The sequence below is a fragment of the Lissotriton helveticus genome, chromosome 7, assembly GCF_964261635.1.
Source record: "Lissotriton helveticus chromosome 7, aLisHel1.1, whole genome shotgun sequence".
NCBI lineage: Eukaryota > Metazoa > Chordata > Amphibia > Caudata > Salamandridae > Lissotriton > Lissotriton helveticus.
In genome coordinates, this window is record NC_136068.1 from 925915950 (window position 1) to 925988038 (window position 72089).

Below are 72089 nucleotides of genomic sequence, written 5' to 3' on the forward strand. Positions count from 1 at the left end.
TTATCCTAAAATGTGCAAAAAAAGTTATAAGACTCTCTTGTCTGTAAGCCAAAATGCATCCTTCTAGTAGTCTGCCCTGTTTGGTCAGAGTTAAGTGGATTAGCCAGGCTGCTTTGTTGAAGTGATAAGGGGCACCCAGGGAGAGAGAGGCTAACTCTTGTAAGAGGACCCTGCTCCACAGGAATGCCGGGACAGGGGGGTGGGTTGTAAAACATCAGCGTCAAAGGTAGAAGGGGATAGGCAGAGACAGCCAGGTCCATCTACTCTCTTCCATTCTGAACCCAGCCAGATAGCAGGCTTAAGGAAGGAATTTGCAGATGTCAGAGGGAAGGGAGCAATGGAAATGAGCCATCCTGGTGGTTGGTTTACCTAGCTCTTGCTTCCCTGATGAGACTTCAGCCATATTGAATTTTGTATGAATAGTGCTTTCTTCTAGACCATTATGACACACTTTGGAGGAAATAGTCATGCTCTGGGATGTTGCCTTGCAGGAATGCCCTCTTGCTTGACCCCAGAAGGCACCTTATTTGTATCTGAGAGGGACAGGGCCTTTCAGAGCTGCTGCTTGAAACAAGAGAAGAAGTAGGGCCAATGCTTTAAGTTTGATTTGCACCAACCAGACCCTGCACTCTGCCTGACTGCCCCTGCTGCACAATCTGGAACTACAGCCCTGTGGACCTAACTTGCTTCACGAGGAATAACGAGGAGACTCCCTACAAGCTAGAGGTTAACAGAGCTCATCTGGACCATCACCAGCAAGAATCCCCAGCCTGGACTGTGTCCAGTTAGATTTGTAAGGATTTTATCCAAGTGGATTGTGGGAACAGAAGTCCCAAATATTCAAGGAACATCTTGGGGATTTCAGCCCTTTGCATTGTGTTTTGAATGCTTTGGGCCCCCAAAAGGAATTTCAGGAAGAAGTTCCAGAAGTTTGGAGCAACTTTGGTAAAAAGCTCCATAAGTGTACCGACTCGACCTAGCCAGCCAAGCCGGCGACCGTCAACTGCGAGCCAGCCTGCTCTCCAGGTTCATCCTGCTGAAAAGCTCCGGAAGTCCGACTTCCAGAGTTTGACCGGTAGCTTGTTGAATGTCAAGCCAGTGAACCCTCACTGAAACTAGCAGGGTGAAGAGCTTCGAGGGACCCTGGCGGAAAAATCTCCATTAAAATGTCTAAGTGTGAAGGTAAAAAACCTGACCGGCTCCAACCGCGAGAGGCAAGGCACCCACCTTCACATACAAGCAGGCCTGGATCCTTGGTTTGTCTTGCTGAAAAGCTCCGGGGGTCCGACTTCCATAGTTTGACCGGAAGCTCGTCGAAAGGCAAGTCGGCAAACCCTCACTGAACCCGGACTGCTGGAGAGCATCGAGGGATCGCAGCTGAAAAAGCTAAAGGAAAGTTTCGAAGTCCGAAGGCAAAAACTTTGATCGAGGCCTACCGTTAGGAGTAGCCGCACAGGGGTCCACCCTGTGCAGCCTGAAACATTGACATTGTCTCTGTCAGTGTGACCAGATGTTCCAATAGGCGCTAATGTGCTATATAGTGCCTGCCGTAGTTTTTTTTCTTTTTGGTGTCATTTTAAAGGTAAAAATATTTCCTATGTTTATAAATTGGTGTTGGATTTTTATTGTGTGTTTTGTAAATATTTTCTGGATTGATGTTTTTATATGCTTTACATACCTGTTTCCAATGTTCCCTCTAATTTTCTTCCTCTGTGTGCGGCAGTTTAGGGTCTCTGTGCGCTGCACCCATGGTTATGTGCGCCAGAAACCAGACAGCGTGTGTGCAGCGCCAAATATCCCCCCAAACTTTTGTTAAAAAAACTGAAAATACTGTGCTTTTCCGCACACACAGTGCCACGTTAAGGGTCTTAAGGCAGATTTTCAATTTGGATACACAGAGGCTTATGCTTGTTTAAATCTGCTGAGTGACGTTAACCATGGTTATGGAATGAGGCTATGTCATCTAGAAGTGCATTCATACTTTGGTTTTCTTTCGAGGCAGCTATCATTTTGTCTGACTGTTGCTTCGCTGCTTTTATACGTCGGTGTGGTTACGTCTTTCTGGATCCCTTGATTTCAGGCCGTGCACCAGCTCTGAAATGTTGCTCATGCACATTCGGTATAGCTGCGGGTTCTCTCCTTTGTCGCCTCCTTTGAAACAACAGTGGTTGCCGCATCAGGGATGAAAAATCCCCGCCTGTGGTTGGCTAGGGCGGTGGGTGGCGCACGAAGTGAAGGCAGAGAGAGAGGAGTTACAGTGTCACTGGTCCGCGCACAAGGAGCTGGTGTTGGTGGATATCTATGGCCTGCCAGCTGCTGTGAGGCATACTGTGGGAGGGGTGGCACCATGCCACCAGAGCTCAGCTACTACCGACAACGGCGCAGTTCCTCTTCGTCCCACCTTCACCCTCCACCCTCGGTGCTCTTTTTGGTACTTATTCCCTAATCGGCCTGCCTCCGCCCTGGCTTCTGTCTCATTGTCACCTGTCCCACAATTCTCTCTGATGCCCAACCTCTTCAGGTGTGCTAATAATAATAGCAGGAACAATAATGTGTTTTTGGATAGCCCTTTATATACCACGCCTCATTTGTAAGGACTGGAAATAGCAAGCAATATTATGCAATCATATAAACTCCAAATGCACGTGGATGTGGGCAGTGAGCATTTTATTAACTTTGGGGTGATGCATGGCTACATTGTTCCAGGCCCTCCGTGCCCCATCATCACAGCTATTCCAAGATATCAGCATACTCTTTCTTTCACATAAAGAAAACTCTGACATTCTAAAAGTATTACTTCTTGTACGTGTGCAAATTTCTGAATATTAAAACAGATATTATATACAGTATTTTATATCAGAGAGACCCCCCCTGGGGCAAAATTCTGAAACATTTTCAGGCCCACAGGAGCACAGACTCCCGCAAGACTCCAGCAGGATGGGAAAAACATTATAAAACAAGAATTTGCAATGCAATAGGTCACACATTTATGACGAGTTTGAGCTACTTGTATTGTAAATGACAATGCCTTTTATTTATGTGTTGACTTTAAAAAAGTAAATAAAAGGCATTGTCATTTTACAATGCTCATAGCTGAAACTCTCGGATATACGAGACCTATTGCATTGCAAATGCTTTATTAATCTGCTTTTCCCACACAAAATAAAGGACTCACGAGCCACAATTTGGTGGGAGAAGTCAGCAAGGAGACACCAGAGCCTCCTTCGCCCTGTAACAAAGTGCCTAATCCTGGAGCAAGTACGGGGGAGAAGAGACCGAACTATAGAGAGTGGGGCAAACCTACAAATGGAATGGAGCATGGTTTTCCGTCTTGTCCTCAAAGTTAATTTCTTGATGTCGCTCGCTGTCACCAACTATTATTCAGAATCTCTATATTCCTTTGAAGGACATGTCAATTCCTATCCTCTCGTGTCTCTTTATCCTTCACTTTTTATCTAATTTCTCCCTCAGGCCTTCATACTACTCCTAATATTTTCGAACCTCTTCCTTTCTATTTCTCATCTCTGTCTTCTTAACACGTTTCTCATTACATCTCGTCTCTATATGTATCCCTCTCTCATGTTTACACTTGTCCCTTTATTCCCCACTCCTCTCTCTTGCAGTCTTAATGTTTGGCTATCCCTCTGTCCATGAGCTCTAATGTAACTTCAGGGCTTTTAATCAGATACATTTTCCTCGTAGTCACACGCATTTCCACTTTATTAATCTATTAATGTACTGATGCTCATGGACTGTATGGAGCACACATGCATGTTTAGCTGATGTCTCGCATTTTCATTTATATAACCCAATCCTGAAGGCATTATCCAACCATATGACCATCTGCAACATCTGCATTATGAGACACAAGGTATTGCAAAAGCACTTGTGCCTTCGCTGCCTTCGATTTAGGTTACTTGTGGCCTGTGTACCCAGACTTCCTTGGGCAAGAGCAAGCGAGCAGAGCACCGCCGAGGGCCACCAGCAACGACCCTGCCCAGCCAATGAAGATTGCAGATCCAAACTCATATTTGGTGTTGACCGGGGTGAAGGGGTTGTAGAAGTCCTGCACAATCGTGTTGCCGTACCATGATCATGCAACCAGAGCAGCCAGACCTCCCAGCAGGAAGACGCGATGCGCGTCTTCTTCACCTTGTCGTCTTCACCACACTTGGTACATTTCATGCCCACAGCGGACACCACAATGAAACCACCATAAGTGCTTGCGTGGCCTCTAGAGAACCGGACAGCGCCAGGATGCTGTCTTACACCTTGCACTGCATCTGGCCTGTGGTCTGGATGGCGCAGCTCATCCACAGCCCCTGGTTGACGGCGATGGTCGTGATGATGCTGTCCCCGGCGTAGGAGCTCATCTGCCACTGGGGCAGGATGGTGGGCACGATCAGCCCGATTCAGCCCAGCAGCGCCAGCACGAAGCCCAGCATCTGCAGTCCCGAGTTCTGTGCACTGTTAAGGAAAGAAAATCACAGTGTCAAACACCGCGTGTGCTAAAGCACACATCGTGTTTGAAACTCAGTTTTTCTTTTCTTAACAGTGCACCGCTGCGGGGCTGATTGAGGGCCATTGAGGTAGTATTCATATTAATTGCAGCCCATGTGAGCTGCAATTAATATGAATACTAACTAATTGGCCCACAATCAGCCCCGCTCCGGTGCACTGGCAGGAAAGGAATAGAGCAAGTGCAAGGGTCATTTGCACGTGAACGCGAACAGAAAATCACGGGTTTTCGCGCAGCTCGCTTGCTAAAAGCGGACGAACAGTCTCAGAATGTGCGTGCTAAATAATGAGCACTGCGCGCTTGGGGTGCCTTCAATGCGTGCGCGGGTGCGCAGGTTATTGGGAACAGTGCCTGTCTCTGAAGTTAAGCCAGCCTGCTCGCACCCTTATTACCAAGGGCTGAGCTTAGGACTATTTTTCCGAGACCTATTCTAAGCCCTAGATTGAGTTAGTGGCCTTATTGCCAGTGGTAGAGATATATTTACCACTACTAATAACCACATTTCCAAAGCTCAGAAAGCCTCATTCACTTGCGGAAAGACTCTGTGATTTCTCCATCTGCATTTACAAAGGCCTGTAGCATTGTTCTCTTTGCAAGGGCAATGGCTTGGTCTTTTCTTTCTTCATTTTTCAGAGAACCGATGAGGTCAGCAGGGATGGAAGCTGATGTTGTACAGCAACGAATGAGCAATAAACAGCAGTAGTATCCTGAGCCCTCCCACTAATAACAAAAAAGACTCCTAGTTCCTCAATTCGCACCCTGAAGCATTCAGCAACTAAAATAAACTAAACTGAAAAATAAACGTTGTCTGTAATTTCTCTCTCCTTGCTTCATCTCACCTCTTCTACCTTAACCTTCACTCTTAGCTTCACTCTCTAGCTGTCATTTTGTTTATAAATCTCGATCCTCTCTTTCTAGCTCAGCTGGCTCTACCTCGCTTCTGTCTACCTAACCTCTCCCAATTAACTCAAAAAAACTTCACTCAACTTCATATCCCCTACCTTTCTCATAACTTTGCCCCTCTATTGCTGTCTTTGCCAAAATCTGTCTCTATCACCTTTGAGATCCTCTCTCTACTCAGCACTCTATCTCATCACTTTCTCTGCATTGCTCTTCTCCCAACCGACCCCCTGATGGCTTTCCTCCATCTCTTTTACTTCTCACACAACGACATCTCTAACTTTACCTCACCTCTTTATCTCTTCCTCTATATGTGTACTTCATTACCTCTCACTACCCCTCTCAGCTGGTATTCTACTGCACAACTCCCTCTTACCTCTCTAGCTCATTTATCTCTCTACCTTACATCTCCCTCAGTATCCCACCTCTGTACCCCACCACTTTTTCTGTCTCTCTCACTATCTAATGTCTAAATTGACCTTGTCCTTGGTTCACTACCTCTTCTCTTGTTCAAATTCTGCTTCTTTTCCTTCACCTCTATAAATATCTTTCTTTTATGGCTACCTATATTTACCCACCTCTACACCCCTTTTCTCTACCACCTACTCCTCTACCTTGTGGTAAATAAATAAATAATACCCTATTTTTGAATGCATAAATGAATAACAGATAGCTCAATAAATAAGAGTCAAAATTCGAGGTAGTAGGAGTTTTGCAGGTTTATTACAGCATAAAGGACAGGAACAGGACAACCTGCGTAGGAATAGGATGGCAGGGCCCAGCAGCGCTGCTGGTGTCAGGATCGGGACAAGGAAAAGGATGACTTTTTTAATAACAGTGCATGAGCATATATACATAACGCAAACGCATTACATTGCAATAGGCGTAGCAGTGGGTGGAGCAGAAGGTGTGACGCGTAGCAGTCGCGAAAGATAAGGGTGAGAAGAGGTGTAACAGGGCGTATACATAGACATGTGATGCAAACGTAACAGAATATGTCATGAATGGGGCGGAAACCATGGAGGGGGCTACCTAAGGAGCCGGGACCTCTAACCTGATGGTGCGCGCAAACTAGCAATGACGTATCACTAGGAGAAGCTGGGGGCTATGAACTCTGTGCTAGGAGCAGAGACTGAAGTCTGGAGAGTCAGGGCGACATGTACCTAAGCAGTATCTAGTATCTGATGTTTAGAGAACATGTTGATATAAACTAGAAGTTAGGAGGGGAAAGGCTAACTTGATTCTAAGACTGGACCATGCATTATTCTACATGTAGTGCGTGATGAAGAATATTAAATGACCATTAAATGCAGTATTTCTCTAACGTGGAGACGTGAAGGCTAGACAATGACGGAAACTATCGATGCGATTCAGTAGCTTTAGGAATGCAGAGAAGGAGGACTGAACTGATAACTGGAATCATAACATATTCTTGGCAGACTCAGAGGCTGAGCCAGGGTGAGCCGGGCACTGCGAGGCAGGAAGTAAGTGAAGGGTCGAGGATACAGGTGGGGGCTGTATCGCTCCTCAGCGAAGTTTCAGGAGACAGGAGCTGAATCTGATGTCCGGGCCCTTTTGAGGCCTAGAAACGGGGACTTTACAATGGAATAACGTGCACACTGAGAAACGTGGCAACGTAGCTTTACATAGGCCTGATATACGTAGTATTCACGAGAACTGGAAACTGACATACTAGAGGTGGACACAACTATAATTGCGTCTTGAATCGAACATGGGGAATGCATATGCATATTTAATCATGCACACATAACATATGATGGATGACACGTAGGGACACAGAACATGGCAAAATTTACTTTTCCACATTCCCTCCTTGTCACTACGTTTCCATCAGGAAACATCAATATTCATGATACCATCTATCATTTCATACAGTATCATTTGCTCGTCTCGAATTATCCTGGAACGGGATTTAGAACGGGGCTTGGGACTAGGAATACAAGAGGTAGCACAAATGCCGCAAATCGCAGGGCCACATTGTATACAGAGACAGCAGCTGAATATGATCGCTACTGCAATACCTAGGAAGGACAATACTTTCCATCCCCATGCGGAAATTATATTCCAGAACCAACCGGACCATGTCCAGGTGCCTGGATCTTGGTGTAACAGATGGGCAATTTTATGGAGTCTGGTTATAGCTGAATAAACAGACGGCGCGTTATTTGGAATGAAAATGCAGCAACTAGATCCGATGACTCTACAGGCCCCGCCCCTATCGGCCAGTATGACGTCAAGGACGAGACGATTCTGTAAAACGACAAATCTCATAGCAGATTGCTCTTCGGTTAAGTTACCTAGAGCAGAGGCAGTCTCATTTACCACAGCTTCAAGAGTTCTTGTTAACCTACGGATTAGCTTACTATTCTGGATAGGTCCTATAAAGAAGAAGAAACCTCTGTTGAAATCTGTATACTGTTCTAGAGCAGTTTCAGTATAATCGACAATTGGGGACTCCCTTCTATGTCTAACGTGTACTAGATGTGTGTTTCTATGATAATCAGGTGGGGCTAGGAAAACAGGTGGCAGTAGGAAGGCAATGTAACAGGTTCCCTCCCAACCGAGGGGCAGACGAACATATGCAGTTTGACCACAAATAAAATAAGAATGACGTGAAGCTTTGAAAATAGATTTCCCACTGTCACTATACTTGACAATAGTAGTACAATCACTATGTCCTACATGTACAGAACCATAATTACGGACACATAATTCACCTTTGACTGGTAATACTGAAATAGCAGGTAAGTCTGGAGTAGTATCAGACTGAACATTCAGGACCATGAAATTCGAAGAATAGTTACCTAAATTATACACTTCATTTTCTAGATCTAAACCTGTTCGGTGAGGGAGACCTTGCTTGTCTGGGAAACATGTACTGTTAAGAAAAGACATATCTGTTGAGGATGACGTTAACGTGGACCATGCTCCACACGAACCATTATGTGAAAATGGATAAGGAAAGAGTGGCAGAACTCCTTTCGGTGTCTGGAAAGGGGGGAGTCGACCACACACCCAACAATTAGTGGCATTGCTGGACTGGTGTGAGTAATGTAACATGCGGATGAATGAGTTATTTCGCATAGCGAGGCGGTAAGAGAGTTCATGAGGAGGCAGATCACTAAACGTGTGCTCTACTGTAGCATTAGCAGACTTATTTACATGAAGTCAAAGAGAAATCCCTGGGGTGTGTTAGTTAGCCCGTGGTATCTATACCCGTACGGTTCCTCCACAGCACCTGGGTTACCGGTTGCTATAGATCACCGTTAGAAGGGAAAAGGTTTATATAATGATTCCCACAAAGAAAAATATTTGTTAACAATCTAGATTTTTATTAAAATAAAGCAATAGTTTTCAATAAAAAATACACACATTTAAGATTTCAAAGGAACTTTCCCTGAAAAATAAAAGTTAATCAGCAAAATATCAGTGGACAATATAAAACTATACAGTATATAAGTACATTCATATTATATTGCACATCATAGACACAAAGATTTTGTTACTTAAGACAACACCTGTAAATACAGAAAAAAGGAAAAAGAAAAAGGACCCCTTTAAAACGGTGGCACTTTGATGTTTTTACCACTATTGATTTCTAGATCCACTAGCTAAAAATGACATGTACATTATAACACACATGCAACAGTAATACATGTACATCCAGTGTGTTTGAGCTAGAAATGGATTCTTCTATATAGAAATGCGTCGACGCGTTTCGGTGCTTTGCACTTGGTAATGTGGCACCTTCCTCAGGACTTCTTAGTAGGGGTTTTCCGTACAAGAAAGACTTCACTTTCCCTAAACATAGGCGAAAGGATTTCACTCAGTTTCTTAAAAGGTGGGTATTGGGCGCCAATTGCGTCATTCCTGGACAATCACTATGAGGTCGCTGGCTGTTTTCGCCTCTATGTTTTCTTTAAGGCTTCTAGTGGTGATATTCCTTAGTCTTCCGATTAGTCTGGTCTTTTTCTTACGTTCAGTTTATTTTAAAACACGATATCTGCAACGCTATTAAAACTCGCTTCAAACGGGCATATATTAGGGGCCTCGCCGGAACTGGATATGTTCTTTAAAATCGTGGCGCCGCGCTTCTGCCTCGTTTGGTTCACCTCTCTTTTGAAATCATTTATTTACATGAAGAACTGGGAAATACAAGAAAAATGCATAACTGGTGCAGGAAATCATAATGCTGAGAAACAATATGAAACATAGAAAAACGATACATCGAATTGAGTTTTGACTAACTCTCTCACTATGGGGGTCTATTTTATACATGTCAGAAACAGTCTAACCGTTTCACCTAGGGGAGGACTTAGACAATCAAACTGACTGACTTATTTTACTAGACCGGAGTTTTAACTTATACTCCTGTTGCGGAGTTTTCTCTAACAGGGGAGGGTTTGTAGCAATGTCTTTTGCGGGACAGTCCTTGAGAACAATATTTTGGCAATCCTTCAAATCCTGGGAAATGTTCTTTAAGACGGGTTTCAGTCCATTAAACTGTTTTACATGAGAAAGGTGCACCCAGCCTTTGCGACCTTCCAACTTCACGGCTGTACGGGTGGTGAGGAGGACCTGTCGGGGCTCTTTCCAGCGAGGCTCCAGCGGACTTGATCTGTCGAAATTCCTCACCAATACCATGGATCCTGGAACGATTTCATGCGGTGCCACCTCGGTATTGTCTGGAAATGCGGCGGCAACCTGTGAACGACATGAGTTGAGGGCAGACATCAAGGAAGCTAGGTAATCTGTCAGCATATTACTTGAAACATCGGTAATACTTCGGGGTCTAGGAGTACCCCACATATTTGGGGGGCGGCCGAATACGACCTCATACGGGGACAGACCTGATCTGGAATGTGCGACCATGCGCATATAAAATAAAGCGACTGGCAGAGCTACTAGCCAGTCCACACCTTTTTCTTTACACACTTTTGCAATACGGATTTTCAGAGTCTGGTTATGTCTCTCTACGAGACCGGCTGCTTCAGGATGGCGTACACAATGAAACTTCCACTGGTACCCTAACAAAAGGGAAACATGCTTCATGAGTTCAGATGAGAATGGCTGACCGTTATCAGAATATACGACTCTAGGGAGTCCATAACGAGGGAAAAACTCACGAACCAACTGCTTGGCAGTGGTCGCGGCTGTGTAATCTGGGACTGGATATGCTTCTGTCCACCTGGACAAAGCGCATACAACTACAAGGACATACTTGAAACCTCGACATCGCTCCATCTGAATATAATCCATCTGGAGGACTTCAAAAGGGTGGTCAGGGGGCTGGAATCCACCTTGTTCCACCGGGACACTTTTACCTGGATTGAACTGACAACATATCATACAGGTACGGACTTTCTGCTTGGCTGCAGCTCGTAAATGCTTGTTGAACCAAATGTTCTGGATACTGTCTAACATGGCTTTTTCTCCTAAATGTGCTGGACTATGTGCGGTATTAATAATGACTTGAACCATAGAGTCGGGGAGAAACCATGTGGCTCTACCCTTTGTTAACCATCCTTGATCTGTCTGGACCCCTCCTTGTTCGGACCATTTCTTGATTTCTTCGGGAGTAGCATGTAACTGGATATCTATGACATCTTGTGTAGGGTCCTTAACTGTCATGCATGTAATCGGATCTGGAGTGTGTGTCATGTTAACTGGAATGTCTAGAGTCTGTGCTGTGAGCTTGGCTGTGCGATCTGCTAGATCGTTACCTTGAGAAATGGTGTCAGTAACTTTCGTATGTGCTTTGCACTTCATGATAGCGATAGATGTCGGTAAATGTATGGCATCTAACAGAGCTTGAATAAGGAGACCATGCTGAATCTTGGTTCCATGAGAAGTCATGAAACCTCTCTCCTGCCAGAGCACTCCGAAGTCGTGTACAACTCCGAATGCGTAACGTGAATCTGTGTAAACATTAACTTTCAAGTTCTTGGCGTGTATGCAGGCTTGTGTCAGAGCAACTAGCTCTGCTGCTTGAGCGGACAGGGTATCAATACGGTGTGTTTCAATAACTTCAGTGTCAGTAGTCACTGCATACGCGGCGACTAGTTCTCCTGTACTTGTTCTCATACATGAACCATCCACATAAAGTGTCAGGTCGGGGTCTGGTAACGGAGTATCTGTCAGATCTTGTCTTGGCTTTGTCGTAATGTTAACTACTTCCACGCATTCATGTGTGGCTGGATTTGAATTAACTGATGGTAACAGTGTAGCAGGATTTAAAATGTTGCAGCGTCTGATTTCTATGTGTGGCTGGAACAGTGTCAATTCATAACCTGTTAAACGTGCAATTGTCAAGTGCTGAGTTTGTGTTCGGTTTAAAAGAACTTCCACGGAATGTGGAACTTGTACTGTCAAGGAGTGTCCTAAGACTATGGAATCACTTTGTCTGATAGCTAGTACTGTGGCTGCAACTGACTTGAGGCACGCAGGCAGAGCCTGGGCTACAGGATCTAATGTGCTCGAAAAATAAGCACAGGGCTTGTATTGTCCTGCTTGATCTTGTGTGAGAACAGATAATGCTGTACCTTCGCGTTCAGTAACGAAAAGTGTAAAAGGCTTACTGTAGTCCGGTGTCGCTAGAACTGGAGCTTGGCATAGGGCTTTCTTTAACTCATTGAAACTAAGTGTATGTTCAGATGTCCAAGGGAGGACAGTCGATACGGCTGCCTCCTGTGTCGTTAACTGTATCAATGGCTTGGCTAGAAATGCATACTGAGGAATCCATTGTCTGCAATAAGAAGTAAGGCCAATAAAAGCACGTACCTCCTTCTGGGTCTTGGGCTGAGGAAGACCCGCTATTAACTGGATACGGTCTGGTGTCAACTGTCTACCCCTCTTGGACAGTAAGTGTCCTAAGTAGACCACTTGCTGGACACAGAATTGAAGCTTAGAAGGGGACACCTTGTGCCCCATCTCGGCTAGGAAATACAGGACTGTAAGGGATGCTCGCTCGCAAGCACGTTCAGAACGGGCTGTGATCAGTAGATCATCGACATACTGGAGCAGGGCAGTGTCAGTTGGCATGTGAATGTTGTCTAGTTGTCTCTTGAGTGCTTGACTGTAAATACTAGGACTTTCTGTGAAACCTTGAGGAGCGCGTGTGAACATATAGCTCCTTCCATTTAAACAAAATCCGAAAAGGAACTGGCTGTCTGGATGAATAGGAACACTGAAAAATGCGTTCTTGAGGTCTATGACAGTGAAGAACGTGGCTTCGGAATCAATGGCCGTTAATAGGGAAGAGATGTCTGGGACAACTGGGTACTGCGGAATAATACATTTATTAAGCTCTCGTAGGTCAATCACTAATCGATATACTGGGGGTGCATTTGGATCAGTACGTTTCATGACTGGAATGATCGGAGAATTACATACATTGGAGTCAGTTTCTACAACCACTCCTTGAGCCATGAGCTCGTCAATAATTTTGGATAAGGCTGCTACAGCCTCAGGTGGCAATCTGTACTGTCTGATTCGTGGTAACACTACACCTGGCTTGAGAGTCACACGATAGGGTGTGATTTGCATGTAACCTACATCAGTTGGACCTTGCGCCCATAAGTGCTGCGGAACATTAGACAGTCTTGAATCAAAATCTCGTAATACATAGTGACCCTTAAAGTCACGTAGGAACAATCGTATTCCCTCTGGGGAACAGCATATAACTGCACCCAACTCTTTCAGTGTTTTAATGCCTAATAGATTTTCTGGACATGACTTAGTAAGTAACAGATCAGTAGTGCGGGACAATGGACCTACTTCTAGAGAAACTGGTTTTGAAATCTCATTTACGATAGGTTTTCCTGAAAATCCAAGGGAAACATTTCTTGAGCCTGAGAGCGGAGCCCCTGGAACTTCGGCGTGACTAATTGTGGTCCTACTTGCCCCTGTATCAATCAAAAACTTTCTGTCTTTCCCTAATACTTGACTGTGAACATAGGGACCTTCTTGATCTACAGGTATCTCGATGAGAGGCAAGCCTACCTCCCTCTCTAGGCTGTTTCATGAATACTGCTGGTACTCTGGATACTCAGACTGTGCATACTGGTACATCTGCTGTGTAACGTGCTGTGTTGCAGCGATAGGCTGCGGAGCTGTAACTGTCTGTGGCGCATTCTGTGGCTGAGGAATCTGTGAAACTTGTTCTTGTCTAGGCGGACGTGGTCTTTCTTTAGTCTTACCAGTAGCTATGTTGTGTTTCAGAACTGCACACTCATTTATAAAATGACCTGGCTGTTTACAATAACTGCAGTTCCCTTTAACGGGAGCTGCAGGATGACTGGCTTGATTCGGACCCCTCTTCTGACTGTCTTGAGGAACAGATTGTGCAACTAGTACTTTCATCTTCGTGTCTTTCATACGTTTTCTTTCGTGTTCTTGTTCTTCTCTGATTCTATTCTGGTGGTATTGAAGCATCTGCAACATCTGGGACGGGGTATTAGCTTGCCAGGTACTTTCGACTTTCAAAACTCGATTTTTAATTTGTGGGCTTGAATTCTCGACTAATTTAGTAACAAAAAGGTGAGGGTATGACTCACTACTTGTCTTGAGGCCACTGTTGATGCTAAAACATTTTTCAAATCTAGAATAAAAATCACTAATATCTTCGTCTTGTTTCTGTTTACAGGCTGAGATTGCATCCCAGTCTTCTTTTCTAGTTGTCAATAATCTGGGTAAAACTTGTATTAATAATTCTGGTAATTCTTTACATTTATCTCCGAGACCGGTACCTGGTACTCGTGCCTTGTCTTCAGCTTCTAGAACTGCCCAATCGATCTTTTTCTCCCCCACCTCCCATTCTTTTTCCTTGAGCTTTTCATACACCCCTGCGGGCAGCAGAACCTTTAACATTTTAATTATATCTGGATACGTGTATTCTCCCATACGGAGCATGTCTTTTAATTCTCTATGGAACCCTGCTGGATCTTTGTCATGACAGGGAATTAATTTCTTCATCTCGAGGAGTTCCATCTTTGTAATCGGAGTGTAAACAAACACTCGTTCTAGTTCGCCACCCGTTCCTCTGACTGGGTGGACTTCTCGTAACGGATTCTGTCTCTCCATGTAAAATGGTTTACCTTCTGGGGGTGAGGCAGGAACAAAATGCGGATTCAAAAACGTTCTATATTTGTGACGCTGTTCTAGAATGACACTAATTAAATCGGTACCTAGACCTTTCCATCTATACTGGAGTAACTCGTTCAGGACATCATGTAACGGGCCTGGATCAGAGTGCTGACCCTCATACAATGTAATGAGGTGCTGAATCATATACATACCCACCAGTCGTTGTTCGGCTGGGGGCATTTTCAGGAACATTTGTGCCACTATTTCGTCTGGAAAAGTGGTAGAATCAGTAATCCATCGGACTGCTGATCGGGCTAGTTCTTGTTCATGCATGGTACTTAACTCACTGTAACCGATTCGTGATTTCAGAATGTGATCGGTAGCTTGGAATACTTGTTCTAGAGAACCTTGTTCTGGTGCTGGAGAATGAAAAATAGACTTGTGTTCTAGGCGTAAATGGCGATCTGGAAATCTAGATTTTCCTACATACGCTATTCTGGCGGGATTCTCGTCCTCTACCTCTTCAGTATCAGAGTTACTTTCTTTCTCGCTTACTTGTGCTGCTTTACGCTGTTCGTGTAATTTTATTATTTCTTTACGGATTTTCTTGTACATACTCTCCATAGCACCGACGGTCTTGTGCTTACCCTCGGCTATATTATCACTCCACCTTGTCAGGGTTCTCATTTCAGCCGGATCTTTAGACGGGTAACCTTGTTCTCTTATTAGACAATTGATCAGAAACTTTAATATCATGAGCTGGATCTCGGCTTTCCTTTGAGACATGGCCTCGCTAATACTTTCTGGATCATCCCCTGTACGGATGAAACGATATATTCTGTCTAGATCTTCTTTCATATTCGGTAAGGTGACTAGATACTCGGCCACCTTTCTTACGCGGAATGAATATAAAACCATATTATCCTCGCCTGGGACTGGATCATAGCCGCATTCGGCAAGGGATTTTCTTATTTCTGCTACAGTCTGATGTCTGGGCGTACGCTGGGACGCTTGTGCATGTAATTCGGCTGTCGTTAAACGCTTGTGTGGCGGCGGGGTTTGAGGAGTACCTCCCCCTGCGGCCCCTAAACTAGAGTCGTCTACTGAGGCTCTTCGTCCTGGCAGAGTGGGAAATGGAAATGTAGGCTGGACTTGTATGGCGGGCTGGACCGGGGGTACCGTAACAGGTACTCCGGTGTCTGGAGGAGCGGGAAGTGCCTGATTTACAGGGACTGGCGGAGCGCGAACAGGATTTGCATATTCTGGGACTGTGTCGTCCAAATAGGACGAAATAAAAATATCAGCTGCGGTCTGTTTGTGACGTAGCTTGGTCGGAACTAATGGTGGCGGGAAATTACTGGATGCCTCTGGGGTCGCTTTTGGCAAGCCCTCGGCAAGGAGAGGATACATACCCCTAATAAGGGCATGCCTCTGTCTGTGTGACTGTTCGGCTTTGACTTGTTCACCTATCTCGATTAGTTCTTTTTCTTGTGCTCGTTCTAAGGATTCTCTACTTAATTCTGACTTTCTGATTTCCTTTTCAGTTCTTTTATGAGCTTCTTTGCGCCATAACTCGATGGCATCTTTCTGTGACTGTCTGGCTTTCTTTTTCCATAATGCTTCTTCTACTCGCATGATGCATTCGGCATCCCATGTACCCGATACGGGCCATCTATACTTTTCTTCTAACTGTTTGGTATACTCTACCCATAAATCTAGATACAATATGGCGCTTATGCCATGTTTCTGATACATAAAATGACCTGGACTGTCCCTAGGCGGAACTGGAACTGCTGCTTCCAGCAGACCCTTTCTGGTTTTTAACTGACGTAATTTCGAAAAGAGCGGCATGACTGAACTATAATCTAGACACAATACAATACACAATAAACACGATACTTATTCCCCATTCATACCACGACATTAAAATACATGAAGAACATTTAAAAATAACAGTTCGAACAGAATACTACCTGGAATACGGAACACAGAATACATGAATTTTCTCGAGAACAGAACTGACTAGAACAGGAACTAGATGCACTGCTGAAACAGTACGAAACTTACCGGTCTCATAAAGAGACACGTCAGGACCCGCATCCACCGAAGTGGACACTTCGTTTGTGGGTCTGTGTACCACCAACCCACGGACCAGAGTCAATTAAATTGACCCTGTCTAGATACCACCCCAGTAACGGTACTCACCGGGCAGCAAGAACGGAAGGCCTCAGACTGGACGGGACTGCTTGGACGTCGGACGGACGAACTTCGGACTTCTGTTACGGGTGGGCCTCCGGATACCTCGGACCTTGAACTCTCGGCTTGGGCTCTGGTCGGGACTCGCCGCGTTCCTCCACCGTCTCGTTTGGATGCTGGACCGCCTCCTCCGTCTCCTCCGTGGGCCTGAGGGATACTTGAAGCAGAAATATCTGCCGGTGCGCAGAAGAGTTCCGTCACGACTGCAGAGGGTCAGGGGGTCGGCGTGGCTTCACCGACGCGTGGGGAAAGGGCAAGTTCCTGTTCGGGCGCCATTATGTGGTAAATAAATAAATAATACCCTATTTTTGAATGCATAAATGAATAACAGATAGCTCAATAAATAAGAGTCAAAATTCGAGGTAGTAGGAGTTTTGCAGGTTTATTACAGCATAAAGGACAGGAACAGGACAACCTGCGTAGGAATAGGATGGCAGGGCCCAGCAGCGCTGCTGGTGTCAGGATCGGGACAAGGAAAAGGATGACTTTTTTAATAACAGTGCATGAGCATATATACATAACGCAAACACATAGCATTACATTGCAATAGGCGTAGCAGTGGGTGGAGCAGAAGGTGTGACGCGTAGCAGTCGCGAAAGATAAGGGTGAGAAGAGGTGTAACAGGGCGTATACATAGACATGTGATGCAAACGTAACAGAATATGTCATGAATGGGGCGGAAACCATGGAGGGGGCTACCTAAGGAGCCGGGACCTCTAACCTGATGGTGCGCGCAAACTAGCAATGACGTATCACTAGGAGAAGCTGGGGGCTATGAACTCTGTGCTAGGAGCAGAGACTGAAGTCTGGAGAGTCAGGGCGACATGTACCTAAGCAGTATCTAGTATCTGATGTTTAGAGAACATGTTGATATAAACTAGAAGTTAGGAGGGGAAAGGCTAACTTGATTCTAAGACTGGACCATGCATTATTCTACATGTAGTGCGTGATGAAGAATATTAAATGACCATTAAATGCAGTATTTCTCTAACGTGGAGACGTGAAGGCTAGACAATGACGGAAACTATCGATGCGATTCAGTAGCTTTAGGAATGCAGAGAAGGAGGACTGAACTGATAACTGGAATCATAACATATTCTTGGCAGACTCAGAGGCTGAGCCAGGGTGAGCCGGGCACTGCGAGGCAGGAAGTAAGTGAAGGGTCGAGGATACAGGTGGGGGCTGTATCGCTCCTCAGCGAAGTTTCAGGAGACAGGAGCTGAATCTGATGTCCGGGCCCTTTTGAGGCCTAGAAACGGGGACTTTACAATGGAATAACGTGCACACTGAGAAACGTGGCAACGTAGCTTTACATAGGCCTGATATACGTAGTATTCACGAGAACTGGAAACTGACATACTAGAGGTGGACACAACTATAATTGCGTCTTGAATCGAACATGGGGAATGCATATGCATATTTAATCATGCACACATAACATATGATGGATGACACGTAGGGACACAGAACATGGCAAAATTTACTTTTCCACAACCTCCTGACCTGACTCTCACACAAACACCTGTCTCTCTAGAGCACAGCCTCCATTTCAGCTCAACCCCTCTACCTCAAAAAGCTCTCTCGCCCTCTTTCTTTACAGATACCCCCACCTCACTATTCTATTCTATACACTATTTCTTCAGACAGCATATTGCCCTTGCCTAGTGCATCATTTGAATTGAGTCACATCCAGGTGTTTAGGCGGGCAATATTGTGTTTTAGCTGCGCTGAAGGCAGTGCGAGGTTCTCTCAGCGAGGCAGTAACGTCTTTAGTGTGGGAGAGGATGTGGCACTATGGTCAGAGCTGCCGAATTCGGAACTGGGAACCAGGCTCAGCCTTCATGACCAGTCCACCAGACCACTCTCCTGAGAAAGCACATTCCCATGCTAGACCTGAGAAGGCCTTGACAGACTTTGGAAGCCCTGGTGTCTTAGCAGCAGCAGGTGGATCCTAGCCCCTGGCGGTGGCAAGTGTGGGTTAACTTTGAAGGCCTGTCCACCACAATCCATACTGAGGCTCACCTCCAGTCTTGTGGGCAGGCCTATGAAGCAGCACACCCTAGAGCAGCAGTGACTCTGTCACTGAGGTCACAGGACCATTAAGGAGAGTCCGCCTCACCCTTTGGTACCTCCTCTGGCCTTGTTTCACCAGTAGTAGTGTAACTCACCAGGGATCGGCAGCGCAGGATTTGCACGCACATCAAACTAAGGGGCATATGTACAAGCCCCTATCGCCACGGGAACGTCACTTTTTGTGTCGTTTCCATGGCTATAGGGGCTTTGCCTTTTTCTACAAGGCAGTGTTAAGCCACTTAATGAGCCTTAACGCTGCCTCACTCCACCACTTCCTTGTACATTTGCCCCAACCTTTGCAAACTTCATGGTCTTTCTGCTTTATGCACTAGCACTTGTAGATGTGCCACCTGCTTTGGGGCCAATGGAATTATGCAGCAACGGAGGACAAAATTATGCTGCAGTGTTGACTAAATTATGCAGCAAAAAAAGACTGCAGCGTAATGCGGTATATTTTCTGATACTTTATTATTTTGACATGTTTACACATGCTAACAGTTACTGCAAAGATTTTTCCTTATTAGTACCAGTTGAATATAGAAATGCAGCAGTGAGAAAAGTGTTCAGTCAGCCTTTGCAAAGGGCCATCCACTTGGTCACATATTTTAGTAACTTTTGATCCGTTTGAGCTGCAAACAATTTACTAGTTAAAATCGTCAGATTATGCAGCAGATGATGTATTATGTGCCAAATATGGAAAGCCGTAATTATGTCTTGTGGTAAAAGGGAGACGTGCTGAAGACAGAAACTCCATGGCTCGGAGACAAGGCTTGTGATTCTATGATTGGAAACGTATCCCAGTTTGAGAATGTATTTTAATGTCAATGACTCCTATTAAACCTTAAATAAGCATGTATATCCGTTGATTGAATTAAATTGTGTAATAAACTGTAACTGGTCAGTGAAATGCCAAACAAATACTAAAAATTGAGATGTTTTGCTATTACAGGTAACACCTCTGACTCTGCCCACTGACCAAATCCTCAGGTTATTCCCGCCCTCTGAATGCCGCCTACAGTTCCCCTACATTTTCTTTTCCCCACTTCCAGCACTGGGAGAGATGGAACATTTTAAAGTTCATGATTAATAATTAAAAATGTGCTAACATTCGTGCCAAGAATTTTCAATTCTATTAAGGACAGGAGGCGAGGATTATGCTTTCTCGATTTCTTTACTGAAAACACAGCAGCCAATCAGTACACAGTAAAGAAATAAACTACATTACCCATAAACCCTGGGTAACCATAGAGTATGTGAGAGTATATAAAGGGTCATAGAGGTGAACACTTCCTCTTTCTTTGTCCAAAGTCAGTTAGTAAAAGATCAAACGGAAAACTCAAACAATCCATCAATGGCGTTCCCCGGAGAGGTCAGCGTCCGGTTGAAGAGGGGAAGGAATCTCCCAGAGCCATAGGAACAGCAACAGACCAACCAGGAGAATAAAGTCGCGGCACACTTTATTTAAGGTCGGAGCCTGGAAGAAGTGAAACAGAAGCCGTAAAAACTGTACTCCAAAGAATTGAATACAGAATTCAGGACAGGGTGGGAAACATTTCATAAACAGCAAACAGTATTGTACAGCATAAATGCAGTAAGTAAATAGAAATACAATAAATGAAAGGGTGGGATAATCCTCGCCTCCTGTCCTTAATAGAATTGAAAATTCTTGGCACGAATGTTAGCACATTTTTAATTCTATGGCAGGACGGAGGCTCCGATTATGCTTGTTTAAAGCTTCGCCACCACAACAGATGCAACATCTACAATTGGTTTAAAATAAAAAGTTTTGAAAACAGACTCAGATGACCAATCCGCAGCCCTCATGATATCATGAAGACTAGCACCCATGGAAAAAGCCTTGGAAGCCATAGCTCCTCTTGCAGAATGGGCCCCAAACAGGGAGATATCAATGCCCGCTTCTTGCATGAGCCACCGTAACCAACGTGCCAACGTAGCTGGAGAAACAGGCTTGAAAGGCTTCTGTAAAGCAATAAGCAATTGACCTTGTGGATCAGAACGAAAAGGTGCAGTGCTTACCTCAAAATCCTTTAGGCATTGGACTACACACATCTGAGGGTTGTGAGGAAAACAAGGATAAGAAACCGCAGCTGTATTACATTTAGTTCGCTTTGAAATGACAAAGAGATCCAAAGCCCGCACATCAGACACTCTTTTACAAGCAACCAAACACAAGAGCATAGTCAGCTTAGCTGGGAGTTGTTTGCGGGATAAGAGAGTATTGGAAGGCCAATCAGACAGAAAACACAAAACAATAGAAACATCCCAAAGGGCAACATACTTGGGGCTAGGAGGTTTTACCATCCTGATTCCCCGCAACAATTTCGAGATTAGGGGATGTTCTCCCGCTGGTTTACCATCCACAGGAATATGACCTGCAGAAATCGCAGAACGAAAGTTATTAACCGTTCTGTAAGCTAGCCCAGAGGATGCCATAGAAGCCAAAAAGTTAACGATCAAAGTGAGATCCGCTGAAACGGGATCCACCGACCGCTGTGAACACCAATCACACCAAAGCTTCCAACTTGATTTATAGCGTTTGTGTGTTGGGGGCCCAAGCCTCATTGATGAATCTGGTAGCGTCTCCCGATAAGCCTTGGATTTTCCAGCGTTCCCCGAAATTCTCCACGCTACTAGATTGAGCTGGCCCGACATTACAAGAGGGTGAGGTTCCCGAAGAGGGTCCATCAACAGGTTCCATACATGTGGAAGGAGGAGCGGCGTCGAGCAACTCATCTCCAGAAGAACCGGAAACCATGCTTGAGCCCTCCAAAGAGGGGTGATTAGAATGAGCTCCGAAGAGAAAAGACGGGCCCGGGCTAGAACTCGGGGAATCATGAGGAACGGCGGAAACGCATAGCATAGCAGAGGAGGCCAGACCTGTAGAAATGCATCCGTGGCTAGAGCTTCCGGATCTGGTCTCCAACTGTAGAACCGGGGAACCTGAGTGTTGAGTCGGGAGGCAAAAAGGTCCAGATGACAAGTCCCCCAAAATTGGGACAACCTGCGAAATATCCGAGGATGAAGCCTCCAATCGCTGTAATCTCGCAGATGGCGAGAGTTCCAGTCCGCAATCAGATTGTGGGAGCCCGGCAGATATTCGGCAATAATCGTGATCTTGCGATCCAAGCAAAGGTGCCAAAAATCCTTCGCAATTTCTGAGAGAAGTTTGGATCTGGTACCCCCCAGTTTGTTCACATAACGAACTGCCGAGACATTGTCCATTCTGAGAAGAATGCAACAATTCGTTTGGAGAGGAGAGAGACATCGAATCGCGAAAGAGCCCACCAGAAGCTCCAGGCAATTGATGTGAAGGGACAATTCCTCCGGAGACCAACGACCCCCTGTCGACACCGAACCGCAGCGGGCTCCCCAACTCCAGATGCTCGCATCTGACTCTATCACAACATCGGGAGTCCTCCCGAAGAGCGCATGGCCGTTCCAGGATTCCATGTGGTCCAGCCACCACATCATCTCTGCCCGGGCTTCCTCGGAAAGAGGGACATGATCTGAGTACCGAAGACCCTTCTGGAGGTGACGGATCTTGAGGCGCTGAAGCGCACGATAATGTAATGGACCCGGGAAAATCGCTTGGATGGAAGATGATAGAAGACCCACAATCCGAGCCACTGAGCGCAAAGAGACTGACTGTTGAGCGAGAAGTAACCTCAAGTCCCTCTTGATTGATCTGATCTTCTAACCTGGCAGAAGTAACTGACATGAGATTGAATCTATTTGAAAGCCCAGAAAATCCATAGTTTGAGATGGAGAAAAATTTGACTTTAGGGGATTGACTAGAAAACCCAAAGACTGTAGAAGATCCACGGACCATTGCAAATGTGATTGAAGAAGAACAGGACACTGAGCCAAGAGGAGAATATCGTCCAGGTAGACAATTAACCGAACTCCGCGTGATCTCAAGAACTCCATCACAGGACGAAGGAGCTTCGTGAAGCACCATGGAGCGGAAGAAAGGACCTTGTACTCGTACCAATAGCCCATCCATTGGAACTGAAGATAGCGACGATGAGGAGCATAAATTGGGACTGAGAGATAGGCATCCTTTAGATCCAGTCGAACCATCCAATCTCCCTCCTGTAGAAGGTCTCTGAGAAGATGGATGCCCTCCATCTTGAAATGACGATAGACTACGCCACCGTTGAAGTCTTTTAAGTTGAGTACTAGACGAGACCCTCGGCCTTTTTTCTCTACGAGAAAAACGTTGCTTACGAAACCTTGGGGATGAGGAGACGTTGGAACTATGGCCCCTTTGGCCAACAGGGAAGATATTTCTGTGGAGATAACCTCCTGATCTGGTCGGGAAAAAACAAGAGGGCGTGGCCTGAGATGTTGGTGAGGGCGAGAGTAAAATTCTATTTTGTACCCTTGCACCGTCTCCAGCACCCAGGCATCGTTTGAGATCAAACGCCAAGTGTGCAGAAAAAACTGAATCCTGCCCCCCAAAATCACATTGGAAGCGAGAATCAAGCTCACCTGACGCGGAAGAATCTGGACGTCCTCCTTGGTTACCGTTGTAACCGCCTTTGCCATACTGCCCTTTGCCTTTTCTTGAAGGGTAGAATGAAGATTTGTTGGAGGAGTTGCCTTGACCTCCCCTGTGGGACTTATTCCCCCGTTGAGCGGGCTGGTCTGACCCATGGCCGGACGAACGTCCCCTTCGTCCGGCCCTGCCGAAAACCGGGCGGAAGGCCCGTCTCAAGTTCGCTTGAGCCTTATCAAGACCGCTAAAGGTCGAAACAAACTTAGTAAGCTCTTTGAGAAAAGGAGCTCCGAAGAGCAAACCCTGAGCCTGGGAGCCAGATTCCGAAGTAGCTAGATCAGTGAGGCGTGGATCGAGCTTCATTAAAATGGAGCGACGTCGCTCCGCCGACAAGGCACAATTAGCATTACCCAGAAAACAGACTGCCCGCTGGGACCAACCAATTAACTCATCTGGGTCAATGAGAACGCCAGACTCTTTTGCCCTGTAACCCAAGTCCAGCACCTTTGTGAGTGGGCCCAACAAATCTAGAAGCTTGTCCTGGCATGAACGCCACGACCGATCTAAACCCTTAGTAGGGTCCTAAGAGTACTTGCGCATGTATGTGACCATGGTAGGGTCAACATCAGGCGTGGAAGCTAGCTTGTCCGTAAGGTCAGGGCGAGGGCATTCCGAGCGTAAACGAGCTCGCACATCTTTTTCAAAAGGGGTACGGATATGGGACTGGATGTATTCTGCCACCTCGGGGTATGGCAACCAAGCAGAGGAATTAGGATGAATTATGTCAGCAGGATTAAATGTCAATACCTTAGGCGAAGATGGCGCATCTACATAGTGCTCCTTACGAAACTTCTTGGATGGGGGATGCTTAGCAGGCTCAGAGGACGTGGTGGAAGAAGATGACCCATCATCTGTGTCGGACGGTGGGTCAGAACGTGCAGGTACAGTCCGTTTCCTCGATGAAGGAGCAGAGAGAGTTTTGGCCAATTTTGCAAACTTGGACTTGTGAGGGTTCTTTGGGGATTTTTTACTACGTCCAGAGGAAGGAGGCACCCAACCTTGTTGGACAGCATAATCTGAAAGATGCTTTTTCAGTGGGGCAATTGCCTGAAACAATGCTTGGCCCATATAATCATCAAGGGACTCAGACGGCGCAGCCTCCTCTTAGTAATCCTCACCTTCCTCATCATAATAATCTGCCATGGTGACACAACCACCAAATAAAGCCCACAGGAAGGTAAAGTGACATGTTTTTATAAACCTTTCAAGGCAAAGCCAAATTGGGGGAGTGGTACCCCTAGTGCAAGTCAAAGAACTCAGGGAAAACCTGAACAAAATTCAATATATTTAAAGTGGAGGGAGGACTTGCACTGAACATAAGCAAGAATTCTGCCACTCTAGGCAAAGCCTATGCTATAATTTATACAACCCTTGATTTAGAATAGACAGAGGGCGTCAGGGAGCTCAAGCGGCAGCACGAACAGGGCAGGCGTCGTGAGAGAGCACTAAATTATTCCTCCGTCTGTGGCAAAAGCGGACGGCTGAGGAAAGAACACACGCCTTCTAAGGACGTGTAAACAAAAGCTTTCAGGCATGCGCAAAAGCCGCTGCCGAATAGGGAGAGACGCGCGAGGACGCGCGTCTCAGCCAGCTCCAACTCCCGCTCCACACCGGCACAAACAACAACGCGGAACACGCGTTTAACTAAAGACAGGAGGTGACACACGCTCCCGTTAGCATACAAATGACAAACGAGATCAGCGACCCCGAAGAAAACACACCGAGCGGCGAGAAAAAAGGCGCGAACATCGTGAAAGACAAGTACAAGTTCAATGACCAGTAAGCTTTGTAAATACCATAAGTACAATGCATAAACAGTAATGTAAGAATATAAAGGCACTTAACTGGCTGCGAAGCAGCAAAGAAAGAGGAAGTGTTCACCTCTATGACCCTTTATATACTCTCACATACTCTATGGTTACCCAGGGTTTATGGGTAATGTAGTTTGTTATTTCTTTACTGTGTACTGATTGGCTGCTGTGTTTTCAGTAAAGAAATCGAGAAAGCATAATCGGAGCCTCCGTCCTGCCATAGAATTATCACTTTCAATAAAATCGCTCAGTGCGATAGTATAGCCTGGTGTGCTAAAGTGGAAAGCTTCTGCTAAAGAAATGATTTATATGCACAATATTAGGAAGGGTCGGCTGGTTCATGGGCTGTTAGTGCCAAGCAGACCCTTTGGCTTGGCTCGCTCTTCCCCTTAATTTGTTGGCTCGCTAGCCTCTTCTATACAAGAGCAAAACACACACAGGTGCGAAAGTAAACCAGAATAGCAGAGCCACAAACCACGTAAGCAAAGGAAAGGATGAATAGGAGGTCTTGAATTCGGTTTACAGAGTAAAACAAAAATAAAGACAAAAGGCCGGCAAGCGCCCGCGGGACGCGAACCCCCAACGGGATTGTCCAGTTCTCGTTAGTAGAAGGAACCGCTGAGCTGAAGCCGGCCTGAATTCTGATCGGAATCACTGGATTAAGACTCTCAATGCGTCAGCCTAGAGGTGGAGCGTCATGAATAGTGTCATAAGGTGAGGCAGGACTCACCTGCGATGAAGGTGAGTGGACAGGTGAGTTTATGTTCGGAGATAATGTTGGAAACTAAGAGACACCGGACCGGAGAGGCAGAGCCCCCGCCCTGCCCACAGTACTGAACGCAGGGTCTCGGAGCTTGCCTTGCTACATATAACACTATCAGTACTTCCCAGGATCGACCAGCGCGCGCTTTCTGTCGTTTCCAAAGTTCAGTTGATGCACTCTGGGCTCTGCACCATGTCTCGCGCTGGTACAGGCTTCGTGCCGCGAGTGACCCGTGTTCTCAAACAAACTGGGGAACACCACAAAATATCGATCAACGTTTCTGACTTCAGAAGTTTTTGCTGTAAGATATACAGAGGTGCGCGAGTCAGCAAAGTAACAGGAAAATCCGAGCCTGGGTCGAGCCTGGGTCTGGCCCGGGTCTTCGAGCCCATGCACAAGTTGACACCTGAAAACATTTGCTATGTAAATCATAGAACAAGCATTGTGTAAAATAAGAACAAGCATTGTGTAAAATAAGTTTCTTCAAAATTCAGAAAAAAAAATTGAGGGTATATTGTATATAGACTGCAATGAGAAGGTAATTTAAAAGTGGTAGTTTTCTACGACTGGTGGTTTTAATTCACGTATTTGAAAGTGGTTTCATACGTTATAAAGACATATCCTGGGGGGAGGGAGTGAAGTAGAAAGAAGCCACATGAAACCTCGACTCGATATAGGCTCGAGGTTCCAATAGGACCACGAGGCGAGCAGAGCCGAGCCGGGCGCCAGGCTCGAGCCTTCCGGTGCTCTTCCATCTTCTATGAAAAACAGAGCAATTGGACAGGCTTAGCAGTTAAAACTGGAACTACAGTGGGAACCCTGGGGCACGTGCAACTTTGAAGGAACGTGGACGGAAAGAGGTGGATAGTGTAAAACAGTCAAAGAAGAAGGGCAGGGGGAGGGGTTTTCGTAGGAGAGGAGGAAAGATGTCAGCAAAGTAACTTGGAACATGAGATATCAATGTTTGTTTAGCAGCGAATGACTAGAAAAGCTCACTTTTCACAATTGCCTGAAAACAAGTGAGAATAGGAATTAGTTTGAAGGGGGAACACAGGCTCCTCAGTTCATTTGACATCACCAGCAATTTTGCGCAGTAAATGAAGTACTTTATTAAAAAGATCCGTAGTCCGTAGCGAGATGTCCAGATGAACGTTGTCCTTTTTAATAGCACAACTTGGTCTCTCTCAAGTGCCTAGAAGTGACTTAGTGTGTGCTACATACCAAAGCCCAGTGACACATTCATTCGCACAAAGGGCATGCATGGCTCAGACACTGAGAGATAAGATGGGACTGGAGAGTAGGTAGAGTGTGGATGAAGCACCCGGCGGGAAATATACAGATTATATGGGCCTGGCAGCACTGATCTGCCATCTGCGTATACATTAAAGACTGTCATGATTGCAATACCTTTCTCTTCTATGCTCAGCAGTCCTGGCATGCCCTGCCCGAGACACTTCTTGTCTCTTCCTTTGTCTGGAGAATGAAAGTTCATTGCAGCTTCATGATCAGATTGAACTGGAACAACCACAGCTCAGAAACTACTTCCAATGTATTCAAGACGTGTAAATAGAGCTAATTGTGGGCTCCTGTGTGCATGTCAGCCATGTTGTGCCACAGACATGACACGGACACCAAGGCAGTCTAGTCTATGAACTGGGGCACGAGCACCCAAGCTCTCTTTTACTGACGTGACGTGGTGATTGTATCCATGTGAGTGCTTGTGAGTGTGATTGACTTTTTATTAGGTCCATCCAACCTGGCAGCACAGCTGTCTGGTTTCAAAAGAGATATTGTTGGCTTACCAAGAGCACAGAGGGGCTCACAGCCTACCTGCCGAGCTCTTTGCCGGGGCCGGTTTTTGGCCGATTTTGTTACAGGGCCGATTTTGCAGCTATGCTGCAAAACAGCCATGTAACAAAAACGCCCCCCAGGGGCCCAAAACCGCTCCCCACCCCTGCGGCGCACCGGGGGATTGCCCGGTGCCCGCTTTGGCCAGTCTGGGCCTGGCTGAGGCGCGCCATACTGCATGTAAGCGCAACCAGCCTGAAAACGGCTTCTATCAACGCGTCTCAAATACCAAGCCTAAATGTTAAAAAAGGTTTCCGAATTTTAACGTGTCAGGAAGAATAATGAAGGTATGACTCAAGAGCCCTCTTACCTGTCCGTCGGTACTTCACGCCGGCATCCGAGCCGACTGGGGAGGTACCGAACGGGCAGTTTGTTGCCATTTTTTTTTTTTACATGATTATTGATTGGTTGGCCATGTGTCACGTGAGAATAGCACGTGATCATTAGGATTTCGCCGCAGAGACCCGAAATGGTAAATTAGTTAGATCTCACTGTTCTCTCTATATTCTCACCCTTATCTGGGGGCAACCCATGGAATTGTGATAGTTTAAACGGAAAACAAAATGCCGAGACATCTAAGCACGAGATTGTATGAGAAGCGCACAAAGTCTCGCGAGAGCTTTGCATGTCAAAGGAATCGTGGGATAAGTAGTTTGTATAGTAGACCGGTCATGTCAGCAGAGTCCATAACCACAGAAGATGCCTCTAATCTGGCATAACACTAATAGTCTTTTCGTGTTGTATTCTACATTTGCCCTCGATAATCTTGAATAGAATAAAACTGCAAAAACATGAAAAACGGGGCAAAATACAGTTATGAAGCATGATAGAAGACTAATTGTCTTAATTTGGACTAATAAGTGCTTATAAAGCAGGTATGAAAAACAGCCCAATCAATTCTAAAATGCCAAAGAGACGCCCCATCATAGTGGTCACGCAACCAAATCTCGAATTGAGTGTGTGTGAATGCTGACACCAATCCTTAGAGAGATTATTACCATCTGTCTTAAGTAAGTCCGGTTCATCTGGTCAGTATATGTTTACTAAATATGTTGTTAGTAAAGGACATTCATCCAGTGTATCTCATAGCTGGAACTGTTAGACATGTACACATATAAAGATCTTGTCTGAATGGTACATGAACAGTGTGGGGGGACAGACTACAAAGTGGACCATGGGATGTCGTCATTTAGTCCTGTCTTGTCACTACCGAGCCTGAAGACCCATTTCAGCTCTCTTTTTAGCAAGTATTTTGACAGATCAATCACTTGGTCTGGGATAAACGGCTTGATTTTACGGGTAGTCATGCCCACATATTTGAGCTGGCACGGGCATACGATCAGATAGATTAGTTTATCACTATCACAATTGGTGAATTTCCTTTGTGACCATGGTCTGACGGTGCCAATGTCAATCTCGAGAGATTTTTTTGTCTGTGGGCAGGCTGAGCAAGAACCACAAGGATGGTGTCCCTGAACCGGAGGCAGATCCCATATGGGGCCAACCATACGTGGTGTCTTGCTTCTGGGTATAGTGTGAACTAAACAATCTCTCAGATTCGGGCCGCGTTTGAAAGCGAAAAGGGGAAACTGGATAGACTCCTGGCCAGTGTTAAGCAGAGGCCAGTGTTTCCTAACTACTTTTTGGATATTGTTAGATAGAGTACTGTAGGTATGAACAAATGTCAGTCTCTGTGAGTTTTGTTTAGGTGCTGAAAGTTCCAAGAGTGCTACGCGATTGTTATTTTTAGCACGTTTCAGCGAGCGGCGTATCAGTTTGGGTGGATATTTCCTGAGACAAAGTTGTTCTTGAAGAGCGGTTGAAAGTTCTTTGAACCCTTCGGTAGTAGAACAGTTTCCTTGTACTCTTAAAAACTGGCCATAAGGAAGGTTGTCCCTGAGAGATTTCAGGTGATAACTATCGTAACATAGTAGGGAGTTGCGGGCCATTGGTTTCCTGTACATCTCAGATTGTAAACCACTGGGGGTAGCTATAAGCAGCAGGTCCAGGAAGGCAAATTGCTGTTTATCATACCCAATGGTGAATCGGAGAAGCTCATTCCTATTGTTCAGCCAGTTAAGAAAATCTTGCAGATCTTTGACATTGCCTCGCCAGATGAACAAGACGTCATCTATATATCTTTTTCACAACCGAACCGAGTTGTAAAAAGGGTTGGTTGTGGTAAGTATATGTTTCTGCTCAAAATGATGAACGTATAGATTAGCTAGGCTTGGAGCAAAAATGCTCCCCATGCTAGTGCCCGAGGTCTGTAAGTACACTGTGTCTTCAAATTTGAAAAAGTTTTCTTTCATGGCAAGAGAGGCACAAGCCATAATGAAGTATACAGGACTTATGGAATCAGAGTCATGAGCAGTCAAAAGGGTGAAGATGACTTCCAAGGTCTCATCTTGGGGGATTGACGTGTAAAGCGATTCCACGTCAAATTATACTAGATAATTGGTGGTGGTATTGAATTCGATCTCTGGTAAAAGTCATAGGACATCTTTTGTATCCTGAAGGAATGTAGGCATTTCGTTTACCATTGGTCGCAAAAAGTGGTCCACAAAAGTGGACAGGGATTCTAAAACCGATCCTATGCTAGAGATAATAGGACGTCCTGGTGGAGGTCTCTGTTTTTTATGGACTTTTGGTAAAATGTAAAAGTATGGCACCACTGGATGTTCCGTGCATAAATAGCCATCTTCTTGTGAAGTTATCCATCCTTCTGTGAGGGCCTCTGCAATCATGTGGCCAATAGTGATCTTTATTCTGGCAGTAGGATCAGTGTGGAGTGGACAGTATGCATTCCTGTCACTCAATTGTCTTAAGCACTCAGTCCGATAAGTGGTAGTATCTAGGGGAGAACAATGGCACCGCCCTTATCAGCTGGTTTTATTATAAGGTCTTTCCTTGATGCCAAACTCCGTAGTGCTTGTTGTTCTGCTTTGGGGAAGTTGCAATATCCACCTTGATCCTGTGCGAAGATGTTCTTAATGTCTTTCTCCACGGCTTGTTCAAAAGCTAGCACGTATCCCGGCATAGTGTGAGAGGGTGGATTAAAAGTGGTTTGTTTTTTCAAACCTGTGTTGATATCTCTCAACTTCATCTCTTCTTGTGGTTTATTCGCAAAGAAGTGTAGTCGCACCTTGCGAAAAAATGTTGCAACTTCAATCTGTGTATCAAAAGGATCACTTTTATGAGTTAGGACAAAGCCCAGACCTCTGTTTATGACTTGTTCTTCCACTGGAGTAAGTATATGCAAGCTCATAATTTATTACAAGCCTGTCTCCGAGCTGCTGCCTGCTTGTTCCTGTGTCCCTTTCGTGTTGCTCTTCAGGTTCCTCGTGGATGACGGTGGAGGACTCCAGTGCACTTGGGCCTGCTGGTTTCTTCTTCATCCCCTGGAGCGTCTGTGGCCAAACCCTAAACAAGGTTGGCTAGGGAAACTCCCAGGGAACTGTGGTGGTGGAAAATGGTCCATCTATTGTGGAAAATTGGGTCCACCATATTGCCAGGGGTTGGGGGCCACCACTGTTGGTATTGGTTCTGATGGTTCACTCTCCATTTCTGTTAGTAATTGCCTCTTCCTCTTCCCCTTAATAGGACACCACTCTTGGCCGAGGAGTCCGAGTCGCTTGAGTTGTCATCCGAGCTAGAAGTACCATATGTAGATCCAATCATGCGCCCATTCTTGTTGAATTCCGGTGGTACGAAAGAATCGCTGGTATAAGGGTATATTCGTTCAAATGAGAATTTAGTTAAATCTTTCCTGAGTTTCTTTATCTACGTAGATAGAGTAGAGTCCTTAAAATCCTGGTTATTCTTATTGGTCTCATCTTGATTCTTTTTGAAGGCTGTGCTTGAAATGGTAGTCTTAATTTGGGATTCTAAGACCTGAATCTCGATCAAAATCGTGTCCGCTACTTTTTTTGCTGTCTTTATTAGTAAGTTTAACCAGTCTCTCATGCACCACCATCCAATGAGAGACCAATCTCTGAGGAACTCTTTATCTTTCAAGAATAGTCTGGGTGTATTAGTTACAATGAGTCCTGTGGGGGCACAGTTGCCCCTTAAGTAATCGGCAGCGAAGGTATAAACAGGTGCACTCCGTGGTGATGTAACTTCAGTAATTTAACCATGATTCAAAGGTATTTGCGTGCGGCCTGACCATGGCCTGCCCTGGAACCACGTGTTTAATGACAAGGAAGGAAAGTGAAGCGATTGCGCACTCCAGCTACGGACACACTATTGCAGACCAACAATGTGTTACAAATACACCAAGTTGCTCGATTATTTAATCCATTTATTCCAGGTACTCCAAATTGTTCGTCTAGGTTCATCAAGTTACACGGTAAACAAATTGTATAATTAGCTTCTACAACGGCAGATGTGCCTCAAGCCTCTTTCTGTTGCATGCTTTTTACAATGTTCATATCCTTAGTGATTATTCTCCAATGCATTTCAGGCTTCAATTATAGCCCTTCTTCAGGGATTCACTAAAACATTTAAAGAAAACACGGCCAATAAATTATACGTCCCCTCTACATTTCGTATTTCAACAAATAGTTCATTTGCGTAATCCGACTCATTCAGATCTCAGGGAGTAAGGTCCATAAGGAGTCCAAATGATGAAGGGCGGTATCGAGTGGTGACTGATGGGTATCCTTATCTTATAGTGATATGTCAGGATTGGATCAATCTTTACCAATCAAAAATGTTTTCTGATCTTGACTAAGTGTAGTTGCTCATTTTGCATCATATGAGGTTAAAGGTTCTTTTTTTTTTACTTAGACATTTGTGTGTTCGTTACAATATTTTATAGGGAATATGTCTATGCTTGGTCTCTAAATATCCCCTAGGGCACCCACCCACCGTGTTGTCTATGTAAGCCTGATAGAAACCACAGCACAGTCTTCTTTCCAGGTGATGCGATGCACAGTGAAGGCAGGGCTGCACTCCTGAGGACATTCTTATTCATCTGTGTACCCTATCTCATCCACTGCAGGAGCCTGCTTCAGGTTCACCTCTCACTTTTCTTATCTTTTTAGTGCCAGGGTGTGCTGCAGTTTCTGGTACTACAGGTCAAAAGGCCTGTGAGAGACAGCCTTTACAATAGAATGGCTCCCTGGGAGCAGACGCAGACCCTCCTTACCTCTTCTTGGTTGCTAAGCAATGGGTTAGTACAACTAAAGAGACCCTAACTGAAGGGAAAATATATCACCTGCCTTAAATTAAATGCAAGCGAACATCGTCTCTCAATGACTCCAGAAAATTAATTTCCAAACAACAAGGGATTAAGATTGTGCCAAAGGAAAAATTACCTCTCAGATTACAATAGAATATTAGTGAAAGATTTATTGTGTTCAATGTTGAATCAGGGATAGCTGCACTCTTTCCAGCTGTAGGACCCAACTCATGTTCTGTGTAAGTTTTATGCCAAGATAATCAAACTCTGTCACTAGTTCTAGGGGGTGTCACCCACATACAGCTGCTTCTTACATTTAGTCTTTAGTCTGGGAGAAAAACACATACATTTCGTTTTGGAGCTATTTAGCTCCAACCCCTGTTCCAGTCAAAATGCCTGAAAGTCATTCAGCAAACAGTTGGAGCCCATACAGTGACTTAGATATGAGCAGAGTGCAGGAACCCATCGCTCTCCTAGCTTTGGAGAGTCACAACCATCTCTGCTCAAAAGACTTCTAACATCATTAAGGAACAGGGTGGACGCTAATACACACCCCTGTCTAACTCCTTTATCAGTGTGAATCGTATCCGTTAGAGCCTCATTTTCCCCCACCTCCCTTGTGCCAGGGTGTTCAAATTAAGCCTTTTAAGGATATTCAGAAGGGGAGCCTGCACACAGATATCTTCTAGGATTTCCCTTAGTTTTACTTTCTGGACCATATCAAAAGTAGCTCGCAGATGAACAAAGGCAACACACAAATTGCCATTGGGGATAGTAACTTCCCTCCAAAAGATGCACATGAAACAGAAAATTTGATCTATGGTGCTCACTTGTGCCCTAAAACCGGCCTGCCACTCTGAAATAATATCCCCCTTGCAGAACCAATTTTGGAGATGGGCAAGCACCTGTTTGCAGAACATGCATGAGCCTGTAGTTCACTGGAAATGCACAATCCCCCTTCCTAAAAATGGTAACTATTTCTGCCAACTTTTATGATTGGGGAATTTCCATGCCCAAGAGGATACTATTAGAGAGCAAATTGATGTATCGACCCCAGATTTCTGGATTTTATTTGTATATATTGTTGGGTATTCTGTCGAGATCTGAGGCATGACCGGAAGCACAGGAGCTAACTGCCTTTTCAGTCTCACTAAGCGAGAATTGCAGATTGTTAAGCTCAAACGGAATGCCACTCACATGTAAGATGTCCCTATCATTTGTCATCCTATGCTTATCTGTGTATAGTTTCCTAAAATGTGCTACCCACTGGTTGAATACAGAAATCAAGCTCTGGTGTGTTCCCTCTTGAAACCACAACTGCAGTTTTCCAAAATTCTTTGGGGGTTCCTATTAATCAAGGCATCATGCAGATCCAACCATAGCAAGTCTTCCCACTCCCTTTTTGCCTTAGTAATCATTACCCTATGGTGTGCTATATATATTTAGTAATCTCTACCTGCTATTTAGTTTTTAAAAACAGCAAGGAGTTCACCTTTAGCCACTCTGCAGGCATTATTGTAACAAGACTCGGGTTTAGGACAGAGTTTCTTTTTTTTCTTGGTTTGCCCAAGGCATCCCTTATTCCCTAACATTTCATGTGGTTGTGTCATCATATAATTTCTCAGATCACTAAGGAGTTTGGACAGATGTTCATAGCCAGCAGTAACAATTCCCCTGATGATATTTAGGACTGCAGGGTTTTTAACAACCCACTCCTACCTAATAGATCTAAAATTATTTGTGGGCTGGAGTGCCCTAGTATCACAATAAACCCTGCTCCCACGGTGTGTAGTTTTTTTAATACTTAATGACAAACTAAAGGTATTGTGATCACTGTCTAATCAATCAATCACTTCCATTTCTAAAACAGCAAGCCATAGCTCAACTTGAGCTAGGAAGTAGTCTATTCTACTGCAGTGGCCACGTCTATTAAAAGTGACTTTACCCTGGCGATCCGAGGCACACCTGCCATTGGTGGCTCTAAGATCATGTTCGAGTGTTAGTGCCAGCAGCTGGCCTGCTTTTGGTGTCCATCTTACTTTAGGCAGTTCAAAGTGGGGTATACCCCATTGGTTGTCCAACTCAGAAGTTAAGTCATGAGGGGCAGAGCTTTCGGTTCGAAGATTGTGTTGAGATCTCCTGCCACCAATGTGAGGTCTCTTGCCCCATGATTCAGAAGCAATTGTTCAAATTGGTAGATAGTAGCGGTTTCATCTTTTATACCCTCTACTCAGTAATAAACGCGAATCAATTTTAGGGACAGACCGGAGGGGAACAAGAGTCTAAGGGCTAAGTTATCCTTGGAATCACAGGGCAGGATGCTAATAGTACATCAAAGCGAAGTCTTAATCCAAATGCCAAGTCCCCCCGAGGGCCTTCCCTTGGTACTCTCAGTTGCTTTGACACAAAAGGATGTGTACCCATTTCTACAAAATGGTATAAGACACCAGGTTTCCTGGAAAAGACATATGTCTAAGAAATCAATACATTCTCGACACCAGGCTAAAGTTTGGCTAGTCTGCTACATTCCACAAAGCAATCCTTATCAATGATTCCAAGGTTAATTCAGCCTCCAGTGAAGTGGGGTTAATGTTTGGATTTCTATCAATAGGCGTATCAATTGTTGATATCAATGGTGCTTCTTACCTGTTCAAACAATTGCTAGACTGCCCAGAATTGGGCTCCCTAACCCTAGGAGATTCCTCTTCTTGAAGGAGGAGTGGCTGCAAATTTTCATCCCACACATCTTCACCTGTATGCAAAGTGCATGGGATCATATGCTCCAGTCACTGGTGATTGCTACTAACAGCACTACTCTCTTCACCTGACCCCCTAATCTGTCTTTGCACACCAGGATCTCAAGAGATCTCGCAGTGCACAAAATTTAAGTTGGATGACGGTATGTGCACTAGATATTGTGACCACCTTGAGTCCCTCCATTAGCTCACAAAAGGGTCTCAGATTAGGTAATGCGTACCAGCTGAGGCTGAGAGCCTTTCCACATCTAGAATTTTGCTCCTAATAATCAAGTAACAGTGTCTGGTTTTGCAGAATACTGAAAGATTTTGTGTTTCAGGGACTCCTTATTTTCCATGACCCAATGGGCAATTTTGAAACATGAGCAAGATATGCTGCTGTGCTAGCACAAAGCCCCCTCGGTCCCCCATTTTTCCACCAACATAGACCAGCAGGAGCGGCAGCACAGGGCTCATGCCCCCTCCATTGTTTCTCACTCACAGACCCAGGCTCTCCAAACAGCCTCCCTCCACACAACCTACGTGAAGGGATCCATTCAACAGTTTTTCTCAGATGATTTTGAGTCATGGGTGGAGCTGAGTGGGGCAGGACACCTATGTCTAGTGGTGGATGACACTGATCTGAAGGGCTAGATGGAGAATTAACCTTAGCCCAGCACTTCCCTCACTCACCCCCCCTCCCCTACAGCAGCACATGTAGGTTTTAGTATACCTCTCAACATGTTTTCCAACAACATCAAGGAGGATTTTAACTTGCTCTTTTAACTCTTTAATGACTTCCATCATACTCTCCAACATCGTGAAAATCTCAGTGTTCATGCAATCTCAACCTATAGAAGCACAACTTTTTAATTCTAGCTCAATATTATCAAGTACAGAATATCTATTACTGCATTTTATCCTTGGATTTTCATGGATTATAGGTAGACTATCACAGCAGACAGGATTAGACGAGCCATCGTTCTCCTCTGGTGCCCATACAGGAGATTTCATAAGCGGCTTTCCAAACATTTTGTGGATTCGCTTTGGTGTTACAAAATGATGGCCCATTGGGTTTAAGTTAGATAGCCCAGAGTTGGATGAAATATTATCAGTGCACGTGAGTCATTTTTTTTCATTTTTCATTTCATTTCATAAAGCTTTATTCGGTTTGTGTAAAAACAACCATAAAAGCACATGGATAATAATACATCATTAAACAGATTGAGACAATTGGTACAGGGATATTCATCTAAAAAACTCAAGGTAAAAAAATCATACTTTTCCTTGCGTTGACAAATGTCAGGTTCCTGCATCATAAAAAGCAGACTCATTGCTACCTCCAGGGTAAAAATACCATATTTTCAAAACATAGGTTTCAAGTAAGCAATTCGATAATTCATGTAAAGATTACAAATTAGGAGAAAGTGCACTGTGCTCTGTTTAGTTTGACCATCACACGGGCATGGACCTACCGGGTGCTTTTTAAGATGTGGGAAAGCTACCAGGTGGTGCACCAGCCCAAACCATAATCTGGTAAGAACATATCTATGTGAAATTCTTGTCACCTGGCTCAGGTATATCTGGAATCCTTCAAGAACAAGATATCTGTTATAGAACATACATGTCTTCAATTGCCCACTGTTATACGACCGTCTTTTTGCTCTATATAACAGAAACAAGTTTTTCAATACTGTTTTGGGCATCTCTACTACAGAATAGGGATCAACCAGAATATTTAAATCAAAAATTTCTGTAAAACTATATACAAGGAGGAGCTTCACGCACATCCGAGATGGCCGCGTGAGCACAGGGCTCCCGCATTTATCCTGGATAATATCCTGATTTGATGGACGGTCTTTGAAGACACAACCCGGCTGATGTACTAGCAGGTTTTTGGGTCGGAATCGGACACGGGGTCCCCGAGTTTTGTCGTCCTGAAATTTGCGGCCTTCTCCATGGAACAGCCTGGACCTTGAGTTGTAGCAGTGATCAGGTCGTAATTTAACAACAACGGCTTGAGGGGATCAGACCACAGCCTCACTTCACTTTCGATTTCGTTTCTCCAGCGCACTGTCTTCTATATGCGGTGTGTCTGTTGATCGGACGAGCTCCGCTGCCAGCTCATTGAGCTTCGAGCTAGCGACTGTTTGGCTGTGGACTCAAATTGGCTCAACTTCGCCTCCTGTATTCTTGTGTGTGAATTTTAAGGAGCCATTTGGACCAGATCCCAAGCCTCCCTCCGGGGTACCCGGCTCGCCATGACGGGCAAGCCTGAGAGTGAGAAACGGAAAGTCAAGACCACCACCCGTGGAGGTTCACCCCAGACGAATGTCATGGATCGCTACACACTTTCTAAAGGATCCCCTGGTGGCGCACCTAAGACCCGGGAGGAGGCTGTCGACGATCCTGCTGTATTGGCGGAATTAACGCTACAGGACGTGATGGGCACCATTGCTGGTATTCAGTCTTCGATTGGCCAACAATATGAAGCCCTGGCTCTGAAGTTGGACACGGTGGCTATTGATGTTAACCTCATTCGAACTGATTTGGCCAAGACGAACGAGAAGGTGAAGTCATTGGACCTAAAGACATCTAGCCTTACCACGGATGTGTCCGACTTGCAAACAGAAGTGCGCAACCTTAGATCTGCTAATGACTTTTTTGCTCGTCGCTTGGAGGATTTTGAAGGCCGTGCACGGCGCAACAACGTGCGTATTATTGGGGTCCCGGAAGATTCTAGTTCACTCTCCACTTTTCTTCGAGTGGAGGACCTCATTCTTAATCATCTTTCACCCAAGGGCCTGAGCAAATTCTTTGCCATCGAACGTGCGCACAGAGTGCCAGGGGGACAGGCGAAGCCCGGTTTTCCCCCCGTCCGATTATTGCTCGGATCTTCAACTTTAGAGATCGCGACGCCATTTTGCAGGCGGCACGGACAAGCGGCCCTACGTAGTTCGAGAACGCTGCTGTAAACTTTTATCCGGACTTTTCTCAATCGGTCCAGAAACAACAAATGGTATTTCAAGGGGTGAAACGGCGACTAAGAGACATGGAACTAAAATATGCTATGTTATTCCCGGCCCGACTGCGTGTTGAATATGACAATCGAACATTCTTCTTTGTCAGGCCTGAGGTAGCGAGTGACTGGTTGGACACTTTGCCGGCTCGACGTACTGGCCAGGAACATGCTGGTGGTGCTGAGGGGGGACTGATGGGCCAAGAATGATTATGGTGCCTGTGTCCGGAACACTATTCAACATGACCAGCTGAGGCTCACTGACTTCTTTGATCATTCCATTCGTATCTTGGGAGGTAGCGGGGATGGCGGGACCCTTTCCTCCTCTGGGGTTTTCTTTGTGTAGATTAGTTCTTTGTTTGTAAGTGTTAGGGCGACAGGCACACTGCAAATTGGGGTGGCTTTTGAGTCGGTGCAGGGGTGCAGGGTTGGGGGAGTTGTGTTGGGAACCTTGGGGGGAGGGAGGGACATGTTTTGGGATTGTTTGTCTTTTCTTTTTCAAGGCAAGGTACTTTCATTTTCTTTGACATTGGTGTGACGCTCGTTTTGCGATGGGAGTTCATTGTGGTTCTGGATGGGGGGTAGAGGGTTGAGGGTATTATGCTGGAATGTGAATGGGTTGGGTGATCGGATAAAGAGAGGGGTGGTTATGCAGCTGTTGCGGCGCCTTTCGCCTGATGTCGTTTTGCTACAAGAGACACACTTAATAGGAAATACTTGTCATGCTCTTAATAGACGGGGCTATCGTCTTGCTGCCCATTCCGGATTTACATCTAGTTCTAGAGGAGTGGGTATTTTACTTAGGGTTTCCATCCCCCTCGAGGTTGATGATGTGATCCTTGATGCCAGGGGTCGATATGTTGCACTTGTTGGGCGGTGGGAGGGAAAACCAATTTCGTTGGTGTCGGTGTATGTCCCCCCGGGCTTACAATCCACGACATTTACGGACCTGGGGCGGATGGTTCTGGGTCTCCCGGAGGGTGTTTTGATATTGGGTGGTGATTTTAACTCCGTCATTTCTGGCAGAATAGACCGCTATCCGCCCCGAGATCTTCCTGCTGTGCAATCCTGGTTGGGTGACTTCCTGGAAACATTGGGACTTATAGATTGTTGGAGACTAATGCATCCAGATCAAACACAGTTTACTTTCCATTCGGGAGCTCATGGTAGTCTTTCTAGATTGGATTATATCCAGATACCGGCTGCCCTGTCCCCCTCGATTGGAGAGATTAGACACTTGGCTCGGGGTATATCAGACCATTCCCCTATTTGGTTTCATTTTAATCTTAGCATCGGCGCCGAAGGGAGGGTAGCCCCGATTAACCGCTGGTATCTTCTTAACCCTAAGACTCGTACTGAATTGATTAAATCATTTGATCTGTATTTTACTGAGAATGCTGGTTCTGTATCCTCGCCTGTTTCGTTATGGGAAGCTTTTAAGACTGTGATCAGGGGACAAGCATTGTCTTTGGTGGGGTGTGCTAAGAAATGTAAGAATGAGGCGATTGTTCAGCTCGAGACTGAAATCACAGACCTGGAGACTGCATTGGAACGAGAGGTGTCTCGAGAAGCATTACATGTCCTCTGCCTTAAACAATTAGAATATAAAAATGTGGTTACTGATGCGGCAAAGACGATGAGTAGGGAACAGCAGGGACGGCTATATGTTGTGGGTGATAAAGCAGGAAAATTGATTGCCTGCCTGGACAGAAGGGAGAGAGCGAGTCGAGTGGTTCCGGTGATTGAGACATGTGGTGGTGTGCGTGTAACGGACCCTGTTGAAATTGTTGAATGCTTTGCTGATTATTTTCGAGAGGTCTAAACCTCGGTGTCCGACAGGCCCGAGGAGGATTCGCAGTTGTTGCTTCGAGATATAGCACTTCCATGTTTGTCGGAATCGGATCGTGACTGTTTGGATGCCATGCCCTTGGTGGATGAGGTGGCTCTCGCGCTACGCTCCATTAGTTCCGGCAAGGCTCTGGGTCCCAATGGCCTTCCTGTTGAACTGTATAAATTACGCCCTGATACTCTTGCTCCCTATCTCCGTGATATGTTTTTGGCTGCGCAAAACAGTGGCTCCCTCCCCAGAGATCAACGTCTTGCGACCATTGTGGTGATCCATAAGGAGGGTAAACCACGGGATCGCTGCTCGTCTTATAGACCCATTTCGCTCTTAAATGCGGAGCCCAAGATCCTCGCCAAACTGCTTGCTAATCGTCTGATTACGGTTATTGGCGACCTGATTCATCCGGATCAATCGGGTTTTATCCCGCACCGTAACACGGCATTAAATTTGCGACGTTTGCATGGTGTTCTCGCGAGGGCCCCGACGCTGCGTGAACCGGCCATCTTGGCGTCCTTGGACGCCACGATGGCCTTTGATACAATCGAATGGTCTTATCTTTGGGCGGTACTCACCAAATTTGGATTCGGCGCTGGTTTTATTGGTTGGGTCAAACTCCTGTATGAAACGCCACTGGCACAGGTGGTGGTTAATGGCCGTGTCTCCGTGCCTTTTACTCTTAGGAGGGCCATGCGGCAGGGTTGTCCGTTGTCCCCGCTCCTCTTTGCTTTGGCGTTGGAGCCACTCGCCGCTTGGCTACGGTGGGAACCTTCGATGAAAGGTATACGCTGGACGCCGGAATTTGAAGATCGTATTTCCTTATACGCGGATGATATTTTATTGTACCTTACATCTCCCCAGAAATCGCTCAACGTATTGTTTGACGTACTTAACTCCTTCGGGAAGAACTCTGGCCTTATCAATAATTGGTCGAAATCCTACATTTATGTACTTGCGGGTGATGTCCCTCGTTTGCCGCTGAGGCTGTCCCATCCAGTTGTCGCAGTCTGGCTTTAAGTACTTGGGTGTGTTTATCTCGTTGGATCCGGCGGTTCGCTATGAACGTAATTTACTCCCCCCACTCCAAAGGTTGCGCTCCGATGTAGCGCGTTGGCGTATTTTACCGTTATCTACCCTAGGGCGTGCAGCCCTTTTTAAAATGATGTCCTTACCGCGGTTCCTATACGCACTTCAGAATAGTTTTGATGTCATCCCGTCGAAATATTTTCGGGAAGTAGAATCGTTGCAGAGGCAATTAATATGGGACGGACGTTCACGCATCGCTCTTCCAAAATTGACATTTCCCTGGTATGATGGCGGTATAGCGCTCCCGGATATTAGTAGGTATTATTGGGCCTCCCACCTTGCTGCCATCAACCACGGGATGTATGGCCCGGCGTTGAATCCAGCATTTGAAATGGATAAGTGGCTGCTACCGGGTGGTGATTACTACAGGGCGCTTTATTCGGGACCCTCCCGTTCACAACTCTCGGGACCTACCGCCATAGCCGTGCGGGTATGGCATAGCGCAATGGCGGCTATGGGCTGGAGTGATAAATTAACTGGTGCAACTCCGCTCTATGCCTCTGCGAAGTTGGGTGGCCTATGGAAGACGAAGGGATTTGATAAATGGGACACGATCGGTATTAGTAAAGTGCGTGATCTCTGGGTTAAAGGAGGGGTGAAGACCTTCTCGGATCTGCAAATAGAGTATAAGCTGAGTGACAGGGGAAAATTTCGTTATGTCCAGGTGCGCCATGCTCTGAACTCTGTGTTGCCAGTGGGTAGTGATATTCCGGATTCCTCCCCCGTCGAAGGTCGTATACTAGACGGTTATGTGCCAGACAGTACTATCTCACTGTTCTATAAGAAAATGATTAATGACCGATCAAGTCTGCTCGATCGCCTTCGTGAAGCCTGGATTGCTGATGGTATTGAACTGGATGATGAGGACTCTCCCAGGGAGGTGGCGATTCCTGCCCGCCTCCGTCTGGTCCAACTCAAGATCCTCCACAGAATCTATGTCACCGGTCCCGTCTGATCCGTATGGGCTACTCCACGGATGGCATGTGTAGGCGTGGGTGTGGTCTCCTTGGCACCTATCTCCATATCATATGGGAATGCCCTGAGGTGGTGCGATTTTGGAAACGTATACATGAGGTGATGGATGAAGTAACGGATGTTGTGATGATGCCGGAAGGCCGACAATGTTTATTGAATGTGTGGGGTCCGAATGATTATGACGTGTCGCAGCTTCGGTGGGTGACTCTGACCAATATTGTTGCGAAGAGGGATATTGCACAGTTGTGGGGGTCCCCGAGGCCGCCTACAGTGACTGCTTGGAAGGAGAGTCTGGACTGGTGTATGTTCAGAGAGAAGACAGTGTATATGGCAAGAGGCAGGCCCAAAAAATGGGGGAAGATTTGGAACCCGTGGAACTCATACCGTGGAGATATCTGTACGCCCCCACTCACTGCTATTCCTAGTCCTTCCCAGTCGCCCTGACCTACATTCCTTCTAGCTGTGGTATATTGTGCTGTTCATATGCAATTCTACCTTTGACACCCTCCCCTCATCTGTATTCAAAGAATCTTTTCTCCTGTGGTCATGTATCTCCCGTCCTCCTTGAGTGCAGACCTAATGGCTGTATTATTACTGTATTGCCTTGATTGTATGTTTGATGTGTTGTTTCCTTTTGTTTTATATAATAAAAAGTTATAAAAAAAAAAAACTATACACAATATACTTTAGCCAGGGTATCATAAGATAGTTGTCCAATTCAAGGCAATCTTTAATTATTAGTCTGTTAAAAGCAGTCTCCTCTTTTTGCCAAATGGATCGCCAAATCATTAAAGGCCTTAAAGCTATCAGATCTGACAGATAACTAATCCCAACTTCTCTATGGATTAGTTCTGTAGGGGCGGAGGTTGGTAAACATAGCAATTTTTTGAGGAAATTATTTTCCTCAGTTTGTAAACTGCTATCAGGATAATGTCCCCATACCCCAGCCCCATATAATGCGATAGAAACGCATCTGGATTGATAGATCTGCGTCATGTCCCTTATGCGTCTGTCACCTAGTTTTGCAGAAAATCTGAAGACTCCATGGGCACTTTTTGCCATTTTAGCCCGGACGTTAGTTATTTCGTGGGACCACTTTCTATCTCTGGAATAAGTAATCCCTAAATAGAAAAATGTGTCCACTTGTTGGACTTTCTGTCCGTCTATAAAAAAGGGATAAAACTTATTACGACTGCTACTGCAGACCATGGTATAGGTTTTATTCTTGTTGATCTGCAACTTTCTTTCAGTTATAAAATGTGCGAACCTATCTATCATCCGCTGAAGGCCGATTGGGGTCCTGGACAATAACACGGCATCATCTGCGTAGAGCAGTACAGGTACCTCTATCCCTCTTGCCTGGGGGGCATCTGATTTTACTAATTTTAATGCTGCGTCTATCTCATTAATAAATAACGTAAAGAGCAGAGGGGCGAGGACGCAGCCCTGTCTGATGCCACATCTCACATTGAATGTTGGTGTACGTTCCCCTCTAACCCCATACCGGACAGAGGTCTGTAATTTTTCATACAGCCGTGCTAGAAAATATATTATTTCTTCCGGGGCCCCAAGTTTCAATAGTGTTCCCCATAAAATTGAAGGATCTACTAAATCAAACGCACTACTTAAGTCCGCGAAACAAAACAAAGGAAAAGGGAACCTTGTTTGGCATAGGTATATTTCCCAATTATTAAATCTAAATTAATGCATTGTTCAAGTGTTCCTCTTCCTTTCCTAAAACTATATTGAGTATTGGTTAAAATCCCGTTAGTCTCAGCCCACTCTTCTAACCTAACTAACAGAGTCCTGCTCATTATTTTAACGGAAGAGTCAAGAAGGGAAATTGGGCAATAATTTCTAGCATCGGATTTATCCCCCTTCTTATAAATAGGAATCATGATGGATTCTCCCCAAGAAGGTGGGGCTCCATTACTTACAGCAGCATTAAAAACAATTGTTAATATGGGACCCCATAGTGCAGGGGCAGCTTTATAGGCGTCAATGGGTACCCCATCCGGGCCCTGTGCCTTTCCTCCCTTGCTTACTTTAATACCCTGCTCCACTTCATCTAGAGTGAAGTTTAACTGCACTATAGGCCAGGGATAGGTATTAGCATTAGAAACATTGTTAGATTTAAATATCCAAGAAAAATGGGTTATCCAAGCCTCGCTGCTTACGTGGGACCTTAACTCTGGAGCCGAATCATCTTTTAAAAATGGCGAATTAACTGTCGCCCAAAACAGTTGACAATTTGATGTTTATATCGCCTGTGTGAGTTTATCCCAAGCCTCCTGTTGCAACTCCTGTTTCCTCCGCTGAAGGGCCAATTTATAATCTGTTCTTAAATTAGCAATAAGCGGAGGGTCCCTCGGTCTGTTTGTTAACGCCTGCTTTAACTGTGTGAGCAAGGTGGTACAAACATGGTCAAACCATCACTTATTATGGGTGGTTTCCCTGTTACCAGACCGTGTAAAAATGGTATCTGTATAAGGATTTATTTTATTAAAATTCATTAAAATTGATGCAGGCTCATTATCAATATTCAAATTGTCATAAATCTCCATGGAACAAGCCTTTACTATATTGTTTAACACTTTGTCCGCTTGCTCCCCTTTCCATTTTATCCTATTGCCATTTGATCTATGCGGTTCGATGTTATCCACATTTCTCGTAGTATTAACAGACCTGGGTTCCCAGATTACAGTTGTTAAAATAATACAATTGTGGTCACTAAGATGGGATTCCTCTATCCTAGGGGTCATACAAAAGGGGAGATATTGGAAGATACCAAAGCGTGATCAATAACGGAGCTAGAGTTCCTTCCAATAAAAGTAGGAATCACATTACCTCTTTCATCTCTTGCAGGTTGCAGTAATTCCAGGTCATAATCTGCCATGATTTTATTTAATGACTCACTATATGAATTGTGAGGAATGGAAATCATCTCCTCCTACGACTCTCTGCACCCCACAGACCCTTGAAGTAGACATGGGGCATATGGGAGTGTTAAAATCCCCCACCCAGATAAAATTAAAAATAACATTTTTATCTGTACTTCATTTCTCAATCATGTTCTCTAATTCCTTAATAACTTTGGACCATGTATTATCAAAATTTTTAAAATAAAAATGTATTAAAAGAACATCTTGGGCATGTTTTTAAAAAAGCCAAAGGATCTGCAAATGAGCCCCAATATTCAGATACCTTTTCACTTCCAATGACAAGCTTGTCAGAACAAGAATTCAGAGGCCACCCTTTGCTCTGCCAGACACCGAACTTTGTGCAGGTAAATTATACGAAACATACCCATCATAGCTGACGAGTTCGGTACACCAAGTCTCTTGTAGGCAATTAATATAGTGGGAGCTAAGGAAATCCATCCAGCCTAACTTTCCCTTTTAGAAGCCAGCCCAGCTATATTCCAGCTAGCTATAGATATCCCTTTGGTGTTACTTATAGCTGTCGGCTCTATATTGGGATGATGTTATCTTCGTGGGGGGCCCCCTCCCCTATACTAATATTGTTTTCACCTCCTAAATGTGTACCATGCCGTGGGGTATCCCCAGTCACGGCATCCTGTTCATCTAGATTTTCCCCCACTGTAATAGTGGACCTATAGTTAGCCACCATACCCAATGTAGGGCAGTCCAAAACCTGTCAATCGTTTTGGTCGAGGGTACTAGATAATTGGAATCGATTAGACACAGGTACCTCAAACAGGGGTTCTAATGGTACAGCCCTTCCATTAGAGTGGGGGTCCAATAAGGTCTCTCCCCGGGTTTCATACATTTGTGGACTATAAAAAAAAACAAGTGGGCGTAGCGTAATACCCTGTATTACATGTGGTAACATTGCAGCTCTAAGCAAGGAGGTGCTGGCATATTGGGGATTTTTAAAGTTAATAATAACACAATCATCCCGAATGCTCTTTTTGGATGGTCCTATCCAATTGACCCTTTTGCTCGTGTTCAACACAGTGTTAGATTGAAAATTAAAGCTGTCTAGTGCATGTGGAGAAGAACTGGCAGTTTCTATCCTCTGTTAATAACCACAAACAGCAATACGTTAAGGAGAAGAACTGGCAGCTTCTATCCTCTGTTAATAACCACAAACAGCAATACGTTAAGATTTTTTTATATACATATATGACACTTCCAAAGATTTCTTTAGGTACACCACTCTGTTGTTCCTGTCACAGGGTGTGCCGACGCACGTTTCGATACCGGCTCCAGTGCAGCCAAGCAGTGGGTGACTGAAGTCTCCGGCTCTTGAGCAGGGTGACTGAAAACTGAGACAGTAGTATTGGACAGCAGCATGGTGTTGACAACACGAAGACAGACTTTTGATGGTAAACACATGCTGCTTGAGCTAAGTGATTCAGGATGGGTTATGTCTGTAAAACTGTGTAGCCCCTCTTTTCTATTTTTATGGTCCATTGGTATGTGCAGGGTTCCCCAGGTCCAAGAGGGGCCAAGAGCTATGTGGTTGACCTGCTTAGCAGGAGCAAGTCTTAGTGGAAGTTTAGTGCTATGGCAGACAGATAATGTGCTCTCTACCAGGATCAAAGTGGGGATGGGGACCTGGATCTGATGGTGTCATACCTTTTCTGATAGGAATACATTTGCGCTGAAAGAGCCTTCCTTGTTGTACACCACCCACAAACCCCCTCCCTTTGTAGTGAACCTCATATTTTGTCTCACTTTTATATTTTCTATGTGCTTCTGTCCCATAGGAATTTTCAGTCCTTTGAAGGAGGACAACATCATTTTTCTGTGAGCAGCCTGTCACCTGCTGTAACCTGGGTGCTGCGTGCATGAGCCAAGGAGCTCACGTCATCGCCTGGGGGCACGGAGGACAGATCCTGTTCATGGGGTCAAGAGTTCCCAAAGGGAGACTAATGACTCACTGTTGTAAATTCATCCTGTGCCCTTGGCCCACCATTTTGTGCTGACTGGTACTGCTGACTGGTACTGCTAGTAACTGGTACTCTGACTCTCCTTGGTCTCTGCCTAACCAGGCCCAAGGCCAGTGCTATTCTGAAAACACTTAGAAAACAGTAAACAACATATATACTCTAGGGTACACTATGGGTAGGGTACCCCTGTGATTGGCATGGCCTCCCCTCTAAGTCCCTAGTACATAAGAGGGCAGGAGGATTAAAACTACATTCACATCCTTAGTATATAATAGGGCATGGCAGTTTAGATGCCAGCAGCCCTTTCTGCACTTGCATGTGTGCACTGCTGAGAACCTGAGGTCATTTTAAAAGCAGCCCTGTGTCGCAGAACAGCTTTTAAATGTAAATTGTGCCCAAACTCGACTTTGGTGCTAGATGCACAAAAACATTTATACACTACAATATTTTGGCATATTAAATATACCCCAGCGTCTCCCCTAGGTGTCCCAGGAGGTGGGGGGGGGGGCGGTGTCTGGTACTTATAAGGAAGACAGTTATAAAAGAAGTTTTATATGCCCTGAGGATAGAGAAATTGCACATTTCACCTCCCTTATTATAGTAAAGTGCTTCTCAAAATTGACTTTTCTACTAGGAAGACTGTGGAGTGAGGATCTACATTATTGTAGTATATTCAGGACCCCTATCATCTTCCCTAGGTGTCCCAGGGGTAGGGGATCATGTTGCTATAAGCAGGGTCAGTATAGAAGCAGCTTTATATGCCCTCAGTTTGGAGAAATTGGACATTTCATTTTCCCCATTGTAGATTTCCAGCCACATAATTTAACATTGCAATAGTTTATGAATTCATAACTACCAATAGGGACAACGGAGAAGTATCATTCAAGGACCTAGGAGAATGGTATTGATAAATCTAACAATATGCTGATGTTGAATTTATCCTAAAATGTGGAAAAAAAGTTATAAGACTCTCTTGTCTGTAAGCCCAAATGCATCCTTCTAGTAGTCTGTCCTGATTGGTCAGAGTTACGTGGATTAGCCAGGCTGCTTTGTTGTAGTGATAAGGGGCACCCAGGGAGAGAGGCTATCTCTTGTAAGAGGACCCTGCTCCACAGGAATGCCAGAGCAGGGGGGTGGGTTGTAAAGCATCCGCATCAAAGGTAGAACAGGATAGGCAGAGACAGCCAGGTCCATCTACTTTCTTCCATTCTGAACCCAGCCAGATGACAGACTTAAAGAAGGAATTTGCAGATGTCAGAGGGAGGGGAGCTATGGAAATGAGCCATTCTGGAGGTTGGTTTATTTAGCCCTTGCTTCCCTGCTGAGACTTCAGCCTAATAGAATTTTGTAAGAATAGTGCTTTCTTGGAGACCATTATGCCACACTTTGGAGGAAATAGTCATTCTCTGGAGTGTTGGCCTGCACTGTATTGGACAGGAATACCCTCCTGCTTGACCCCAGTAGCACTGGATATGTATCTGAGAGGGACATAACCTTTCAGAGCTGCTGCAAGAAACAAGAGAAGAAGAAGGGCCAATGCTTTAAGTTTGATTTGCACCAACCAGACCCTGTATTCTGCCTGACAGCCCCTGCTGCACAATCTGGAACTAGAGCCCTGTGGACCTAACTTGCTTAACAAGGAATACAAGCTACAGGTTAACAGAACTCATCTGGACCATCACCACCAAGAACCCCCAGCCTGGACGGTGTCCAGTTAGATTTGTAAGGATTGTGTCCAAGTGGATTGTGGGAACTGAAGTTCCAAATGTTCAAGGAACATCTTGGAGATTTCAGCCCTTTGGATTGTGTTTTGGATGCTTTGGGACCCCAAAAGGAACTTCAGGAAGAAGGTCCAGAAGTTTGGAGCAACTTTGGAAAAAAGCTCCATAAGTGGACCAACTCGACCTGGCCAGCCAAGCCGGTGACCCCCAACTGCGAGCCGACCTGCTCTGCAGGTTCGTCCTGCTGAAAAGCTCCGGAAGTCCGACTTCCAGAGTTTGACCGGTAGCTTGTTGAAAGCCAAGCCAGTGAACCCTCACCGAAACTAGCAGGGTGAAGAGCTTCGAGGGACCCTGGTGAAAAAAGCTCCATAAAAATGTCTAAGTGTGAAGGTAAAAGACTTGGCCGGCTCCAACCGCGAGAGTCAAGGCACCCACCTTCACACACGAGCAGGCGTGGATCCTTAGTTTGTCCCGCTGAAAAACTCCGGGGTTCTGACTTCCATAGTTTGACCGGGAGGTCGTTGAAAAGCAAGTCGGCAAACCCTCACCGAACCCGGACTGCTGGAGAGCATCGATGCACCGCAGCAGAAAAAGCTCCAGGTAAGTTTCAAAGTCAGAAGGTAAAAACTTTGATTGAGGTCTACCGTGAGGGGTAGCCGCGCAGTGGTCCACCGTGTTCAACCTGAAACATTGATATTGTCTCAGTCTAGTGTGATCAGATGTTCCAATAGGCGCTAAAGGTTTCTATGTGCTAAATAGTGCTAAATCTTTGAAAATCCATATTATCTACCTCGGATTTTTTTCATTTTGGTGTCATTTTAAAGGTAAAAATATTTCCGATGTTTATAAATTGGTGTTTGATTTTAATTGCGTGTTTTGTAATTATTTTCTGGATTGATGTTTTTAAATGCTTTACATACCAGTCTCTGAAGTTAAGCCAGCCTGCTCTCTGCCAAGCTACCAAGGCCAGAGTTTAGGACTAATTTTCTGAGACCTTTTCTAAGCCTGAGACTGAGTTAATGATCTTATTGCCAGTGGGAGATATATATTTACCACTACTAATAACCCAATGTCCAAAGCTCACAAAGCCTCATTCACTTGTGGAAAGACTCTGTGCCTTCTCCATCTGCATTAACAAGGGCCTGTAGCATTGTTCTCCTTACAAGGGCATGGCTTGGTCTTTTTATTTCTTTATTTTTCAGCGAACCGATGAAGTCAGCAGGGATGGAAGCTGAGGTTGCCATCCACAAATGAACAGCCGTGGTATGCTGAGCCCTAGGCTCCCATCTATACCAAAAGAGACTCCTAGTACCCAACACCAGGCGCCCAGGAGACAAAAAAATTGATAAGACAAAAAAGCCTGAACATTATTTTTCCTTCCCCATACAAGGAAATTAAATGTGTTTAAAATCAGAACTTTATTTTAGCAGGCGGTTTGTTCTATTTTCAACCTGCTAACTTGCAGCAGTGTATGCAAAATGCATTCAGCAAAACGTGAGCTAGAATAATGTTGCATCCTGACACTCGGTTAAAGAAAGAACATTGTATAAACCATTCTACTTAAACCTCACAGGCAGAGTCCTGGTAAGGCAAGAGCAAAGTAGGCAATTGTTGACGGTCTCCATCTTCCAAGAGGCCCCTTGTTAAAGTGAGTGGGGTGGTGTAGTAAAGTATCAGAGATGATTGAAGCAGGTTGAGACTTGTCAGGAACAAGTTTATTCGCAGCGCAGGATAAACAGCATTACACCATCTGGCCAAGCATCAACTGACCAAGCTATAATTCTTAACTAGAATCATAACATAGGAACACACTAGGAGTTCCAGGTAATAAACAGTGAAAACAGACTAAACACTTTAAAGCTATTTACAACATATCTCCCTCCCTTAAACTCATAAAGAAATCCCCTCCCTTAAACCCATAAATAAACAAATAAAACAGCTATTGAACATAATCACTGAGATATATAGGCGGACGAGGAAATCTAACATTTCTAGAAGTAATCTCATTTGTAGAAACAGATTCATTGGAAAGCAAAGGTGTAGAAGAAGAGACAGTGTCACCAGAGCATGAAGGTGTAGGAACAGACACGTCATTAACAGAAAAAGAAGATGAAGAAGTATCACCACTACCTACCTCCCCCCTTACACTGGTTTGCGAACCAGAATTCCAATCACAATGGGCAGATAACATGTAACCATTGTTAGAAGAAACAGAAGAAGGTAGAGTAGTCTTCACATCTACCTCACACAGCCTCTTGTACAAAGCTACCCTCCTAAAATTCCACCACTCGCCATTGTCAAGAAGAACACTATGAGGACAAACACGTTTAACAGAAAAAGGACCCCTAAACTTCGAGAGACCCTTAGAAAACCTCCCCGGCTTTACTTTGACCAAATCCCCCACACCAATTGACACAGAAGTGCCATCTAATGAAGGCTTCACCGGGGAAATCTTGTCCAGATTCCTTAACCAAGAAGGTGTCAGCTTAGTTACAGGAGGACGACCACGCATCAACTCAAAAGGGGACTTACACTCATGTTTGTGGGGTGTTGAACGATATGCCCAAACAAGTTCTTGAACTTTATCGTTAGAAAAACAACCAAACTCAACAGACATCTGTATAATCCCCTTAATTAACCTATTGACCCTCTCACACATTCCGTTACTCTGTGGGTTATATAAACTGGTTCGGTGATGGCGAATCCCACACTCTTTCAAAAATGAAACCATTTTACCAGAGGTTAGTTGTGTGCCGTTGTCCGTTATTAACACAGAAGGGAAACCCTCATCCAAGAACACACTTTTCAAGAAATTAATAGTAGAATCGGTATTGATATCTCTAACAAACCGAACTGTGAGCCACTTTGAAAAACAATCAATGATTACTATTGCAAAACGTTGATTGAACGGCAACTCATTCATGGGTCCAATAAAATCTAGAGACACAGTGTGCCATGGAAAATTTTCATAAGAAATATTACTTTCATTCTGAGAACCAATCACTTTCAAGCTTTTCTCCCCCTCTTTACAAAAACAACATTGCACCACACACTCCACAGCATCAGTGTCAATGGAAGGCCACCAAAAATTCTCTTTAACTCTTCGTTGGGTGAGAGTCTGGCCTATGTGACCCTCATGAGCTAAATCAAGTATTTTTTTCCTAAGTGAAAAAGGAGGAATAAACCTGTCACCACGCATCAATACATTGTTGTCAGAGACGGACAATTCATCCAGGACTCTAATGTAAGGCCTGACAGAGGGTTCAACGGTACTCTCTCTTCTTGACCCTTTGATAATGAGATCCACAACCTGATTCAAAACGACATCCGTTTCCATACCCTTAGACCACTCATCAAGCGAAAATGACTCTGCACATAGAAACAAAACATCTTGTGTAAAGGCAATCGCACAGTCATCCAGGGGTATCGTCAATGACTTCTCACAACCACTGGACTTCATGGGTAAACGAGACAAGCAATCAGCCTGAATGTTCTTCCATCCTTGAACAAATTGCACATCAAACTGAAAATCTTGTAGGCGTGATGCTAACCTTGCCAATCTGGGTGAGCCCTTGCCAGTGCCAACGGGAGCCAAAATATTTACTAGAGGTTTGTGATCAGAACGCAATACAAACCTAGTGCCCCATAAGTACGTCCTGAAATAATAGGTGCCCCACACAGCAGCAAGAGCTTCGTGTTCAATTACGGAATAATTGGATTCTGACACAGTCAAAGGCCTGGAGGCAAAAGCGATGGTCTTTTCTTCGTTCCCATGCCGTTGGAAAAGTACAGCACCCAAACCAACTCCACTAGCGTCAACCATTAAAATTGACGAACGTTTGGTATCAAAAGGAGTGAGAACGATAGCAGAAGAGAGCTCACTCTTAATTGATTTAAAACAAACCTCTTGTTCACGGGTCCATGAAAACTTTACCCCTTTCTTCAGTAAGCTTCTCAAAGGAGCAGTCTTACTAGAAAAGTCCCTCACAAATTTGGAGTAAAATTCAATTAAACCCATGAAGGATCGTAATTGGTCCTTGTCTACAGGAGACGGAGCAAGGTCTATCGCCTCCAACAAATTTCTTTTTGGTTTAACACCTTCAGCTGAGAGAGAAAAACCCAAATACTCAATCTCAGACACTAAAAATGCACACTTCTCCTTCCGCAAAGTAAGACCAGCTTCATCTATTCTCTGCAAGGCCCTTTGAAGAACATTATTGTGTTCATCAATTGAGTCTCCAAAGATTAAAATATCATCTTGGAAATAGATGACTTTTTCCAACCCTTTAAATACCTCAGAGACCATTCTCTGAAAAACACTCGCGGCTGAAATCAGCCCAAAGGGTAATCTCGTGAACTGAAACGTTCCTTCACCAGTAATAAAAGCAGTCAAATGTTTAGACCCTTCCTCAAGCCGAATCTGGTGGTAGGCATGTTTCAGATCAAGTTTGCTGAAGTATTTGGCTCCTTTCAAGGAAGAAACTAGTTCTCCAATATTTGGCAAAGGAAAAACATCTGCAACGACACATTTATTTAACGACCTAAGGTCCAAACAAAATCTAATTTTGTTATCGGGCTTCTGGGAAATAACCACAGGAGAAATCCACGGGGATGCTTCGACAGGCTCGATAATCCCGCCCTGCAGCATTTCTTCCAGAACAGCCTTCACTTCCTTCCGTACTGTAAATGGAACCCTTCTTGCTTTATGCTGGATGGGAATACTACCCTCTTTTAATATTATTTTATGGGAATAGCCTTGTAATTCCCCTAATTGTTCTCTAAAGACATTATTGAAACTTAACAGTATGTCATTCACACTAAGATCATCCACAACCATTACGGGATCTTCTGCTCTGGGATTTATGACTATGTGAAGATCATATTGATGAACACGACCTAATATTGCCGGTCCATCAACGGACACATAAACCTTACCAAGTGTTGATCTGTTTTTAAAAAGAATTTCAGCTTTGAAATATCCAAGAAGATCTATCTTCTCTCCCTGATAACCAGAAGGGAAAATATCACACTCTAGTAAAGTTTTGTGACCCCAGTGTTGTTTAACTAATGACAAGGGAATGATGGTCCATTTAGAGCCAGTGTCAACCATAAGGCTAATGGGTTTTTCCTGAATTATAAATTCAACCTTCGTAATTCTTTCTCTCCTGTCTTGACAAGTAAACACTGAATCATGTAGGACTAGCAATTTGTTGACGTCACGATTCAGTTCACTATAATCATTCACAACAGTCACTCTAGGGTTGCTTCTATTTTTACACATTTTAGCAAAGTGACCTTGTTTGCCACATTTTAAGCATTCTTTGTTATTGGCGAAACAAAACTTCGCATCTGAGGAATGGGTATCACTACCACATCTAGAACACACTTTAGATTGCGACTTAGCGTACTGCTGACTATAATTCTTCTTTTGAACAGCATACCCTTTCTTTCTAACAAGAGCAACAGCACAACTGTCAGTATCACTGTTGTCACTAGAGACAACTGTTTTGTTGGAAACCTCTGCAACCTTAAGATCAATACCACTTTTTTGTAATTCTTTCATACATTTCTCGCTTTCCTCAACAATTTTTGCAAGTTTAATGGCAACTTTTAAAGTCTGGTTTTTTGCTGCCCATAAGCGTTCCTGTATTTTCCGATTGTTACATTGAACAATTAACTGATCGCGAATCTGTTCATCTGTCATCTGGCCAAAGTTACACTTTACAGAAAGTTCTCGCAAACGTGCGACAAAATCATCTATGGACTCATCTTCGCGTTGTTTGTTTTTGTAAAACTTAAATCTTTGCAAAACAAGATTCTCCTCTTTGGCAAAGCGAGTCTCAAGTCTAGCGATGGCCTCCTTATATTCATCAAGAGGGGACTGTGAACCAGAAGGTAAAACTTGGGGTAGATATTTGAAAATTCGCTGACCCTCTTTTCCCAAAGTCGTCATCAAAAGTGCTTTTTTCCTTTTAGGAGAAAAGTCTTCTCCATCCAATGCCTTTATGTAATTGTAAAACATTACAATCCAATCCTCCCAGGAAGTGGAGGGGTTCCCTGGTTCAGTTAGAAATTGTGGAGGAAGTGCCACATTGACTTGTTGCGACATCGTAGTTTGTAATGGAATAAATTTGAAGTGATAGTAAAACCACACAGGCAATGTACACCAGACCTTACTTGAGACTAATAAACGTTTCTAGTGATGAACTGCCACACTAAACTCAACAAGGTTCATAATATGTTAGTCTTACTTATTTTCTTCGTTCACAGGAACTTGCATAACATGTGATGTTATCACACGGCGAGATCACGTTGAAATTTACTGGCTCCGTAGTTGTGACTGAAAGCGCAACGCGAGTAGCGTTGAAATGAAACTGACAGCTGACGCGCAGCGTGCGTGTGACGAGCAGCGTATGACGAGCCGCGTATGACTCCGGAGTGACGTGATCTCCGCGGTCCGTTTGGTAAGGAACCGCGCTGGAAGTAGCTTGCGCGAGAAGCAGTCACGAGGGTGTAGACCACGAGACGCTCGCGGCAACTAGGCAACAGCGGCAACCGTTTAGAAAGGTCTACGGTATGAGCTGAATTTTTAAAATTTATGATAAGCGCTCACCTTTCCAAATGATTAACGCAATTTCAGTTTTCTGTTGAGGGGAGATAGCGATGATTCAAAAGATGCACACGGAGTTCTTTTGCGGTGAAAGCCGTATTTATCCTGTAAACCTTTGATTATGGGTCCCACTGCGCTGCAGATCCTCTGGCCAGATACTAGTCCTTGTCGCCAAAATGTAGTAAAGTATCTCTCCCAATTAACTCAAAAAACTTCACTCAACTTAATATCCCCTACCTTTCTCATCACTTTGCCCTTCTATTGCTGTCTTTGCCAAGATCTGTATCTATCACTCTTGAGACACTCTCTCTACTCAACACTCTATCTCCTCACTCTCTCTGCATTGCTCTTCTCCCATCGACCCCCTGATGGCTTTCCTCCATCTCTTTTACTTCTGACACAACGTCATCTCTATCTTTACCTCACTTCTTTATCCCTTCCTCTATATGTGTACTTCATTACCCCTCACTACCCCTCTCAGCTGGTATTCTACTGCACAACTCCCTCTTACCTCTCTAGCTCATTTCTCTCTCTACCTTACATCTCCCTCAGTATCCCACCTCTGTACCCCACCACTTTTTCTCTCTCACTATCTAATGTCTAAATTGACCTTGTCCTTGGTTCACTACCTCTTCTCTTGTTCAACTTCTGCTTCTTTTCCTTCACCTCTATAAATATCTTTCTTTTTATGGCTACCTATATTTACCCACCTCTACACCCCTTTTCTCTACCACCTACTCCTCTTCCTCCTGACCTGACTCTCACACAAACACCTGTCTCTCTAGAGCACAGCCTCAATTTCAGCTCAACCCATCTACCTCAAAAAGCTCTCTCGCCCTCTTTCTTTACAGATACCCCCACCTCACAACTCTGCCTTGTTCTCTATCTCACATCTTTCTAGCACTGTATACGCCTCACCTCTGTTTCTCTATATCATGTGCATTTGTCAACTTCCTCTTTTTGCTTCACACACAATTTCTTATTCAACTTTGTTTCTCTTATCCACTGCTCTCTTTACCTGACCCACTTCTGTACCTTTTCCATTGTGATGGGTCTCTACTGTGCATCTTTGTGGTTTTCTTCAAGTCCATCTGTATGCCTGTCTATCTCTACCTCTTGCTGGGCTCACCTCTGTCTGATTCACCTGTTCCCCCCCCATTCCCTTTCTCTCTACCTTATCCCTTGGAGTACTGTACTCCTCTGCTCCTGTCCGCATTTCTTACTCCATATAGCTCTCTCAATTTCTTTATCGCACCCCTAAAATCATACCCATTTCTCTACTCCTCTTTCTCTCCCCATATCTTTCTCTTTCTACCACTCTTCATCTTCCTGTCTGGCTGCCTTACCTTTCTTTATTTACTTTACTTCCCTCTCTACCTCATACATCTTTCTACATTATCTCTATCTCTAACTCTTCTCACTCTACCTCAAATCTCTCGCTGAACTGTTCTCTAATTTCTCTGACCATCTCCTGTGTCCTTCCCAGTCACATTTCTCTCACTCAGCAGGATCACGGGTAATGCCTATCCAGAGAATTACACACATATAGGGAGAAGAGGGACAAGCCAAGGGGATATAAATTAGGAGAAAGTTATTCATTTTTAACCAATGGGACAGTGAACATATTTAGAGCATCCTTTTAATTTCCATTGTTGTAACAAACATTCAGCTACTAAAGCTACAATTTCAAGCGCGGCGTGCATATGTCTCATCTTAATATTATGCTCTACTCTATTAACCACTAACAAATCACCCGTAGCGTGTTTTTCCTTCAACAGGAGTAACCAGCTGGCTAGACACTAAATCCGACATAAAATGTTGATATTGCAAGTTAAAAACATCTAGATCCAAGCTCAGAAATAACTGACTTTTTAAATGCTTGTTCAATCTTTCTTTTGGCACTATTTGGCTGGTGGACACCAAGCAGCTTGAGCTTTCTATTTTTTTCATGCCCCTCTTTCTGAACGTTTAAAATATTATTCAATATTGTTTGTCATCACGAAGGCTTGAAAGAGCCAAAACGTGCAATAATTTCAAAGTTTTTTTAAACAGGTGCCCCACGAATCCTTTAGCTGTCACTGCTCACATGATCTTAATGTGTATGTTGATGGGCATATCTGTGACATTCCGCCTTCTCAGCCATTTATGTGTGCCCTGCAAAACATTGCTTTAAGTCCTAGCAGGGGCATATTGCATTTAATCAGTCTTAGAACTTTAAAACGGGTATCAATTGAGAGGTCTATTAGGAAAACGTGTCATTTACTTCACTACAGTACAACAAATTATGCGGTATGTTGACATGAAATGATATATTTGTTTATAAAAAAGCAAAGGTTTCAATTGAGTTGAACGTTACAAAGGTTATAGGCTCACAAGATAAAGTCCCAAATACCTGCAATTCTTTTGTTTCAGAATAATGCAAGGAATTATGTTTTACAATATTAGTTATCATATATAATTAGTGAATGCACCACAAGTGAGGGGTTTCAGTACTTTTCAGTCATATTTGCAGATTTTGCTGACTACACCAGCTAGAGTGTGAATCAGTTTAAATAAACTCTGTTTGCCCTCTCACAAAGAGCTGGTCTATGCTGTCTATCAATGTCGAGGTCGTACAGACCTTGGCTGTTGCTTCTGAGAAAATCAGGGGCAAATCATTGCATAAATAGCAATTGCAATGTTTTCCTTTCGTTCAGTCAAAAATGAGAGTTATGGGAAAGTTTTAAAGGGTTTAATTATTCAATGTTTATTAAATAATCTTTATTCAAAATCATACATTTTATTCACATTAGTTTCAATATTCAATCATTAAGGTTATAGTAAAATGCATTAAGCGTGTTTAATAAAGAAAGATTCCCTATTCCAAGAATGGGGTGGAAAAGGTGTCTGAAAGAACCCATAAAAAGGTCAACTTCAAGAGAGTGAAATCGAGCATAAAGATCGGACTCAATAGTCAATAACCAATCAAAGCAGCACTTTCCATGCAGAAAGGTTCACAAAACTCAGCAGGGTTTCAAAGAAATGAGGAATACAGAAGGGTAAATATGCAATAGCAGTAGCAAAGGGCAAACACCAGTAAGGTCAGGGCAAAGACAAAGAAATAAGTGTCTCGCAAATAGTATGGCCAGTAGTTCAGGCAAAAGTGGTGTAAAAGTGTTAACCTACTCTAGAAACACATACTATTATAAACAGTTTAAAACAATGTTGAATTTTATGTTGCATTTTCTCCGCCTCTCATCCTGTCAGCTTTCAGTGTTATCCTGGGAACAGGATCACGCCTCTTCTTCTCACACAAATACAATGTCCACAGACATTCATTTCTAAGTTTGCAGCCTTCTTGTAACTTTCTAAAAACTACACATGAGACTTTTTCACATTCAGGACTTCTTTGCCACGAATAAAACTACAAGTGAATTGTGTATTTGGCTAACAATGAGCTGTGTAGAAATTGAAACATCTGCAGTAACGAGAGAAAATTATGTTACAGCATCATGCCCCTAGAAGTGGAACAAGTATTTTAAAAGAGGTAACTTTCAGTGTATGTGCTGCACTCTATGTGTGGTTATTCCTCACAGTACTATTAAGCAAACATTTTTATCAAACATTGGTTAGCCTTCTTTGTATAAGTAGAAGCAATTTACAGAGTTATGTTGGACTTTTATTTAATAATAAAAAAATAAGGATCAATGATAGGAAAAGAATTGAATACTTTTGCATTCTTCAGAAGATAGTCAAGCCACTTAATAAGCAATGCCGTTTTTAACATTTTGCGGCCTACTATGAGTAAGTATGACTTCCTACTACAATTTTGCATATTTTTATACACGTTTTAGTTCATTTAAGTCTGAACATTAATATTACACATATATTTTCACTATATTATTTCATGTTTCGCTAAAATGCCCCTTCATTCCACCCCCTATGGTTATCTTAACCATCACACTTTCACATGTGAGTTTGTTAGAGAACTCTCTCATCCTCAGTTGAGTCTTTTCTATTTCTTTTAAAACTTTTAAATTGTTTTGATTTTCTGTATTCTTCATTAATGCAATAATTCAATTATATTTCTATCAATTCTTTCACCTATTGCCCTTCTCTTATTTTTTGTTAAAGCAATATTTACAGCCTTTGATTAAACCAACCAAAACCAATGAGCAAAGTCCTACTATTAACATTGGCAAACATTTTTTTTAAGGATACCTCCCCCAGCAGTGGAAAACCAATTTCCAATTGTTTTAATTCCCTTTCCAAAATGTTCTAAAATACTAGGTGTTTCTAAAGGTTCCAATTCAAGTTCCAAATCAGAAATGTTCTTTGCAACTTCTTCTATTTTCTTACTTCCATCTGGGATATATGAACATATTAGGAATCCACTAATCCACTATATTCACAACTAAACATTAAAACTGTCCAATTTCTTCGGATGGCAGCAATCAAATTTGACTCAGTCAACAGCACAAGTGATGCAACACCACATTCTTAAACACTGCTCTAATTGGTCCCTGTGTTTACCATCTTCATTTGATCTGCTCCAATATGCCCTGTTCGGACTGCAGCACCAGGCCAGCCTTTAAACAAGAGAACTCTTGCTCTCCATTCCCACCAATTGTTTTACATCCAGGCCCTTGCTCTGTGAAATTTGTACGCAGCTCATAACCCCTTTGCGCAAAGTTGGCTTCCTTTTATGCACCCTATGCGGGCACTCCTTGCCTAGAGCTGCTACAAAAGGCACTGTCTGGTCTGCACCAGGCCAGCCTTCAAGCAAAGAACATTTTGATTCACATTGCGACAGTCACACTCTTAGGCCTTCACCTTGCGACATTTTCACACTGTTTGAAATTCCTTTGTGTATAGATGGTCTTATAATATGCATTGTTTGATGGTTTAAATCACTTTTAACAAGACCAGTTCTCCTTTCTGTCCACCTCTTTAGCATTGGGTCTGAGTCCTGTCTCTTGAGCCGTCGGCCCACTGCTTAATCCTATCTAGAAAGGTCGATCCTGCCACATGCTTTTAAAAACTTTTTTATTATTAGTTTTCAGCTTACGTGAGTCACACTGCGACATTTCCTACATTCACATGCATTTTATACATCCCTTTTCAAAGTAGATATGTTTACTAAAAGGAGGGAAAGACAATACATGACGTGTGGATTGTGAACATATGGGTATGTCTGGTGGTATCGCTGTGTGCTCTGGTATATCCTCAGGGTTTACGTCCTTCCTGTGAGTTCCGGCCTGCAGACCTACTGGTGTGATTTACTAACTATTAACTGGTGATCGAACTGAGGTTGTGTATGTGTGTGTGTGTGTGTGTGTGTATAGGGGGGGTTAGAATGTGCCTAGGCGGGTGATTTTCGCGATTAGGCTGTTTTGCCATTAGTGTTAAGGAGATAGGTATTTGAGAAGATGCTGCAGTCCCTGTAAGGACGTCCGGAGTTTCCGGTATCTGTAGGATTTCGGGGGTGCGATGATGTCCAGGGATCTGTGTGAGGCCTTGTAGGCGAGTTCCTATGCGATTGTGTCATCGGGGTTGAGGATACCGAGGGTGGTCGGCTGTGCGTTAATACTTGTCTGAATTGGTGTAAAGCGGTTCAAAAGGGGGTGGTGATGGACGGAGCATCTGCACCAATCAAACACTCACACCCAGTCAACAGATCTGGGTTTAATCCATCACTGTTCTTTAGCCCACTCTGCAACCCCAGTTCAGACATGGCCATATGCAAATCAGTCTGACCCTGTGCCTCATGGGAACAGTCCAGCCCGAACTGCCAAGCCGTGCCTTTCCTGGACCGGAATCAAGCTTCCTAGGACCGGTTTCTAGCATCTCAGCCGTCTTCAGCCATGTTTGCTTGAATCCAGTGGCAAAGTGAGCAAGGGACTCACGTCTGAGCATACCCTGCCATCTTATGGCGAAGAAAGCGGTACAAAAGGGGGTGGTGATGGACGGAGCATCTGAACCAATCCAACACTCACACCCAGTCAACAGATCTGGGTTTAATCCATTACCGTTCTTAAGCCCACTCTGCCACCCCAGCTCAGACATGGCCATATGCAAATCAGTCTGACCCTGTGCCTCATGGGAACAGTCCAGCCCGAACTGCCAAGCCATGCTTTCCCTGACCGGAATCAAGCTTACTAGGACCGGTTTCTGACATTTCAGCCGTCTTCAGCCAGGCTTGCTTGAATCCAGTGGCAAAGTGAGCAAGGGACTCACGTCTGAGCATACCCTGCCAACTTATGGCGAACAAAGCAGTACAAAAGGGAGTAGTGATGGACGGAGCATCTGAATCAATCAAACACTCACACCCAGTCAACAGATCTGGGTTTAATCCATCACCGTGCACTCAGTGCACTTCACTAGAGACTAACAAGTGAATCAAATACCCAATCATGGAAACACCAATCCAAAACACAATTTACACAGAAAGCATATGCACTTTAGCACTGATTAGCAGTGGTGGTAAAGTGCCCAAAGTCCTAAAACCAATACAAACAAGTCAGGAAAAAAGTGGAGAAAGAAGCAAAAAGTTTGGGGATAACCCTGCAAAAAGGGCCATTTGGATGTGGATACTGTTATTGGAGAAAACTGTTGTAGAGCAGGGGCCACAATTGAGTGCCAAGTTGACAAGTAGTCGGGGCTTTGTAAGAAATTGGAATATTATTTGGAATGGGTGTCTACAAACCTCAAAGAACAATCACCTTGCCAGGGTGAACCCTCAAAGTCACTAAATTAAACTAAGCTCAACCCCATGGTGGCTATAGCATAGAGCAGACAGGCTTAACCTAGGGCAAGGTGTAAAGTATTTATGCTACACCAAAACAGTAATAAAGCTGAAATGCAGCACAATAACAATCTCAAACTAAATTAGAAAACTAGTGTAACAATTTAGAAGCAAAATGACAACAGAATGACTACATTCCAATAAGCGGAACCAGATACATGAATTTTTAAAGTTTTAAGTAGGGATAGTACCTAGAAGTATAAAGTGCCAAAGATAGTCAATGTTTGTGGAAGACTGGAACCTAGGCGCAATATGATGCTAATAACAATACAATGCGGGTTGGGTACACCAACTAGGTTCACCCTAGTCAAAGATTCTATCTTCTAACTTTAGTCCTTTATGTCCCAATCCACCCTAGGAGTACACTTCTAAATCCACCAGAACCTCAGGAGAAGAACTTAGAGAATCACAAAGTGTCAGGCAGATGCCAAGCAGCAGGGTTCTGTCCATATCCAGTTGCCACATGTCAGCTGGGTAATTGCAGTTAAAAGTCTCTTGCAACTTGTGTTATGTTCCAGTAGCTTTACCATGGTGTCAGCCTTATCACCTTTGGAGCAGGGGCATAACAAAGGTCCACGCGTCCCCCGCCGTGCGGGGAGGCCCCCATGCTCCAGGGGCCCCCCTTGGGCCCCACTCTCCAGGGGCCCCCCTCACTCATGAGAGCCAGCAAACCTATTCAAGGCTTCTAGAATTAAATGGTGCGCAGTTGCGCATGCCCAGCGTCCCCTTAAAGTAAATGGTGTGCGTGCACACCACCGCCCGGCTACCTCTTTGTGCGCAGGCCTGAGCCCCGGCTGGGCCTCTGAGGCTCTTCATATTTAAAGGGTGCATGGCCGCGCTCCGTTGTTTCAGGCCTCATGTGAGCGGCCTTCGGGGTGGTGTACAGGTTGGGGCTGGTGATTAATATGCACCTCGAGTCAAGTCATCTTCTGGACCGCGGCAGAGCTGCCTGGGGATGTCACCGCTCAGGAGGCCCAACAAAAAGTAAGTGCTCGCCTCGCAATGTACGTTTATTCAACAGTGAGTTCCCGTCACAGTGCGCATATGGAGCGCTTTAATTATGAGGTAAAATATGCTTTATGTAATAGCGTGGCTTGCTGTAAGGCACTTTAAATGATACAGCGCCCTGGCTCACTCAGCTGCTGCACTGTGTGTGTGTGCGTGCTGCACGTCGCAGCCTCTTCTTCCGAATGAAGGCCTGCACCGGTGCTCTGCCGTGGCGGCCCTTAGTCAGCTACTTTCAAGTATGTTGGCTCATTTAGGCAGCATTGGTAGTCTGGTGCCAGGGCACTGCAGCCTTGCCCCCAAGTATGCAGTGTTGGTGTCCAGAGCAGAGCTCTGAGAGAACATGTCTTGTGCGCCCACGGATGTATCGGGGTGAACCATATTTAGATGGGTCCTTATCTGATCCACCTTTAAGTCATCCTGAAAGAAATTAACCTTCATTCCGTAAGCCTTTGAGTTGGCTTTTCAGTGGTGGTTTGACCTGGTTTCTGAGCATTAAAGTCATGAAGGAGCATATTGTACCCATGTAGTCGAGGAAATGTCTCTAAAAGGAGTTGTGTGTCCCAGTTTTATAAACCTGTTAGCATTGGGGGAGGTGACAAAGCAGTCATCTCTGACTTAGAAGTGATTGTGCTGTTTTCACACCTGCTCATTTATAAATTGTCGAAAACACCAATAACATTGAGGAGGCTTCTTTGAAAACTGCTCGAGCTAAATTGGTGAATCGCAACAGGGAACTTGAAAGGTGGCGTTTCGGTGTGGGATGGACATAAAACATTAAATATCTGAGTTAACTAGCTACCATGTGATACTCACGGAAGGAGAACCATCCCAGCGCAAATAAAACCCAGTATTCTGTACCCACGCACTCAGCCCTGAACCAAAGGTAGACATACGACAGTAAAGCCACAGTGTTCTTTTGGATATGGTTCCCTGATGTAAGCACAATAAACTGCAGACGCCTTAGGGGTGAGCCCAGAAGAAGGAGGAGTACGTCAGTGGTAGGAGATCTTTGGGAGGGGGCGCAGCGCCTGCAGCCTCTGCTTCCAATCTCCCTCTGGTGTAAAGCAGTACCCCCTCATCCCATCGGAGATTACTTTGCAGATACATGACGTGACCCCGGTATTGTAATTGCAGCAGGTGCTGCAGGTAAAAGTTAATGTGCTTTGTAAAAGTTGTGTGAAATACTCAGAACTGATGGGCAATTGTAGAGTTGTGTGTGACTGACTCAATCTTGGAATAATCAGCACAGTGATAGGAGGTACTCTTTCCAGACAAGGAGAGTGAGAGAGAGGGCACGTAGTTGTCCATGTTGTAATGTTCAGCATCAGGGTGCACGGGAAGGAAGCACAATAGTTGACACCAGGCCTGATTCCAGGATTCTGAATGGTCTAAGGCATACGAACATTAAGGGAAAGGTGACCCTAAATGTCAATGCAGGAGCTACCTGAGACTGAAAAGCAGAAGACAATAATCAAGTTCTCTACCAGATATTCTGTGAATTTGGCACCTCTGGCCCCTTGGATCAGCAGCCATGGTCCCCACGCAGAAATCTCTGCCGCTCGGGAAGGCCCACATTTAACAACTCATCTGCCCTCCACCTGTGTTTGGAGGGCAGCGGGGCACAGGCTTGTATCTGGGAATGAGCGCTGCCCCTGTCTTTAAAAGACATAGCTGACAAGTGTAACAGACTCAGCTCACCGTTGATTGCAGCACCATCTGAGTCACCCCCCAGCCCAGAGAAAGAGGCTTGGAACCTGCCTACCTGTGCGATGCCAGCAGGGCCAAAGAGTCCAGCACTGCACAGCATTGAGGCACATGCAGTGTAGTATCCAACATTTCCCATCAGTGGGTAAGTAGCCAGGCCAAAAGGGGCATCCACTGGTTAGAGTGATGTCTCTTTGCAGAGGTGTAATTTGGTATTTACCTCTGAAAAGGAAGAGTTTGGATTTAATTATCAGCCTTATGGTAAAGAATATACAGTCAAACATGGTCAGGCATTGTGATTTATCCATAGTAGTGTAAGCAGGTGCAGTGGAGCAGGTGTAAAATGTAGGATGTGGAGAGATTGTGCAAGTGTATAGAGGCATTTTCGAGGAGAGTATTAGTGACAATCCATTCCAAGTGTTTTGTAGCACTTTCAAGATCTCTTTAAAGCTTCTCATTGCTCAGGTGTCATTTCTAATATTTCTTTCCATACACTTTGTTGCTTTATTTTGCTCGCGAAAAATGTCACTCATAATCATTGAATGTCACTCATAATTACACTGAAAATATGAAAATGTCACACATGGCGATCTGAAACCTTGGCAGGTATGAAGGCTATTCATCTCGGCCACTAGCTACGCCGGTGCTGGACATGTAACGGCATGGCAACTGGGCCGTGGACCACTTGTTTCAGGGTAGGAGTTTATTGGGGCCTCACACATCCTGATAGGGTGGTGTTGGGTCTCACGTTCTTTTAATTGCAGTATGTTCCTTTAATTGCAGTTTGTTTATTTATGAGTCTAGCACATACCATCATGTCCTATGTTCCATCCTGGAATGGTGGCATGTGGAAAGGGCAGAGGCAGTTGTATCTTGCTGTCGCTCTGGCCGGTCGCTATATTGGACTTTACTTCTACTTCAATAAAGAAATTAAATATAATTGGATTTTCATCATCCTATCAAGTGACCTAGTCGTGACGGGCACTACGTTATTGCCCTTCCATTTCTAGTGCTTTGCAGCAGCTAAGTTAAGAGTTTCTCATTGCTCAGATTGGTGTTATTTCTTTTAAGTTTTAAAGAGAATTTTATTGGGTACAAGAATGCAGCACGCACAAGAAATAACAAATGTGATATGAAACAACTCAAGCAAGCAATATAATATATGAGAAAAGGGGAAACGAAAGAGAGAAAAAGAGGGAGAGGGAAAGAAAGAAAGGAAGGGAGAGAGAGAAGGAGAAAGAAGAAAAGGCAAAAAGTCAGCAAAGAAAATACAATTGCAGTATTCAAATCACATCAGTATAAAAGAAGCGTAACCATTTTAACCATAAGAAACAATGAACGAGTTGAAAATGTAATAAAAAAGTAAGCAAGAAACATTTCAAGGGGGTTTAGGCACTTCTTCAGTACGAGGGGAATGAAGTGTTGAGGATGCAGCTGTGGAGTCTAAGAAAGAGGTGATAGGCAACCACAATAAATCACGTTTGATAGCAATTGTAATAGGGTAAACATAAGCTCTATCTAATCTATGGTTAAAACAAACACCATACCACCAGGCCTGATAGGATATGGACGAGGTATCTTTCCACGCTTTGGTAATTTGCTGGAAAGCTATCGCTAGAAGGAGATCAATAATAGAGATGTTGAAGGGAGATGAGGACCATATATCGGAAAGGCTACCCAGGAAAACATTTGTAAAGGAAAAAGGAAAATTAGTAGAAAAAATATTATTAATTTGTTTCCAAACCTTGGACCAAAATGTACGAACAAGGGGGCAGAGGAAAAGCATGTGTTTGAGATCCAATCTTGGTTCCGAACAAGACCAGCACGTGGAGGGAATAGAGGAAGCCACTTTATGTAATCGTGCAGGAGTGAGCATAAGACGATTATAAAGAAAAAATAAAGTTTGGGTAGTGTTGGCTGCTCTAGAGGATTTCCGTAGTTTATTCCATATATCTTGCCACAAGGAGGTAGAGAACGTTTCACCTAAATCCGATTCCCATGCTAGTTCAACGGTTGATTTATCTCTGGTAGGAGATGATTCATGTAATTTTGTATAAATCTGTGAAGCGGAGGACGAGGATAAGAGAAAAGAGAGGGTAAGAGGAGAAGAAGAGGAAGGACAAGAGCTAGAGGAGGGAAGGGAGTCATAACCTAGCTGAACCGCAGCAGTCAAAAGAGCGAATTTAGAGAGGAAGGAGAGAGGAAGAGAGAAACGATGTTGAAGAATAGGGAAAGGGATACAAGCACCATGTTGAAAAATTTGGTGCACCCAAAAAAGCCCTTGATCATACCACGCCTTCCAGAAAAGAGTCCTATTTTTGATCTTAATAAGAGGATTATACCAAAGAGGAGACTGTAAAAAACGCGAATGGCTATCAAGGGTAGTCTGAAACAATGGAAGAAAAAGTCTCCTGGAAATCGTAAGAGTAGGTAAAGACATCTGCTTTGGGATACGGGGCAAAGAAATAAACTCTTTAAAAGAAAAGGGATGAAAAAAGGTGGATTCAATGTCGACCCACAAGGGAAGAGAAATATCATCAAGTAAAGTAGGAGACAACAAAGAAACTGAGTGAGAAAGAAAAAAGGAAGTATGGTAAGAGGAAAAATTGGGAAAATTAACACCTCCCAAATGTTTGGGGCGGCGAAGTTTAGAAAACGACATTCTAGCTCTTTTATTTTGCCATAAAAAACGGGATAAAATAGAATAAATAGTTTTAAAACAAGATTTTGGAATAGTAACAGGTAGATTAGAAAAAAAAAAAAATAATAGGAACTTGCATAATTTTAATTGAGTCCAACCTTCCCCACCAAGATAAAAATAGCGGATGCCATCGTGACGTAGAATCTGCGAGAGTAGTATGTAAATGCTTAATATTAAGAGCCACTGTTTCTTTAATGGATGGAGCAAACCAAAGGCCTAAATATTTAATCCTAGAGGGATTCCAATGAAAAGAAGATATCAAATAATCCGCATGAAAACAGAATTTATTAAGGGGAAGAATCTCGCATTTATCGACATTCAGTTTATACCCTGAGACGGTTGCAAAATCAGAGACTTCAGAAAGGAACGCAGGAACAGAAACTTGAGGATTAGAAATAAAAAGAAGAATGTCATCAGCATAGGCGGACAACTTTATTTGTTTATCACCATACGAGAGACCTGAAATATTTGCATTGAGTCGAATTTTTGTTAGGAAGGGTTCTAAAGCAAGAATAAAAAGAAGGGGTGAAAGAGGACAGCCTTGACGAACTCCACGGAATAAAGGAAAAGAAGAGGAAACAAGGCCATTAGCAAAAATAAAAGACCTAGGAAAAGAATACAACAAAGAAACATAAGAAAGAAACTGAGACCCAAAACCAAACCATTTAAGAGAGGATAATAGGAAGGGCCAATTAACTCTGTCAAAAGCCTTTTCTGCATCTAAAGCTATAGCAGCCAAAGAATGAGGGGAAGTTCGTGATTTAGTAAGGACATCAAAAAATAAACGTGTGTTATCTGATAAATGTCGACCTTTGATAAATCCACATTGTTCCTTACCAATAAGTTGAGGTAAAATTTTGTCTAAACGTAAAGCTAAAAATTTTGCAAAAATTTTATAATCAAGGTTAATCAAAGAAATAGGCCTATAATTTTTACATAAAGTATGATCCTTATTATCCTTGGGGAGAAGGCAAGTCAGTGCTTCCTGAAAAGAACCTGCAGACTTTTGGGAAGAAATAAAGAAAGAAAATAATTGAAATAATTTAGGAACAAGAAAGGCAGAAAAATGAGAGTAAAATTCAATAGAGAAACCATCTGGACCTGGAGCTTTCCCCCTTTTAAGGACACGAATGGCTTCTAAAATATCTATAGACGTAATGTCTTTGTCTAAAGAGGAAAAATCCACATCAGAAACTGAAGGAGAAGGAATAGAAGATAAGTAATGATCAATGTCTGAGGGCAAAGGGGGAGATTCAGGAGTGTAAAGATTCTGATAAAAATTAGTAAATTCACCCAGAATATCTTCATCCTTATGAAGAATAGTATTAGTGGAAGAGACAATCGATTCAATTTTGGTGCGCTCTTTCTTAACTTTAAGATAATTTGCCAACATATTACCAGCTTTATTCTGAGAGGAATAGTACTTAGCACTGGATTTAAGTAAAATTAAATTCGCGGATTCGGTGGATAACTTATTGAAGGATAATTTGGCGGACACAAGAGCATTAAGATCAAATTGAGATTTGGATGAGTAATATACCTGTTCCAAATGTTTAATACGAGCGGTAAGCGTAGCAATAGACTGTGTGTGTAGACGTCTCTTCTTGGCAACATAGGAAATGATGAAATCTCTAGAGGCAGCCTTAAATGTGTCCCATACCAGTTGAGGGGAAGTTTGAGGGGATTCATTCTCTTTAAAGAAAAGGGAGGCAAATTGAAGATAGGAGGTAGAGAATGTAGTATCGAGGAGTAGGGAATTGTTGAATCTCCATCGCTTAGTCCCCTTACTAGGTGGAAGTAAGTCAAGCTGAAGGGAAACCGGGGCATGATCGGAGATTAAAATGGAACCTATATCTGAGTGAGTGATGAGTTGAGAGAGAGCTTTGGAAACAAAAAGATAATCTATACGGGATTGGGAAGAATGGACCGGAGAAAAATATGTGTATTCTTGTAAAGTAGGGTGACAAAGTCGCCATGAATCAACCAGGGATCGTTGGGCAATAAAGGAGGTGAATTAAGTATGGATTGGAGACGGGGGAAATCGGGAGTGGGATCTACGATCCAGGAAAGGGTCCATAATCGTGTTACAATCCCCACCAAAAATAAAATAATCATCAGTATACTGCATCGTGGAGGAGAGAATTTGAGGCCAGAACAACTTATCAGGAATTGTGGGGGCATATACATTAAAAATGGTGAGAGGAATTTTGTTGACCAGTAACGATGTAACAACCCATCTGCCCTCCGTATCGTTATCTTGTTGAACATTCAAACGTTTATGAGTCAAAATAGCAACCCCATTACGCTTTCCGGTCCCCGGAGAAGCAAAGACTTGACCCACCCAATTACGTCGTAGTTTAGAAACTTCAACATCTTTTACATGTATTTTTTGTAACAACACTATATCTGCTTTCAGATGAGCTTAGTGAGAAAGAACACGTTGTCTCTTGATAGGAGACCCCAAACCTTTAATATTCCAAGAGATAATATTAATTGCCATTTAAAAGTCTAAAAAACATTCGAAATATATAAATAATCATGCATAAAAGTAACAGTACAACAAATGAAAAAAGGGAGAAGAAGTGCAAGGAACTGCTTAAAGCTGAGAAAAGAAAGAAGGGAAGACGCAATATATGAAGATATAAGAAACAAGAAAATGAAGAGAAGAAAAGAAGAGAAAGGAGGAAAAGGAGAGGAAAAAGAGGAAAAAGGGAGTACAAAAAGAAGAGAAAAACAATAATCAATGTGATAACAAAACACATACCGTACAAATACAAGAGAACTGGGGATGGAGGAGCCATAAAGGAAGGGAGCACAATTGACCGAAGACTCCACGGAGACGCGGCAAGGGGAGGAACCACCGGGCAATGGAGGAGGCATAAACGGATAACAAATCGTAAGGACCACAAGACCAGCAACTAAAGGAATAGGAGAGAGAAAAAATAACAGATATGAGAACAAAATAGGAGAATAAAACACATCAGCTATATGACAATTTCACAGAACAACCAACATTAGGAAATAGAGGGGCCATCACAAGAAAAAACAATAAAGGCAACAAAAATCATGGTTGCGGAATGTCCATTGTTTTGTCGTGACAGGAATCCAGGAACTGCTGCAAGCAAACAGGATCTTCATAAGATGTCGTCTTGTTATTATAGGTGACTCTGAAGATGCAAGGGGGAAATAATCCGTAGCGGGCATTTAGGGCCCGTAAAGCAGGTCTCATGTCCAAAAATCGCTTACGACGGTCTGCAGTAGCTTTGGCATAGTCCTGAGCAAAGAAAAGATTAGAGCCATTGTATGAAATTTTTCCTTTTTGTTTGGCAGCATGAAGAACTCGAAGGAGGTCAGTATATTCCAGAAAGTACAGTATGACACCTCTAGGTTTTACGGAAGAGGAGACGGTTGCTGAATGAGACGCTGGACCTAGACGGTGAGCACGCTGAATATTCAAAGGAGGCGAAGTTGGAATATTAAGGAGAGTGGGAAGAAAAGATTGAAAAAATGAAATTGGATTGGATCCCTCAAGATTTTCGGCAAGGCCATAAATACGTAGGTTATTGCGCCTATTTCTATTTTCCAAATTCTCAACCTGCTGTTTGAGAGAAGCAATCTCTTTCTGCATAGTAGGAACCTGGACAATGACCGTTTGAGCTGAAGCCAGGGAACCCTCAATATCCACCACTCTCTGCTGTGTGTGAGACCAATTATCTTCAAGACTTTGGAGGCGGGAATTGGTCTCTGACATGTAAGGCCGAAGGGCTCGAATCTCCTCCAAAATAAGTTCCATAGAAATTGCGCTGGACATGCTTGTAGGAGAAGGAGGACTAGCTTTAGACCTCTTTCCTGAATTAGGATTCGAAGATGGAGAGGCAGCTTTGGAAAGTGGCTTTGTGGAGCGCGACTTAGGAGTAACAGAGCCTTTGATGCTAGCAGTATCAGAGTG

At 44.0% G+C, this 72089-nt stretch overlaps 1 pseudogene; it reads right to left on the bottom strand.

The window, feature by feature from the left end:
- Positions 1-3913: 3913 nt before the first annotated feature.
- Positions 3914-23530, bottom strand: LOC144769328 (claudin-7 pseudogene; annotated as a pseudogene).
- Between the last annotated feature and the right edge of the window lie 48559 nt (positions 23531-72089).